We start from the raw sequence: 72089 nt of genomic DNA, 5'->3' as shown, positions 1-72089 counted from the left end.
TGAAAGAAACATGGAAAAGAGTCCAAGAGTGAAATAAGAGTATTTGGAAAGAATTTTGCACTAAGGTCTACTTCAAATGCCCATAACTTTTGTTCTACTCAATATTTTTAAGTGATTCAAATTGGAGATTAAAGTTCATCTCAAGAGCTTTCCAACGACAGGTCACATGCCTTATTCCAATGAGTAATGAAAAAGTTATGACCTTCCAAAACGAAGTTGTTTCGCTAGAAAAAGTTGCACGTCCGTGCCAAATAGTTGCACGTCCGTGCAAAGACCTGCACGTCCGTGCCGATTGATGCAAGTCCGTGCAAGGTCAGGTAGTAACTGTTGTTCGTGTTTTAACAGGTCTGCACGCCCGTGCAACCTTTGGCACGCCCGTGCCGACCTGTAGACGGGCCAAATCTTGTTTTCTTCGTCCGTTTACTTGGGGGTTATATAATACCCCTTTGGCTTTATTTGTAGGGGAGATCTTCTTCTCCCTTAGTCTTCTTAGGCTCTTTCTCTTAGTTAACAATGTAGATTTTTAATTAATCAGTTGTTTTAGCTTAGAATCTCTCAAACTCAAGCATTGTAGAAGATAATTTCAAGCTTTATTCTCTCAATTTCAACATTTCTCCTTAACTTTGAAGCTTCAAGTAGTAATCTCTTACTCTCTTTTCTTCTTAATTTTCTGTTTTTATATGTTTTTGTGAATCTTAATTTTCTCTTAATCCTTGCTAATTATTCTTGCATGCATGTTCAATGTTAGAATGTTACTCTTATCCATGATTTGTGACTAGTTCTTTAGTTAGGGGTTGGGTTTCATGGTTGATTGACTTGGATTTATTCATGCTCTACTTTGGGTTAATTGTTGTTTGTGCATGAATTGATTGTTGCATGTGTGTTTTGGTGGCCACTTTATGCTCATGTGTTCATTCCCTTACTCACATTGAAAGATGGGGTTTTGTAGTGAGTCTCTTCTTGTGCAATTGGATTATGCTATTTTGATGAATATGGATGCTTTGTTTCAATGAATAGGATGCTTTAGTGTGATAATTTAGGTGAGAAATCCCAATTATTTGTGCCTTAAGCTTTCTCGGACCGATCGAAAGACAAACTCGAGTTAGAAATCCACTTCCTATCATTGAGACTTTGTTTCTTATCATGTTAGTTGTTTGATCTAGGAAATGGTTAGTGTTGTGGCTTTGAAAGAAGGCAACATTGAGTTCCCATTCTATCACCCATGTAAGTTCATGATTTATCCTTGTTATCGATTATTTGGTTTGGTTGGTGTTGAACCCCATTTATCCCTATCACTTCTTTCCCTTGTCATTTCTTTAGTCTAAGCTAGTTAGTCCATAAACTTTCAATTCTTGATTCGGTCTAGCTTATTATAATTAACACTTGTCGGTGATTCCCCTTAGTCCCCGTGGAAGAATGACTCTTACTTACCATTATGTTTAGGTTAATGGTTACTTAGGTAGTTTGACCCTAGGACGTTTGCCCAACGACCAAATATCCTCCCGTCAGGTTCTTATCAATATTATAATATGTTTGTAATTTATTTAAGTTTTAATTTTATTTTTTTTCTAAAAAAAAAAACTTATAATATGATTTAGTGGGCCATAAATTGAAAGTGACATTAGTATTCTTTAGAAAGTCTCACCATTGGAAAATTAGACTTCACATGAGTTGCTAAATTGAGAAGTTGGTTGGGTATCACCATTGGGGGTAAAAAACAACTCATTTTGTATTTCAATACTCAAAGTTGAGTCTCACCATTGGAGATGGTTTAAGTTAAGAAAAATATTTTCTTCAAAAAAAAAAAAAGGTTAAGAAATATATGGTTTGCTAAGAATCACCCTTATAAAAGTAATAGGGAACAATCACTATAAAGGAAAGCACCAAGCAGATAAGATAATATTAAGCAAAATTATTGAAGATTGCCCGTAAATTGGCTTGATAGGATGGTAGATTAGACCCAATTTTTCACAACTTTTGCAGGCTGTGTTTAGCTTCAATATCAACAACTTATTATCCTTTACTTGTGCTATATTTACAATGAAAGGTTTCGTAGCGTGTCCTAAAAAATGTGTTCTTATAAAAGCATTTCCTTTTAGAATAGACATCAAGAGAGAGAAAAAAAAATGATGTTAAAAAAATAAAAATATGTACTTTAGGTGAGAGAGGTGGGGGTGACTAGGTTTTATTGTCATAACACGAAGTATTATTGTAGGGTTGCGAGGCATATGCAAATGCCTCACAAATATTTAAAAAATATTCAATCACATACTTCCTCTGTTTTTTCATACTTGCAACACATCTTTTATCATGCTTATCGATGAGGTGATTAAACTAGGTAAACGAATGAATTAATCTATGAAATTTAAACCGTAGCAATTTATCTCTTTCTTCTTATAGGTGTTAAAATTTTATAATTTAATTTATCCATTTATCTAGTCTAATATCTTCCTTAACATTCGTGCCAAAGGGGTGTATTGCAACTAAATAAAAACGAAGGAAATACAAGAGAGAGAAACAGGTGATGTGAAGAAGCCCACATATTTTGTTTGATTGAATTGACATGCAAAAAGGTGAAAAAAAACTCATAGGAACTATAATCTAATCTATTAACTATTACTAAAACAAAACATGCTGACATCATTAAGAGACATTATCCTTTTTTTTTTTTCTTTTCCCTCATATATTCCAAACTAAATAAATACAATAATACTTCTTTCAAAATTAATTAATGAGATTATGATTACAATTTTTTTGAATATAAAATTGATAACTATTTAAACAAATAATAGCGGGCAACGCATGGGACTAAACTAGTCTATACTAATATATTAAAAGGCGTTACTAGAAACGTCTCTGTGCCACGTAGACCACGCCACATCACCTACTTGATATCTTATTATGCCACATCTTCACTACTCAATCAACTCGAATATTGCTTCATATAAAAAAAATGATGAGAAGGGGATTTGAATACCCTACCTTTTATAAGAAAGATAGTTACTTAACCATCTAAGTCAATCATAAACTATGTTATCAATATAATAAAAAAAAAAGTATATAATTGATAATGACAAGGTCTAATTAAAGTAGCAACCGGTGCAACGCCCGAGCTACACACTAGTTGTACCATTAAATGCATAAAAAATACAATTGAAATCTTAAGTACCACTAATAGTGTATTTAATATCATTGAATATCTAGTGTACTATTTTATCACTCAATTATATTAGCCTTGGGAGAGAAATTTTCTTTTTTGGCTCACCATTAAGCCGTTTGGAATGCCATCGAAACCTTTAACCAACGTTGAGTAGTCTATATAGTGTGCACTTTTCACCGACCTAATGAGTGGGTCGTCAGTCTTTTTTTTCTTAATGAAAAAAAAATGTTTCATATGCCTATAAATGGGAGCTTAGGAGTACATAAAGATAAGTACACATGGGGATTATGTAGGAGTTTATAGGTACTACGCAGCGGAAATGAACATGAATCATATTCATACAGTACCTAATCCCAAGATCTAATGCATAACACATAAAGAACACATAATTGTACCTTTGAAGCATGATTCCACGTGCGATCGAGAAAAAACAATGGGAGATAAAGAACCCCAAGCGTGATTCCTCTACTCGGTCCACGGGCACAGATTAAGACCTCCACTAATGCTAGTTAGTTGCAATTGAACCCTTCAATTGACCTTCTACGGAGAGGAGAGACAAACTAACCAAGAACCACCACTATAACCACCACGAACCACCACCTATTGGCGCCGACCGTACGTGACGTGAGGGGAGAAGGAGAGCCGTGAGTTAGAGAGAGGATTAGGGTTTTGGGATTGGTGGCCTTGATGTCAAAATCTACTGTAAGTTGATTATGACTGCTTACGTACAACCCTAGGCATGAATCTTATTTATAGATCTCAACTCTAAATAAGAGCCCATGTAAAAAGCCCAAAACCTAATTCCAATCTAACTATGCTAGCCCAATCCAATTTATGATTAGTTAATTGCTCATGAGGCTCATTAATGGGCCTATTACTTGCTTAACCCAATACCCTTGTGTGTGACCTCATGGGATCCATTCTAGAGGGCTTTAGACTATTTGACTAGTCCAAATATCATCTCTCATAGTCTAGCAACAGATGATGACGCCCCAAAAAAACGAACTTATTATCTCTATAATAATGATCCTTGATATATTTAGTAATTGCACTAATCGAAGACATAATTCCTTCAGATTAAGCATGGATGAGATGAAAGAAACAAATATTAATAATAATAATAATAAATTTATTAACCACCATTGCCTTGGGCAATTGTGGCATTGCTCTTTGGTTCCAATTCAAGTATTCATCCACCCACGAAATGGACACATACTATGTAGCTACAAATCCTACATGTACACATATAAACTTATGTTTTACCTCCTCTCCATCCCCTAAATACCAATTTCCTCCTTGCTTGAATTGCACCCCAATACATGTGCATGTTGAGGCTTATATATACATTTTGGAACCCAATTTTAAAACAAAAATGATACTTCATCCAGAAAAGCTACAAATTAGAGTAGAGATTAACACGAGAATCAATGATGATAAGCTTCCTAACAAAAAGTATCTATGCTATTAATCACGCTTATCATGATACAAATGCACCAAAAGATGAGGTACTTTGTGCTTGATACACTCGACTATACAATAGAACTTGTAGCATAACAAGGCTTAATTAATGCACAATACTTCTCAAAGTAATAAAGCAATACAAACAGGTTACTTTAATTTCAATATATCGAATATAAATGGAGTTAAACCCACTATTACTTTTTCACAACATCTAATTCTCTAACCCCATTACTTTAATAATTTAATCATCTCAACCCCTTTATACAGAAATTTTTTCAATTTTTACCACCTTAATCGGCTTTTTAATTTTTACTTGAAACATTTATGGTCAATGCATAACTTCATTGTGTACTTGTAAAGATAGTAAATGTTAGACATTGATAAAGTAGACACTAAGACAATTCCATTTTTCTTTGATTATTAATCATGAAATGTAATTGAAGTTCTGTGTCTAAATAGTGTACACTATTGAAATGTTGTTGTGACTAAAATTTAGATTATGCGACTACTTGCTTACAGATTTCATCCATTGATTCATTAGTGGGGCTTATACTATTCTATTTTTCCTTTCATTTCCACATGTACCATCTCACTTCATTATTTCCTCTACCTCCATCGCCACCTTCACTTAATTCTATTCCCCTAATGGCCTGTGTAGGATCTTGGATTTCATTTGAAATTCTAGAATTGGACCTAATGAAGTGTTTGTCAAACAAAAGAATTTGTAATTGGATATCATTAAAATCCATGACACTTTAAACCCCTTTTTAGGATGAAGAATTTCAAATTACTAATTTTTTGTACTTGTTATCTCAAATACTCAAACATAATTAACTCATCCCTTCCCCTTTCATCTCTATGTCTGCCTTTTGTGGCCACAAGAACCACCATCATAGCTTCTTGAGATGAATTTGATTCGTTGATCAATGATGATGAAGGATAAAAATAGGCAAACATGTGGATCCGAAAGTATTTGAGAAGAAATTAAAAGGATTAATTTTCTGTCTCTTCAATTCTTCTCCCTCTTCTCTCCAAACTATGTTTTCACTATCCTCTCATTCACCATGAATCTTAAGATGTATAAATTTTTCTCTTCTAACAAGTACCAATATCATTTATAGATTTCACAACTCTAGAATTTAGAACATGATTCCCAAACATGGGAATTTGATTTGAAATCCATCAGCTAAAAATACATGGCTTGCTTGGATATAGCAATTTCATTTGAAATGATGGATTTGGCCCAAATCACTTGCTTGGGAATCCAAGGAATTTGGAATTGGATTTGGGCCAAATGCCACCTACTTACTAAACAAGTTTATAACTTAAATATTGAAATGAGTTAAACAAGTCATTTCAAATTTCATGACTTACATTTCTAGGTTTCCTCTGTAATTGATTTGCTCTCTCCTAGGTAACTGGATTCTTTAACTCATCAACCCCTCCCCCCCCCCCCCCCAAAAAAAAAAAAAAGAAAAAGAACAAAAAAAATTAAAAATTAAATTTTGTTTTTTAAAAAAAACTTTAATTCATCATATCGCTGCAGAAACGGGATTCAACGCCATTGAACCATACTCAGAAATTGTGAGCTTTCTCACCATTGATGCAACATTGAAGATTTGGAAGGGTACTCTAAATTTTCAATTCCTGAATCGATAAATAAATGATGATTGACCAATCGTCAATAACAATATTTATTTTACTAAAAAATTGTGAACAAATTCAAAAAGTATAAAGGAAAGGGGGGAATTGAAGAAATTAGGAAAAAAAAAAACCGCCGCCATTAAAATACGGAAATTCAATCTTTATCTTCTGAAATGTGTCGGGGTAACTGAAGTTGCAAATCTTAGCTATATGTAGACCTTGCAATCTTGACCCGGACACAATGACCCGACCCAAATGACCCGACCAATGACCCGAAATCACTGACCCGAAATTGACCCACAACCCGACCCGAAGTGGAATTGACCAGACCTTGACTCGAAACCCAAAATTACCCAACTCGAAACGACCCGTCCCAACCCGAAATTGACCCAAGACCTGAAGCTGACCTGAGATGCGAAGTTGACCTGACCTTTAACTTGAATTGACCCAAATAGACTCAAAATCCAAAGTGACCCGAACCAAAATTATCTTATACCTATAATGACCAGAATCTATGTAAGCTAAAGATCAATAAGCGAGTGAGGTATAACCAAAATTATTACAAGTTTACAATAGTGACAATGATAATAAGAGTATTAAAATTAAGATTAATAAGAGAGTGAGGTATAACTCAATTAGTTAGAGCATCCCTCTTAGTTTCAGGAGATCCTGAAATTGATTCTCAATTCAAACACGAAAAAAAAGAAAGGTCAATAAAATTCAAACAATTACTATATTCCATGAAAATAGTAATCTTAATAATTATAGTGAGTTTTTCGTCACAAAATAAATAAATATATATTCAGAGTTGAACTTAATTAACCCAATGCATCACCCGACTATGACCCGACTCGAAGTTGACTGAGATTGACCCAACGCGAATTGACCCGACTCGAACTGACCCGACCCAAACTTGACCCAACCCAAACTCGTCCTAAAGTGTTGACCCGATACCTGACCCGACCCGATTATCAGTCGACCCGAAATCAACTCGAAACCCGACCCGACCCGAACTTGTCTCGATAACCTTTTGACCCAAACTTGACCCGACCCATAACCCGAATGATCCATTTTCCAGGTATAGCTATATGATTAATTATATCAATTTTCTCCCTCTGTTTCTATTTTATAACCAAACTAGATTTTTTTTCTCCATGGTTTTTCAAAAACTTAATGAATTTTGAAATGATTAATTTGAAATCCTAAGTTTTTCCAAACAGAGAATTCGGATTTGAATGTCTGTATTTAAAATTCTAAATTTGAAATACTCCCTCCGTATTTTTTTAAGTGACACAGTTTGACCGACACAGAGTTTTAGGAGATTTTATTGACTTTAATAAAATAAGATGTTAGTGGGGTAGGTTGGAGGAGTGAGAAATGATAAAGTAAAAGGATGTGAGAGGAAGTGAGGACCATGAAAGGAGTGAGAAATGATAAATTAAGAGATAGTGGGGTGAAAATATATTATTAAAATGTAAGGAATTTCTAAAAGAGGAAATGTGTCACTTAAAAAAACACGGCCAGAAATGAAAAGTGTGTCACATAAAAAAAACATGGAGGGAGTACCAAATTTGAAATGAAATGTTTGTAACCAAACACTACCTAATCTTTATCATTCTTATAAATAACTCTACCTCTTATTATATCAAACTTAGCATAATCAAAATCAAAAACCTGCAAAATTCTTTACTTTTTCCTTTAAGTTATAGCTTGTTTGGGAACCAAAATTTCAAATACTCCCTCCGATTTCAATTATCCGCAACAAAGACAACTTTTACGGACTTCTAGGCAAAACTTGTACGGAAGTTTAATGACAAGTTAGAATGTTTAATTAAGTTGGAAAAAAGGAGGGAAATAGGAGAGAGAAAGTGGTGCATGTGACTTAATTTTGCATGTGGGTACATTTGAGTGGGAAAAAGGAGAGCAAAGGTGGTCCCCTTTGTGTATAATTAAGATAAGTTAAACCAATTTAAAACAAAAAAGTAAGGGTAAGGATGTCTTTTTACACTATAAATTTTACTAAAAATAGAAATAAAAAATTTTGTTGCAGATAATAGGTAGCATCCAATTATGGCAAATGTTGCAGATAATTGAATGCGGAGGGGTATGAAATTTAGGAATATTCCCTTGTTTGGATATACTTGAAATTTGGGAATTAGATATGGTCCAGATCCAAGATTTTGAAGACATAAATATATTTTGATATATTGAAATTCCAATCCTAATGTTGTCATTTCAAGTTTTAATATTCAATAAAAAAAAAATTAAAAAAAAAAAATTTGCCAACTCTCTCCCTATTGTCGATAATTAGAGTTATTAGATTAGAACTTGAATGTACAGAAATTTGAAATTCAGTGTTTCTTAAACAACTACTAGAATTTGGATACTAGATTTAAAACTGTTATGTTTCCCAAACAATTATTAAAATTTGAAATCCTAAATTAAAATTATCACATTTCCCAAACAAATAATCTATATTGTAATTGTAGAGTAAATGAATGAGGTTTCTCCAAAACCTCAATCCTCAACTCTCATGCATTCAGTTTTTTTTTTAATTTATTTATTTGTATTTTTTATTTATTTATTTTATTATTTTTTATTTTTTTCTAATAATAACTACCCACCCCACTACATCATTTATTTATTTTTTAAATTTTAAAATACAAAAATCAATAACTACCCATCCTACTATTTTTTTTTTTTTTTTTTTGTTTCTTTTTTTTCAAGGGACTACTACTAACATTTCACTTTGTGTTTTTTTTTTTTTTTGTACGTAGTATATAATATGTCATGTATTAGCAGTGCTAAAAAAAATGTCATGTATCAGCACGGGTATATCGTTCCTTTATAAAATAAAAAAAAACAAATTCACCATAGCACTCAAAATTCCCAACCCTTCAATTATATGTTTTTTTAAGGACTACTCTATAAACAACTTCAACTTCTCTAATCATCAAAACGAAAATTGTGCAGCACGTTTTTTGCGTGACTGGCCTCACCAAATAATTACTTGCATAAGATCAAATTAACTCCTAAAGCACTAATGGAATAACCCCTATGACACTAATCGAGTAATCCGTATGACACTATAACCTCTATAGCTTTATCAGAGTAAACCTCATAATAGTTGGTGACATTGTGTGGCCACCGACAACGTGTATAAGTTCCTTTATCAAAAATTCAGCATAACACTCAAAATCACCAACCCTTTAATTATATGCATTTTTTAGGGACTACACTCTAAACAACTTCAACTTCTCAATCATCAAAACGAAAAAATGTGCAGCACGCTTCTTATAAGCTTCTGAACATCAGATTTCAGCAGAGCAGTTAGTAGGGAAAAACAAGTGTCAACAAATTATTAATATTTAGTAGAGCAGAGCTAAGCAGAGTTCAACAGAGCAGACTAGAACACAAGTCCACAATAGAACACAACAGCTCAAAAGAATAGGGTCTAAGTTACAACATTAAAATCAACTTCCCGTATTCTAAATGTATTTTTTTCTTATATTACAGTATCTTTCTAATGTAATATATATCCCATGCATTTTGCACGGGTACACTCTAGTCTATAATATAATTGTAGAGCAGATCAATGAGGAGCCTCCAAAACCCCAACCAAGCCTCCTCATTCACTCCTGCCTAATTACCCTAATCCCTCCAATTTCCCATTAACCAATTGTAATACCCCGTATTTTTATACGTATTTTATTTAAAGTATGTATTTAATAAAATATTTAATTAGTTATAATCATTTTAATTAAAGTATTTTTATTAATATTATTATAAAAGGAAAGTTGATTTAATTATTTTATTTTAAAAGATGGTGTTTTAATTTAAGAAAGTTTAATTTTTAACAAGTTTTATTTGGGAAGGGATTAGGAAAAATTAAAAGAGGAAAGTTTAGGGTAAAAGGGTTGGTAGAGAAGGGGTATAAATATCCCACTTATGAGGCAAATCAACTTTGCCCAGAGTGGAGAAAACCCAAGGTAAGCTTCTCCCTTTTTCTCCTTATTTTCCTTTCTCTTTTTTTCTTCCTCTTCCCCTTCCCCTTTTCTCACGGCCGGCCACCACCACCACCACACACGTGGCTGGACCGCTACCACCACACACCACCGCGCGCCACCAGCACACGGCCAGCAGCCGCGGCGGCACAGGCGGCAGCAGCCCAGCCGTGCCGTGGTGGCTGCTGCTGCCGTCGGTGTTCCTCGAAAAAAAAAAAATCCTTTCTTGCTTTAATTTAATCTATGCTTAGATCTAATTATAAATTATGAGTTTTGGGATTAAATCTTGATGTTTGAATGTTGTAATCATGTTAATTAATTTTCAGATTTGGTTTTAATTAAAAAGTCCCAATTTTTGAAACCCTAGGTTCTTGATTTATGAAATTATGAAAGTATATGATGTATTAATATTTAGATCTTCAATTTAAGTGCTTTAAGACTAATTTTTCAGCAAGTTTTAATTATAAAAATAGTGCAGGAATTTTATGTAGAAACCTAAATATTATGTTTTTAAAAGAAATTTAAATTACCCATTAAAGGGGACTTAATTATGGTGTTCTAAATATAATTTCAGCTTATTCTAATTAATTTGTGAAGGGCTTTAAAATAGTATATATTGCTGGAAATTTGTTTAGAGTGGACTTTGATACACTATTATAATTTTAATGTGTAGGAGACTTTGAAGTAAGCGATTTTTACTAGTCGTGGCGAATTTAAGATCATATTCAAGGTACGTTCGCGTACTTAGCATATTTTGATGATGTAGGATCATGCTAGGCTTAATTTCAATCAATTACAAGTAGTATCATGCTAAGGTTCATGTATTGAATTGTGAATTATTGGTGTTGGTGATTGAATTGTGAAGTATGAATTATTTGTGATGATCTATGGATTGGAAAATTATATTTTGGCATGATTATATGGACTACATATTTATTTATGGCATGATAGAGAGCATGTTTAATCAAACTTATTGTTTAATTATGTTTGGATGATTGAAAAGGAATTTTATTATGGTTCATATAATTTTTATTGATGCGTTAAGCATGAGGAAGGAGCTATATAAGTGTCTATGTACACAAGGGATAAATAGTATGTTGGTGCCTTTGTGCACTTAAGGTGTTTTTAACACCAAGGGATAGGATTGTGGCGCTTTATGCGTTTAAGATGTCTTTGACACTGAGATAGTTTAAAAAGGGTTCAACATTAAATTATATGTGGTCACTAATTATTCAAGAATTAAATTGGTATGTTTGTTTGATTGAATGATTGTTGTGGATTGAACTATTATGCTGTGGGAGTCATCACCAAGTTTAGTAATCTGTAAATAACGTAAAGTGAAAGAGATTACGCATCAAAACTCTTGGAACGTATATACCTTGAGTATGAACATATGGGGGGAGTTATGTGACTTTATATTTGATCATAACTTCTAATGGAGTACATGACGCTGTATATTCCTTTTATTATTATTATGCGCTGGAATTCCGCCACCAATGTGTGGCATAGGTGATGCTGGCACGGTTAGCTCCCGTGTCAGTGGGCCTCAATTTATTGAGGTAGGTTTAGTTGGAAACCCGTTCGATGCGTAATCAACGCTAAATGAATTATTTAGTATCTAGTTAAAGAGTCTTGTTGTTTGTTGTTTGTTGTGTGTGCTTGTAAACAGGTGCAATGAGGTAAGTATGTGTGATGCTAGGAGTTGCATGTTAGTGTGTTTAAATACGCTTATGTACTCAGCTTTACTGATTGTGTGTATTGTTTGTGTTTGGCTATGTGTTTATCTTGGCCCTACGATGATCCATTTTAATGGAGAGTAGTGGGAGCAAGTAGAGATACTCTTTTCAGGTATTGAGGCATGTTCATGATGGGGCATGAGTGAAGAGAGAATTATGCTAGTTTCCACTAGGATGTGAAATGTTGATGTTTTGGATATTTTGTTTAATTGATTGTTGGACTAACATTATTATTTAATTGGTCGGTTTTTGAATAAGGGCCATAAGTGGTTCCAAGTTGTAATGGATTTTATTTAACTTGGTTTTGTTGATTTGCAACTTTACTTTTGTTAGTTCGGTTTTTAAATTGTGTTATTTCTTAGTTTTGACTTTCAAGTCTTCCGCTGTATATCTTTGATAGTTGCCTTAGCCGTTTTCACGGTGGCGGTAATGTCTTAGATATTCCTTAAACGTATTTTCAAGAGGGAAAAGTGTATTTTAAAGGAAAGGAATTTCTAGGGTGTTACACCAATCTAATTTCAATTTAATTTCAAAATAAAAGAAAAAAACAAAAAAAAAAATAACTAATTGCGTGTAAACTATCACAAACACCTAAAATGAGAACAGCTGCAAAACTACTCTATTTTAATCCCCCCAATTTCCCATTAACCAATCTAATTTAAATTAAATTTCAAAAAAAAAAAAAAAAAAAAAAAAAACAAACATCCTTATTTCTTGATGATGAACGTGGGTACCTAACTTAATGTGTTCATCAATTTACACTCCACTTTCCCTATACATTTACACTCCACTTTCCCTATACATTCTATTCAGAAAAACTTTGACAGACTAAGGTTAGCCTTCTTTTCTATTTCAACTATAAGCACGTACTGCTTTTCGTGTTTTTTTTTTCTTTAGTTTTTGTTAACTTAGTATCAATTTGAATTAAGATTCATTTTAAAGGTAACTGTTAGTTTAAGTTTAGATTTTTTTTTTCCTAGGAATACTCATTTACCAACTACTAACCTATCAAATTAAACTTATCTAAAACTCACTACTTATAATTTCAAATTCACTAATTATACTTTCAAATTAAAAAAAATAGCAAAATAAATAAATAATAACATAATAAGTTAAGTCATCTCATTCAACTCCACTTTCATTAGCACATCCCACACATACACTATTTCTTAAAACTTAATTCAAAAGGGAAACAAAGTCTATACAATATGTAGATTAATTATTCTTAAAGTTAATCATTTTGACACTTAGTCATCCGATTAATCCACATAGTCATACAATGATACCTAAAAAGTAAGCATGTGTTCCTATTAAAAACTATACTAATAGATAAATTTCGATAATAGGTTGAATTTCCTTTTTTTTTTAATTAATAAAATGAAAATTGAGTTGCGGTTAGAGATGGTTCATTAAATTGTTTATTTTTAATGAAATGAAAATGTATTTGTAGCTGGAGATGGTTCATTAATTTTTTTTTATTGCTCTATTTTTTTTACAGTACATAAATCACTTTGTTCACTGCTTTTCGCCTTCATTTTAAATTACTACATCCTACAGTTATGTAAACATTACTTTCTTTTAATTTTGGTAGTATGAATGAGCATGTATATATTTACGTAAATTAGACTTTTATCTGCAATAGAGCGACATGCTATTAATTTGTTGTTACACTGCATCATACACATATATACATAATTTTTATAGTTTAAGATTTATGTTAATAGTTTTTATACATTGTTTTATCACTAAGAAAAACTAAATATAAATCTATTTATAATTTTATAGGTGGCAAGATTAGATTTTTTTTTTCATTTGAAAACCAAATATAAATATAAGTCACCAATTAGACAAATATAAAACATGTCAATTTTACCACAGAAAACTACATTTTCACAACTTCATTATATCAATTGAAGTTCTAATATCGGTTCTAATACATTTACTTCTTGGTTATTGTATAACTAATGATTAGAATGGACCTAAGTACAAGTAATTATTGATTCAGAGAGAATTTGCAACACAAACATGCTAGATTAGCTGCTAGGCGAAGGTTACTATTCAAACGCACTGCAAACCATGAAGACCCTATTTTCAAGCGACGTCGTTACTTATTGGAGAAAGAAGCACGATATTTGCGATTATTAATGTTGCAATTACGTCGATCTACACATTAATATCACCATGGTAGAGGTAACCACCTTGCCAAGCCACTTAATCATACACATTATTGATATCAACATTGTTAGTTGATAATCATTTGAATAAATCATTTGTATGCAGAATTGACTCATCAATCTGAGTTTGAAAGGCACTGGGAGTTTGGACCTAGAACAGTTGTGTGTCCTAATTGCAAGGCCCTTATGTGGATAGAAGAAAGGGTAAAGGGTAGTAGTAAAACACACCCAAGGTTCTATCATTGTTGTCAAAGTGGGAAAGTTAAATTGCCGCTTTACCTTTGACACCGCCATATTTGATGTCAATTTTGCCATATCAACAATTTCGAAACAATATTAGAGCTTTCAATTCTATGTTAGCTTTCACCTATATGGGCAGTCGGATTGATAACACAGTTAATGATGGTAGAGGCCCCTATGTCTACCGTATAAGTGGTAGTAATTACCATAGAATTGGAACTTTACTCCCTGAGCCTGGGACTGGACCAAAGTTTGCACAGTTGTACATTTATGACACTGATAACGAAACATCCAACCGGCTACAATACATGGGGGGCACAGAGGCTTCTTCCTTAGATCCAAGAATTTTACAAGGACTACAAACGATGCTTGACGATATAAATCCATATGTTGCAGTCTTCAGAAATAATTGCAGTATGTTGCGATCAAAGGGAGCATCAAGATTTGAGAATAAAGCTAATTCGCGCAAGAGAAGGTAGACAATACATCCAACCAACCGCAAGTGAAGTGGCTGCATTGATGGTGGGTGATGGGACTGAAGACATAGGAAATCGAGATATTATATTGCAAAAAGTAGATGGTGGGTTACAAAGGATTGATGAAACTCATCCAAGTTATATGCCTTTACAATACCCACTGTTGTTCCCATATGGTACCGATGGATGGAGAGTTGGGATACCTAAGGCCTCAAGTACAAGTACCAGTCGAACTACTGTGACAATGCGACAATTCTATGCATTTAGGATACATGATAGGGAAGCAGAGGGTGACACCTTGATAGATTCTGGCCGCTTATTGCAACAATTTGATGTTGATGCATACGCTGCAATGGAACAATATCGATTATCAGTGATAAGGAGAAATTAAGGCAGGCTTCGCTCTGATTTATACAGTGGACTCCAATATGAAATCAGGGCTGGAGATGTCAATTCTACTGATGTAGGTCGATTATTCATATTACCATCATCCTTAACACGAGTTACATCTCCTTCCGGGCTAAAAATCTTAGTACAAAATAAGAAGGATGTTTCTCACAGTTTGACTAAAAATATTGTGTATAAAGAAGTATTAAACAGTGTAAATTAGATATGTATGTAGTTTTGTTATAACATTTACTTAGTAACTATTAGCAATGTTTGTTTTAGTGTTATTTCAGAGCTATGCTTTTTTTTTTGTAAATATATATGAGCTATTAGATTTTTTTAAAAAAGCTATTAGATTTTTTTGTCATGTTAATGCTACCATTTTACTTTATTAAAGATTTATTTCATTATCTATACTATTTGTTTTACCTTTATACATATGCGAGGTTGGATCACTGATTATTATATGAGAGTGAACTATTTTTTATGCCCATGCCACTTCAATAATGTTAAAAAGCAGGAAATGAACACGAGATACACACCATGTCATTGTATTACCCTGACATTGAATGTGAATGTGAATATGAGAGTGCGTTTATTATGGATGGTCACTGAACAAAGTACAACTAGAGGTACAAATTATGTCCATCGTTCATGGAGTATGGTATTCATCGACTCAGAGGTTTGAACTATATTTTTACTTAGTACTTACTTTTTTTTCGATTTATTCATTTATTTCACACTCATGTTTCTCATTTTCAATTTCTAGGGGGACGAAGTTCAAATCACATTATTTAATGCTGACATTGATAAATATAAAGAGATCTTGAAACAAGGAAAGGTTTATTCAATTGCTCAGCTAGAGCTTATGCCTCTAGATACATCTTACAAATATGCCAATAACCAAATAAGGTTGAAATTTGGCAACAAGACCATGATAACAGAAATTCTTGATGATTGTGATGATATCCCAAGGTACAATTTCAGGTTTATTGAATTTTGCAACATTCCACAATACCTTCACATGCGCAATTCTCCTCTCATCGGTATGTGTCTTTCAATATTTAAAATAAATAGTATGAATATTTATTGCATTTTTTAACATTAATTATTGAGTTTTAATGGTCATATCCGATCTTTTTGTTTTTTGATGATGAATGTACACAGATGTTATTGGTTGGTTATATATGTGTCTGAATCATATAGAGTCTCGGGTGGGAGACAACAATTCAAAAGAGATGTGTTACTCTGCAACACAAAGTAAGAGCATATTACAAAAGTTACAATATGTTTATGTAATTATAATAACTTATGCAATGTTAAGTTTTATTTTTCTTTGTTATTAAAAAAAAAAATTCTAATGACATATTTTGATTTACAGCATGGAAACAATGAGGCTAACTTTATGGGAAGGGTTTGCTCATGAGCAAGGTCGTTTCTTATTCTATGAGCTTAATCAGGATCATGTGTTGGGTGCATCCATGGTATCAGTTGGCTCCTATTATGGTAAAATAAGTTTTTTAAAATTAGCTAACCATAGAAAGACTATGGTGTCATTTTTATTATTATCATTGCTTTGAATACTTTTACTAACCTTCTAATAGGTGCATGTCTTTCGACTGTTGGACGTACCAGACTATTTATTGATCCTGATATCAATAAAATTGATGATCTACATGGCTGGTAAGCCTAAAAACATTATAATATACAATGTAAGTTTATGTTGCATACTTATGTACTTATATAACTTATATAGGTATGCGGATGATGGATATGTCCAAAAACATATCAGCTGGAGTCAGTTATTAGCCAATAGTATCTCTGAAATGGAAATGATGTTTAATGCAAAAAGGATCAAGTTAAATCATTTTTCAGCTGCTCATAATGTATATATATCAACAATTATTGATTTCATTTTCTTATACATGAGGTATTTAATATTTGATGTGTGTTTTCAGGTAAAATACTTTCGAGTACTAGCAAAGGTGTTATCTATTGATTCTTCTATGCCTATTTGGTATGAATCATGTGCTCGACACTCAAGGAGAGTTGATATGTGCGTGGAGTGTGACCCCTCTTTTAGTAGGCCAAGGTATTTTCATTTTTTTTAAAATATAAATATAACCTGCTTTACATATCACTATACCTAATCATATCATATCAATATTAACAGATATAGAATCAGTGTAAAAATTGGTGACGCTACAAATACATTGTATGTTACACTCTTTGGCCAATATGCTGAGATGATTATCGGTTGTCCAATATCAAGTATTCAAGCGATGACAGATAATGTAAGTATACCCTTTAATCATATATATTAAAGAATTACTCACCCGCATAATGGCTACATTTGTTATTTATGGACAGGAATTTGGAGACTACTTTCTAGAGGAGTATCTGAGTAAACGATTGATGAATACATACACCTTCATACTACATGTTCCCGAGATAGGAAATGATGATATCATAGTTGCATCTGTTTTACAAGTAAGATGGGAGGAAGAATTCTATTACCTGAAACGAGAGATGCGTGGACAATCAAATTGAAGACTTAGATTCATTTAGCATAATATTTCAAGACTTTAATTTTTTTATTTATATGAATTCATTACTTGGTTTTTTTTTCAATTTGTAATCAATTTGTTTTTTCATTTTTTTGGTTTTTGTTGTTATTGTTTTTGGTTTTGGTTTTATTAAATACCATTTGCATCTATATATTTTGTATTTTTTTAATCCTATCCTTAATTATATCCCGTGCATTAGCACGAGCACATTCTAGTTTGGATTTAAATTTTAGAATTTTCAATTCCAGAAATAAATTCTATTATTTGAAATGAATTCTGCATATCCAAACACAAACTCCATACATCTCTCTCTCCTTTTTTTTTTTTTTTTTTTTTTTTTTGAAAATAAAAAGTAAGGCTTATATAGATATTGTAACTAACATAGAGTAAGCATGAATTGATCAAATTATTCAATATTTACAAGTCCCTAATTCCAAACAAACATGAACCTTAATTACATGATCAATGATCAAGTTGGAAATTGTTGGAAATATTTAAACATGAACCTTATTCAATATTTTTATTTTTTCTTTTACTTGGAAATTGTTGGTTGATATATCAATTTAAACATGATCAATGATCAAGTTATTGAGTAAAAGAAATAAAACCTCTTATCAATTTTAATCTTGGTTGTCATGTTGTTTGCTTATTACCCATCTACTTCGTTCTTTGAAATCTAAAAAGCACTAAAGGTCTGCCTTGTATCAATCCACATACAAAAGGATGCCCTAGTTGACCATTTTAATTAACATGGGTTGTTTACATTAATGGCAAACTTGTAAATAAATGGCCAAAAATTTACGCTATTAATGGTAGACCCGATAACACCATTAGCGGTTTTAATAAAAATGTGCACTGTTCATGGTAAAACCGCTAACACCATTAGCAGTTTAGCATAAGCAATGCACATTATAGGCTGTTTATTTACAAGTTTGCTATGAATATCATAAACTTGTACTTTCACCATATTAGCCCTAGCAGCCTCATGAGGTCATCTTCCGACTCAATTTATCCACTTTTGCCAACACTGCATAAATGCAACTAGTGAAACTTACATGGAGCAATCCTAATTTATCATTCAATAACACTAAGCTAAGCAAAGCTTCAGTAGCACTTTACGGTAAAATAAACACATCAAAACAGATCAGCACTAGCCACTAGCCAGTACAGACTGCAAATATGTTTACAGCAACAAATACTGAATAGTCGATATCAAAAAGATCAAGTTAACACAAATTACAAAGCGGCAGTCTGCTGATGAAAAGAGGTTCCAATCAACCACCTCACGCTTAGTATGTAAAGTTTTTGACGGGCAACTTCTATATAACATCAGAAGCTTATGGTTTACGAGGGGATCCACTGCTACTTCGGCTTTGACTGCTGCTCTTACTCCTTCCTCTCAAGGGCCTGCAACGTGAACCAAATCCATCAGTCAAATATACAATCAGTCTAGAGATGGAGTGTATCCCACAACTGGTTTCTTTTGTCAAGAAAATGTAACATAAATGCAAATCATGATCCAAATATTTTGGCTATTATTCCATCAGGCACATAGTTGATGAACTTCAGACATGGAGAGGCACATAAGACCATTTCTTCACTAAAAGAAGAAAGATAGCTCCTCACAGTTTCAGATCATCTGAAATAAAGATATATTACCTTCTAGGACTCTTTGATACCCTCCTAGGACCCTGTGAAAGAAAGATACAACCATGAGATATGTGACTATTAATTTTATATTCAAAATCACTAGAACTTCACACCGAACATACCCTTCTTGGACTTGGAGACGGAGAGCCTGAAGATGACCTTCCTCTTCTCACTGGTGGCCTTCTGTAAAACAAAGCAACCATGACAACAGGCATAGGATAACAACATCAATAAAAAGGCTTATACGGAATTGGCAGTCATGTAAGTAGCCCATTTTTCCTTTACAACAATGTTTCACAAGAAACGAATTTAATTTTATAAGTCAGATGTTGACCAATAATTTTCCTCAACAAGTACTGATAAATTTTAATAAAAAAATTGTTATATTGTATTTTGATGTACTTTTAAAATAATGTTTATGGGATTATGAAGTTATTTAGGAATGGAGTATGATAAAAAAAATAATAAATTCCTTCTTGGATGACCTATCCTGAAATAAACAAATTAAATTATCTTATAGCTGGCTTATAATTAGTTTTATTTTGTTCACAAACTATTTATTTGGGGAAAAAAATCAAATGCATTTTTCTGAAAGTCCAGTTAAAGATAGAATTCCTTTCCCCCACCCCCAATACCCTCCTTTTCAAGGAGGCCAATATGTTGTTAAAAAAATAGAGTAATTTGGAGCATCCACAAAGGGAATTTTTTCACAGATTAGTGAGCACCTCAGGCCTTAAATAACAGTTCAAAGAAAGCTTTTTTAGAACTTCAATCCTTGTTCCCCCAAATAACTATTCCAAAGCCACAAAGGTTTTTTTTATCAGAGGGATCATTTCAACAAATCTATCACTACATATGCAATTACGCAAGCACAGGAAAATAAAAAAGCCCATCGGCAGAGGTACCACAGTAGATAAGCTAACAGCCTTCCAAGAATAGAAAATTTCAGAGCATCAATCTTATGGCAAAGAAAACTGAACTTCAGTCTTCAGTTGCAAATGTGGTGACAAAACTTTGGCAATACTCCCTAGCATCCCACGAAATTGTAACAGCGATGTCATGGAGCACAGTGTGATTGATTCACCACATCTAAACAGCTCAAAAATCTTCTTTAAGTTTTTCTTTTAAAACAAGGCACAAAAACACAATTTGCCAATTTATTTTGATAACTGTAGTACAAAGGTCCATGTGAATTTAAAAATAAAATTAAAAAAAAAAAAAAACATGTAAAAAATACAAACTTTAATTACCTCCGCGGTGAGGGTGATCTTGAGCGTGAACGGCCAATCCTTCGAACAGGAGAGCGGCTACGCCTACGCCCAACAGGAGACCTTCTAGGAGGGCTTCGAGCTCGTCTAGGAGGTGGCGAGCTGCAAACATTGCATCATATATAATAAATCAGTTCCACTAATTTTTTTTTTAACAAATGAATTATAAAAACAAAAACCCCAACATATACAGGAATTAACAGTTCACTAAATACAAGAGCAAATCATGAAAGGGCAGAAGTAGAATAGAACATCTTATTTTTAGCAGACAATGGACAAAGAAAATATATCACCAACAGCAACCATGATAAAACATAGGCACCTGAACTCTGCTGATCCAAAACTCAAAATCTTTAAAATATGACCATTTTAACTTGCAAGATTTTCATGGAAAGCAGATTAAATGTACATTGAAAAGGTGACTCAGTCACTACAAAATAAAAGCAGATTAAATTAATTATAAAAACAAAGCCCCAGCATATACAAGAATTAACAGTTCACTTAATACAAGAGCAGATCATGGAAGGACAGAAACAGTATTGAACATCTTATTTTTAGCAGAAAATGGATAAAGAAAAAAAATCACCAACAGCACCCATGATACAACATAGCCACACCTGAACTCTATGCAGATCCAAAACTTCAAATTTTAAAAATATGACCATTTTAACATGCAAGATTCTCATGGAAAGCAGATATATTTATGGTTAAAAAAGGGACTCAATCAATACAAAATAAAAGCAACAAAGTATCACAATCTTGGTAGTTGCCCAAAAGACATTCTACATGCGGGCCTGCAGGGTCAACTGAAAGTTTGGCAAGTCTAAATATTTTGAGTTTCTTCTCATTAAGTCATTGATAATAATAAATTTTGAACACCACAAAATTGCACCCATAAAATCAGAACTCCAATACCAGATTATACTTTGAAAGTGTACAATATATAAGCATAAAATTGAAATATATAGATTCCAGTGGAAGAACTGAATCAACCTTGTAGATCCTTTTTTCTTTTTTTTTTTTTTTTTTTTTTTTTTGAAGAAAAAGAAAGTCTTGAAAACCTATAAACTCTGATTCTCTGATCGAGCTTAAAATAGGTACTTACAACCTAAAAGGAGCATCAATACCAGATACTCCCTTCTGACTTTTTGAGCAACGCAATATGGGCAATGTCACTGGCAGAATAGCCAGTAGATTAATATCATGTGTCCATATTTATAAGCTCCATAGTCCATACTCACTGCACATAAAAGATTCCTGATTACCCTAACCATTTAACAATGTCTTAGACTACTCTTAGCAAGGGTATTTTTAAGAGCGCTCAATGCAACAAACATGAATTTTTCAGTCAAAAAACATGGGTCCGTGCTAACTTCTAGAGAAGTACAAATCAACAATAAAGACATTCACCTTTTATGCAATCAACCAGTAAGATCACATTCACTCAGATGCATGGATTGTCTTTTAATGGACCGTTCCCCAAATCAATAGCATTGCATACCACACAGTAGTACAAATTAGGTGAATTCGTATATCGCACTCTGAGCACAAACAGGCTTGAAAACTCATTAATAGTGTCAATGAAGCATCAGATATGGAGTAGAGAGCAGTAAAAAACTTCATGCCCACCCACATGCACGCACAAGTGCAGGTTGAAAGATAACACCTTTTATTCTATAAAAAGACTATCTATTTCCACCTTAAAGAAAGGAATACCAACTTCACATAACTATAGACATTTAAAAATATCCATCTTTAAGTCATGACTAATCCTTGATTCCTCGGGCCATCTCATGTTTTCATCACTCAAAAGAGTCAATACTTGACATTAGGCCCATCCTCAGTTCAATACTCAGTACATGGGAAACCTACAATACTCAGTACATGACTGGCATGCCGGACAACGGCAACCAGAAGAACATTGCCTCTGGACCACTACTAAATGAAGGTGCTTCATCCAGTTTAATTAGTTACATTCTATAAGGCATAATATCATATTTAACACACCTACAATCAATTAAGTATTGGCTAACACTCATCATTTGGCACAATGTTTAGGCAACTTCAAAGCTTAGTATAGAATAGACTCCATCACCATATATTAGCCAAACAGAGAGAAATTAATTGTAACTGCAATAAAGACCTATGCTGTATTTAGCACCCACAAAAGTAATTTTTCTGAAATAATTTAAAGCTAATGGTAATCAAATCTGAAAGAGTTGGGTAATTGACCATTAAAAAATCCACAAAGGAAAGGCATGTAATAAATGATCATTCATAAACAGCACAGTAACGGACAATATAAAATTTTGAATTACAGAACTGTACATTTAGGGTTTTACACAGTATTACTACCATTTGCTTTCCTATATTAGGGCACAATATGCTCAATAAAAGAATTTGTAATCAACATTACATACCGTCGCCGTGGAGGTAAGGGAGATCGTCTGCGAACAGGACTTCCTCGCACCCTGCGCGGAGAGCCCCTAAACAAAGTGAGCCATCAGTACTTGGAAGCATTCAAGCAATGATATCAAAAGTAATAGCAAGTAGCCAACCTCACAGGAGATCTTGGTCGCTTTGATGGAGATGGAGATCTGCCTCTCGGAGATACAGGACGCCTTCTTTTGGGTGATTCACCTCGACGGAAAGGAGATTCTCTACGAATAGGAGAATCTCCACGACGACGAGGTGGGGGGTTCATTCTTCTAGGTGAACCCCCTCTACGGCCAACAGGAGATCTCCTAGGACGTGGAGAAGCTGGGAACATTCAAAAGTTTTAAATGAGTATCTACTGAAATATAATTGCCAAGTTATTAAAATATTTTCTTAGAATGCACCTTCTCTTCCCCGTTTTGGTCCATCCTTCACAGCATCTACCCCTTCATTTTTGGTAATGTCTTTTTTGGGAGGTGGAGCAACAGCTTTGGTGGGTGATACCTTTTCACTAGGTGGTAGGGTTAATTGCGCCACAACAACAGTCCCATCAATTTGAGCCTGCATTAAAATACGAGTAAATTAAGCAACCAAAATCACATATTTGATCTAAGACATCAGTCAGCTGAGTTGTAGACATACTCCATCCATGTGCAATTGTGCCTTTTCAGCATCAGCTCGTGTCTTAAATTCCACATATGCATATCCTTTGGGAAGATTGACCTGTATACATCAGTATATCCAAGTTAGATAGCAAAGGCAGGGGAGCTTGTCTAGTTGTCTTGCAATAAATCAAAAGGAACATAATAATTTACAATTCGATCCATAGCCAGCTCTACATTTACAACTTCACCAAAGATACCTGCCAATAAACAGAAACATAGAAACACATAATTAAGTCAAGATATGGAGGATAAAAAAACCCCTACCAGATTATAATCAAAATAGCAAAGGACAGATGTATCCCATACAATATCCATGTTCTAAATATGCAACAAGAAACATAATAATCCAGTGCTTACTAGGGAGCAGTAATAAATAGCTAGCTATATGGGTCTCATATGTTTCTTATCAATAAGAAACACCAACAAGATTCAATTATCATAGTGATCACAGGAGGGGAAAAAAGTATACAGCTCTTCAGAGAAAAAAAGAAAATATACAGCTATTCAGAGAAAAAAAAAAGAAAAAAAGAAAAAAAAAAAACACCTTTTTAAAAATATTCTCTTTCCCCTAGGTCAATCATTTTACGTACTCCCTCCATACCAAAATAAAAGTCCCCATTTCTGCCAAACTGATTCTAAAGCCCCACTTCTCAAATGGGTGGTGTCCATCATCTAATAACCTGCTTATTTATTCACTTTTAATTAACAAAACATTCAAACCCCTCTTGCCCCACGAATTTTTTTCTCTTCCCCTAAAACTAATGAACTATTCTCACTACCTTCTTTAATTATTCACTTCATTCAACAATACTCAATACCCCACTGCAATTCCTATCTAAAATCCCATGTTTGGGAGAAATTGAGCTTCCATATAGGGATAGAGGAAGTATCTAAATCCGCATATACCATATGATCAAGTCAAGGATAGGATCATTGTCAAGTACTTGTTAAAGTTCTTAACATTTAATGTTTGCACCAAAATAAGGAATTTAAAGAGTGATGATGTAATGAGTGAGTGTAAGAAAAAGGTGAATAGAGTAGGAGAGATTGTAAGAAGGTGGTTGGGTGCAGAAACAGATGATAAAGTAAGAGAGAATGAGTGGAATGTATATATTGTGAGGTAATAGGGGTTAGGAAGAAACAAGAGTTTGCCAAATATGGGATGAAGAGAAAGTTTCAACAAAAAAAACTTAAACAGATGATAATGGAAAGTGTTCGGAACTATGAGAAACAAAGGCAATCAGATAGCAATAAAATCACAGCTAAGAAACCAGAAGTTAAATTTGATTTTGTACGAAAATTTTAACAAAAACTATCCTTTTCAAAGGTGCAAGGTATACAAATAAACATAATCCTAAGATTCAGAGGCAATGAGCAGAGGCACACAGATCCCAGACTCTGGGCACAAAATCATCAAAGGATGCTAGAAAATAAAATTATTAACAAAGCTGCAGCTATATTGATAAATGATGATTAGGTTTTTTATAAGTAGACCCTGTTCTCTTCACCTTAAAAAAATAATATTAAGTAGAAATAAGTTCGGTTCAGTAAAAGTAAAATTAATTTCAGTTCAGGAAAAATAATTTCAGTTAAGTAAAAATAAGTTCAGTTCAGTAAAATTCAGTTTTCTTAAAGAAGAATTATAATAGTAAAACAGTAAAAATAATTTCAATTCAACAAAAATAATTTCAGTATATATATATATATATATATATATATATATATATATATATATATATATATATATATATATATATATATATATTGTGGCCACATTGACTGTTTTGGTGCATTATGGAGCTTGTAGGCTAATGGCTCCATGCAAATCAACCAAAGGAGCCCAACAATATTTTTAAAACTAAGAAAAAATGAAAGGCTATCATCTTCCCAAAATTAAAAGAAATCTGCATCAACAAAGAACACCAACCGATCTTATAGGCAAACAGGAGAGAGAGGGGGGTACAGCTTATTAGGTAATTGGCAAAAATAACACAAGAAAACTTGCAATATTACATGCGCAAACTGAATATGGCAGCCAATGATTTCCCAAAAGAATTTATATAAACACTGAGTATGTGTTTCCAGGTCAAAAGAGTTCTGATTGACAACAATGTACATCAAAAGAAGTTCAAAAGGTACATACCAAAAATTTCTTTAAGGTGGCCTTCATTAACATTCCTTGTGAGCTTGTTGATGTAGAGGACCTTAGACTCTGGAATTGTTGTAAGTTTTCTGAATTGAGCAGTCAGATGACATCATCAAAATAATGTATTTTGTGAACTGAATCACATTTGAGTTCAAAAATGATACAGATGCACACAGCTATTATATTTTTTTTTTTCAACAAAATAAAAAACAAAACATCTAGATAACCAGCGAAATGCAATTGCATCTTGCATAAGTTGTATTTACTCCAGGATAAGAGCAATACCATCACTTAATATAAACCGTACATAATGACACCGAAAACAAAGGTTAAGATACTCAAATAGCTAATGTTGTGATGCCTTAAATCCTAAGAATCAGATCAAACATAGGTACACACGGAGATTGAAACGATAAAAGTAGGATGAATATTCGATCTAAGCACCCTCAATCACAATATTCTAATGAAGGAGACAGACGTAGGAAAAGTTTGAAGATAATGACTTTTATTTACTCTATTTGATACTACAAAATACTATTAGGATGCTGTAACTTAATAATACTCCATAACAAACAGCAAAGGCCTAGAAAACCCACTAAATACTTTTACTTCATGTACAAATTTCGAATACAGATATTGGAAAGAAGATTTTTAATGGATGCTAATAGAACAGCAATCTGTATTCAGGATGCCAACATGTCACATAGTCGCACCAAAGCTTCCCACCTTAGCAACCCAAGGTTCATAACCAACGAATGAGCATCTAGCAGCCATCCGGCAAGGAGCCAAGGATAACTGCCTCAGTGCCTCTAATCTTTTTTACAACAGGGTGACCAAGAACACAACTATTCCTGAAAGGTAGAATTCACCAAAAAAAATGACACGAAAGGGTAGTAATAAAATTTAGAAATATCTATTAAAGGCTAATTTAAGATATAATCCCTCTGTTTTATAATAGTTGTTTCCCTTTAATTGGACAAATTTGCTGTAACGCACCATCCTAGACCACCCATTGTGCAAACCTAAAGCAGAAGGAAGCAGCAACAAAAGGGCACAAACACCCCACAACAAGCAGCAGACAACTAAAGCAACAGGCAGAACAAGGTTTGGCTTTTCAAAGTTCTATTTTGGCAGCTTGCGGAAGAAGACAAAAGTAGTTAGTGTAGCAATTAAACCTTAGTCACATGAGTAGTATAGTATGGAGTTAGATAGCAAGAAGTGAGGAGAGAAAGAATTCATTCAGAAAGTTGTAATAGTTTAGCCTTAGTAGTTTATTTGTAAACTTCAAAGCCTTTCGACTATATCAATTCACAATCAACCGTCTTCTTCCTTACCTTTCCTTCTACTTTCTTATCTAAATTCCAACTAGAGTGTGCAATCCGTTGCATTTGCCAACGCACAACTTTGACAATCAATACTTTTTCATCACCTCAAAATATAAATTTTAAAAATAAAATATTTTTAATATGGAAACAAAATATTACATCATGACTTTAATTTTCTTTAACAAAATACATGGTAAAAGGAGGACATGTAAATAACGTAAAAAGTCAAGTGGAACAACTAAAAAAAAGGAGGGGATCTTGGTTTTAAAAAGCGCGCCTCGGGCACAAGCTCTGGGAAATGGGCTTTAGCTAGTCGAGGCTAGACACCTACGGAAGGCGCGCGCCTCGCGCGCCTCAAAGCAGCTTGGGTAAGGTGCGCCTTTGCGCCTTGAGGAAAATAACTAAGGTTTAAGTTATATTTTGAAGAATGGTGGACGTTTTTTCAAATTCAGACTAGCTTAGATATACATATATCATTATTTAATTTATTATGAATCTTTTTAATTGGTAACAAGTACAATCAAAGTAAAATATAATTTGAAATAAATACATAAAAACATGCGCCTTGCATACAAAAGGCGCGCACCTTCGCCTTGCGCCTTGCGCCTCGCGCCTAGGCTGCAAGGATCATTTGCGCCTTGGTGCGCCTTGCGCCTTTTAAAACTAAGGAGGGGATAATATAATGGAAGTGATTTCAAAAAGTGGAAGTGATTTCAAAAAGTGGAATAAACTTTCTCAAGTAATCTTGATAGAAACCATCACACAACATTTTCAGCCTGGAGAAAAAGGAAAATCTTTACCAAGGTCCTTGTGTTTCTGATTTTTTTTTAGAAAGTATATATTGTATAGCTATAAGCATAGAACAATTCAGATCACCATTCTAAAGCAATAACTATTTTATTCAGGGTTTTGTCTTCCCAAACGCAGTTAGAATCGCAATATCTATGTTACATAACCAGTTTTGGTAATGCAGGACTGTTAAAAGCTGCTGCAGCCCAATGCAAAAGTGGAAGTAAGATCAAAAACTTTCATCTACATAAATAAGCGTAGCTCACAAAGTCACACCCTCAGCTAACCAATTGTAAACAAAAACCAGTAACTAGTGTTTGAAACAGCATGCCCAAGGCACTGAGAAGCAGGGTGTTGAGGGTCATGCGCTGCGCTTTTTGTGGTATAGGCGAAACGATTTGATAAAGCGCATCAGAGGGGCACAGAGAAGGCAAACCTTAAGGCACAAAGAAGCAAACCCCTTGAGGTGCACAACAGTTTCTTCACAGTTTCTTCACTTCAACGAGGCACACTGAGGCACACCTAAGGCGCGGGGGACTCCAAACCACCCTAGTGTGCCTTTAGCTTTTTTATACATTGGCAAGAACTAGTTTCATACAGGGTTTTGTCCTCACATAACAGCCCCAGTTGTATATTTATGTCACAGAGCCACTTTGAGATATGTTTGGTGGATTGCAGTATCACAATCGCAAAAGTTCAAAATTTATACGAACACAACGCGGTACAGCCACTAAAACTGCCGAATGTACTAAAACTGGTCTCATTAAAGAAAAGTTCATTTAAAGAGAAAATGAATAAAGCATTGTAAGCTTATGTCAAAAATGACAAGGTGGCCACTATGAGCCAAGCTACCAGTAAGACATTACTTTGGAAAACCAAAAAGAAACATGAATCCACAAAAAAAAAAAAAAAAACCATCTTTTAACTAATACAATATACAAGTATACAACAACAATTTACCTAGGGGGAGAAGCCTTTTTAGCCTGTGGAGGTGGAGAACGGGCTTTCTTTGTCGGGTCTGGGGAACTGCAGAAGCATTAAAGAGTTTCATTAGAAAAAGTATATGGTACAGGGAACTACTCACGAGAGGGGGGATTTATTAACCAGATATTGCCATATTGGTACATAGAAAGATTTTAATTAAGTCTTTTACTCAAGCTCAAATATATATGATCTGTAATCAGAATTTAGAGGACCCAAACACTTAACAAAGCCACTTATAAAGGACCCAAACACTTTACAGCAACCCTGCAAACAACCCCTATAAGGAGGAAAGAGCTTCTGATTCATCCAATTCAGAATATTCATAACCAATGACAAGTAGCTCAGCCAATATGAATTAATCTCACATGATGTGTATTTGTAAATTTGAGACTTTGAATAATGGCAAAACTAAAAGTTACTTGTCAACGCAGCATAAGGTTCTGTGTACTAAGGTTATAGATAGGGGATATAGGGGACATGAGGATTTCATTTAGAATTCAAGACAACAAAAAATCAATTACAAAAGGTCTTAAAAATAAATCCAATCCACTCAATTAAATGAGTTGATGCATACTTGCATAGTTTGGTTAGCTGATATAAATATCGACATTGAAGGAATCTGCTCCAACCCATTCAAATCAAAGTCTCCATTATTTGCTACTGATTCTTAGTACTCATGAGGCCAGATTGTGCAGCTTTAACTAGGAACCTAAGCAGCTAGGACTGATTCTGGCAATTTTCAGTTGATTAAATTAATTTAGATGGCACACTATTTGCATACACCTCATTTTCAAAAGGGGCAATTGACCTTTTATGTAGTATACTGCCTAACCAACCAAATAAAACTCTCCACACAAAAGGGGGTCAGAGAATATTATTCCTAATTAGTGCACTAAAATTCTCCACACAAAAGGGGGTCAACTAAATAAAACAGGCAGAAAGAGGTCATGGTTTATATCCGTAATTAGTGCACTATATACCTAAAATGAAGCTTAACAATGGGATAAAACTGCAGTGTGGATATCCAATAAGAAATTCTATAAAGAGAAAAAAAAAATACAATAACCCAAAGTAAGTAACTGAAAACCAATTCCAATCCGGCCAACACTTCAAAAGTTGAAATTCCCATAACGGATGCAATAATATAAATTTACTAAAAATGGATGAATGGACAGGAAGGAGTATAGCTTTACAGCTTGTAGGTGCTTTTTAATCCAATCTACCCATTCTAATAAAACAAAGGAAAATTTGTCAAAAATAAGCCAATCTTTGCATGATTAGCTCAAAATAAGCCAACTTTTTGATTAACTAAATACCTCCTCCGTTTCTATTTACTTGACTAATATATCTAAAATGGAAATGTCATATTACTTGACCCATACCACATGTGGTAAGCTTTTGGTATATAAATTCTCTAAATTACCCTCTAAAAGTGCACATGGAGATAACTTTTAGGGTAATAAGATAAGCCATGTGCAAAAAGGGCTATAAGATTACAATTTCTCTCTCCTCTCCTTAAATATTGTGCCTAGGGTTATGGGTCAAGTAAATAGAAATGGAGGAAGTATAAGTCAAGCTTTAAATGATATATTCTCACCTGGTAGTTTTGGAGTTAACCAGTGGTTTAAGTTAAATATGCCACGTGTCAAAATATAATTAGTTCATTTTAGGAATTAATTAAATTTAATTTATAATTAATATTTACCAACAAGAAAAATAAAAAAAAGGACCACCTTATTCCCTACAACTCGTCAACCCCCCTGCCGATCATCCTCCCACCAACCGATCACAGCCGATCCCTTTTTGTCTCTTACATCCCACTGTCGCCCCGCCTCTACTCCTCTACTTTAATTATGTTTCGAATCTTCTGGGTTTCGATGGTTAAGGTTTGGTTTCGTGTAGATATGGTAATGTTTTGGTGGTTAGGGTGGGATTCAAGGTGGGTACGGAGGGTTTCGTTGTGTGTCCATGGTTTTGGGTTAGTCTTGGCCAACAAATGCCAGCGTTTAGGGATGGGAACGAGTAAGGGGTCGGCCGGCGTTTAGGGATGGGAACGAGTAAGGGGTCGGCCGTCGTAGGGGGAGAGAGAAGCGAAAGGGCCTAGGGGAGGTAAGGCTGGCGAGAGGGCAGAGAAAGAAAAGTATTGAGGTGGTGGAGGTGGTCCGTGCAGTGGTCAGTGAGGGTGGGATAGTGATGGGGGATGGGAAGGAAAAGTTTTCTTTTTAGTTTTTTACTCGTACTAATTAATTAATTTAAAATTTAAAAAATGTGAAAGAAAGTGACCTATTCGGTAGGTTACAGGTAGTTTGAGCTATTTAAAGTAAATACCCTTAAAATTGAACTTATTCTTAGTTAATTGAAAGGTTGAATTATTTTTTCCCGACGAGGCAAAGGTTGGCTTATTTTTGACAAATTTTCCTAAAATAAAAAAGTATATCCAGCGTACACCTTACAAATAAGTTATACTCATATCATATGCTAAACCAATGTAGCCACCTCTTTACTGGTATATTAGAGCAATAGCAATAATTTGGACCCATCAGACAACACTCGGTTACTCCTCCCAAACACGATGCATAAAGGTGGCAAACACAAGAGGCAAAAGGAACCTTGCATTGGGAGGAGAACAGCAAACAAAAGCATCAAAAGATTCAAAACTATAAATAAAAAAAAAATAAAAAATTATTAATAATAAAAACTCACATTTCGTTGATATATGGTTCATGTGCTAACCAAAACATCTTAGCTAGTTGAAATTTCTTAAAGGACCAATATTTTTAACACAAGTAGGTGACAGCAAAAAGAAAAGGCGACTAAACTACTATTCCACAAGTTACCCATATCTGATTAACATTTCTGACTACTAAAAAAAAAAACTGAAATTGTAACACTTCATCCTAAATCAACCATCAAAGAACCCTAACTAAGCTATGGATTTCCCTCATTTCAATACCCCAACAAGTATATGGACAAAATAATCAGGCATTTTTCACACAAAAATTATCGCCAGCATCAATACTTATAGAATTCAAGAACCCTAACTTACACACAATCAACATTTTAGTAATTTCTGAAAACCCTAATTTGTAAATGCTAGATAAAAAAAAAAAACAGAATCATTTCAAATTTGGTAATGCATCAATTTCAATGGAGCAACAGCAATGAAGACCTAAAATTGAACAAAAAAAAAGAGAGAGAAAGAGAAACGAGTACATCTTGCGCTGAAGAGGAGGGCTAGCGCTGGGACTAGCACTGCGAGAGCTAGCACTGCGACGAGAAGGCGAAGAAGACGAGGATAATGAGCGAGAAGGAGAACGAGAGGCGGAGCGCGAGCGAGAGCTGACGCTTCGAGAAGCGGAACCAGAGGAGCGCGAGCGAGAACGAGAGCGAGACCTTGAGGATGAAGAGCCAGAGCGCCCACGGCTTGGTTTCGCCATGGTTGGAAACTCGAAGGATTTGCAGAAGGAGAAAAGGTTTCAATACTCTCACTCACTTTGTTCAATTATTCTCTGTGCTAAAACCCTATGGAAGGGGAGAGTGAATTGGGGGACAAAAATTGATGGGGGGCGGGAGAATGAGGTTGTGGAGGAATGATGGACCGCTACCAGGTATAGGTCGCGTCATCCAATACCAAGTGACGTCGATTTTTTTTTTATTATTTTTTTTTTATATAAATATAATTAGCTTAAGGTAAATAACAATACTTAATAAATAAATAACAGTACTTGATAAACTAATAACAGTACATTGATTTAAAATAATGATTTACACAGATTATTACTATAATTCAATTTGATAATTTATATGACTTTTATTGGTACTAGTTTTCACTACTTTACTACTTATATCTTAAACAAATTAGCTTTTAAATTTAATAGTCCACCATGCTTCGCAATATAAAATGTTTTACGTTGAGAGTTTTGACCAATACCTGAACTTAGTCGACAATGGAACTTCCGGCGTTCTGAGCTTCCGGCTTTACCAAGGTAGCTAACCCCAACCCCGTCTTCCTTAGATCAGGCACAACACAGATCTGATTCGTTTCCTACCTTAGATCGTAATCTCTACTTAGACAATCTTTATTGTATTTGTGATGGTACTTTTTAAACATAAAACTAATTCATTTGTGACATAAGTTTTGAGAGGATAAACGTTTCCTTCTGAAAGGGATTTGAAAAGATTACAACACTCATTTCTCACAGAAATCAAAACAGAAAGTCTAAACAGACATGACAAGAAATAGAGTTTTCTCTACTTTAATAGAGATGGAAAACCAATCTATCTCTTAAGGTGAGGATTTTCTCTAGAGAATTCTTTTGTTTTCAGAAATGCTCTAGCAAACTCACTTCAAGCCTCCCCTCACTTCTTTGCCTAATGCCCTTTATATAGGGGAAGGTTAACAAAGGTCACCGACACTTTCTATGGTTTACAGAAACCATGACTCAGCAAGTGAATATCGTTCACTGCTTTCCTAAAGATTCTTAAAAAAAAAACGTGCTACAACAGTAAAAGTAGAATACATAATTTCTGGTGTGGGCTCAGGACTCCATCATATTTTGTAGACCACCATCGTTGTCCTTACTCTCTTCATAATGGACATACATTTGGTGGTCTTCTTCTATTCCGAGATCCATCACACATTTGGCAGCATAGGATTCATCCCATGTGACAAAGATCTCAAATAAGTGCTCTTTTCCTTCTAAGGATAAATATTTTCCAGCTTCAACTTGTTCAAGATAGTCATACACTGATTCACCATGTAATTCTTCAACTTTTAAATCAAATCATTGATCATGCAAAATTCACAATTTATACATAAAATCAACTAGATTAAATTCATGAATACGTAACTATCGAATTAATTCAAAATCAAAACACAAATTTCACAAATTAGGGTTCATGGTTTCGAAATTTTCGAAAAATAGGGTTAGGGTTCGAAAAATATTCGAGCATAATAGGGCAAAAATCGGATCTCTTCATGGCTATTTTGAGCATTATTAAATCACAGTTAATCAATTTCAAGAGTTAAATCACATTTAATATAATAATTGACCCATAATTAAATATTCTCCCTCCTAATTGAATTAAAATTGTGGATTATCAAAGAATTATTGGCAATATGCGTAAATGCAATAGGCTAACTGATACCACTGTAGGGATTTATAGGTACTACGCAGCGAAAATAAACATGAATCATATTCACAGTACCTAATCCAAGCATCTAATGCATAACACATAAAGAACAAATAATTGTACCTTTGAAGCGTGATTCCACATGCGATCGAGCAAGAACAAGGGGAGATAAAGAACCTCAAGCGTGATTCCTCTACTTGGTCCACAGGCACAGATTAAGACCTCCACTAATGCTAGTTAGTTGCAATTGAACCTTCAATTGACCTTCTACGGAGAGGTGAGACATACTAACCAAGAACCACCACGATAACCACCATACGCGCCACCAAGGGGTGGCCGGCCGTACGGACGTGAGGGGAGGATGAGGGCCGTGAGTTGGAGAGAGGATTAGGGTTTTGGGATTGGTTGCCTTGATGTCAAAATTCACTGTGTGTGAATTATGACTGCTTGCACCAAACCCTAGGCATGGATCTTATTTATAGATCTCATCTCTAAATAAGAGCCCATGTCAAAAGCCCAAAACCTAATTCCGATCCAACTATGCTAGCCCAATCCAATTCATGATTAGTTAATTGCTCATGAGGCCCATTAATGAGCCTCTTACTTGCTTAACCCAATACCCTTGTATGTGACCAATATAGGATCCATTCTAAAGGGCTTTGGACTATTTGACTAGTCCAAAGATCATCTCTCATAGTCTAGCAACAGAGGATGACACCCCAATAGAATGAACTTATTATCTCCATAATAGTGATCCTTGATATATCTAGTAATTGCACTTATCGAAGACACAACTCCTTCAACAATGCTATGAACCATTCCATAATCCCAAGCTTTGTAGTGCTCCGCCACATATGGTGTCCTCCATTTCGGAAAATGTGGATGAATTGACACAGTACCCACTCTGGAATTAGTGTTGAACACTATTCTACTTCCCCATAGATCATAAACATCATACAACTTGTATGACCTTGATACAACTAAATTGTACCAGAATTTGAAATCGTTATCTTTTATTTTATTTAGTATTATATCCTGAACATCTGGAATGAGTCGTAGGATAATAACCATTACTTCGTACATTAGGAACCTTTGAACTGCTACATGGAAACTCTTAATCAAACCATCTCGAGATCTCTTTTTTGATGAAACAATCATAGCCTCCATCAAGGCCCAAGTGGAGGGTGAAACCCGCTCCATTGCTTTATTTGTTTCTTCAATAAGAGTTTTTCTCTCTGCCTCCATCTTTTCTAGTTGATGGGCAGGAGGTTTTTTTGATGTCTTGTGCTTCTTCGCCATTGGCTAACTCTCTGGTCAAGCTATCTGCCAAAGAATTCTTTGATCCCTGTATATGTTCAACAGTAAAAGAAAATTGGTTAAGCCATAATTGCCAACGCAGGAGTCTCCCTTGCGCTTGCATATTTGACAAATTCTTTTTAACAAAACCAAGTATGCCTTTGCAATCTGTTCTTATTAAGAACTGTTTAGGGGCTAAGAAGATTAAGAACTTCTCGATCCCTCTAATAACTGCAAGGATTTCCTTTTGCATGGTAGGATAATTTGACTCAGCTTTATTAAAACTTCCACTGCTATATCTACAGAGTCTTTCTCCCTCTTTGACTTTTAATACAACACTCCAGCGCTCATTACTAGCATCTGTTTCAGGAATCAAATCATCTTCACTAGTAGGCAGTGTTAATATAGGAAGATGTTTACACATAGCTTTTAAATTTTGAACAATTTTGGAATCATCTTCTTTCTAGTTCCAAGTGATTTCTTTCTTGAGTTTGTATTTTAATGGTTTTCTTAATAGGGCAAGATTTTCTATGAAATCAGAAGCATAAGTTAAACATCCTAGAAATCTTTCTAGTTGTTTTCTATCTTCAATCTTATCTGGGAGTTTTTCAATCTTTTCTAGGATATGTTTTTGCAATATTATTTGTCCTGCTTTAATCTCTAATCCTAGAAACTCAATTTCTTGTTTAGCATAAACACATTTATCTTTTCCAAGGATTATACCATGCTCAACACATTTTTGAGTTACCGCTTTAAGATCATTCTTATGTTGTTCTAAATCTTTTGAGAAGATTAAAATATTATCTATGTAAACCAAACAACAATGATTAAGTTCTCTAAAAATATTATCCATTCTTCTCTGAAATATTTGTGGAGCATTTTTTAATCCAAAAGGCATTACTAACCATTCATAATGCCCTTGAGGGGCACTAAATGCAGTTAATGGAATACTTTCTTCTTCCATTTTAATTTGCCAATAGCCACTCTTACAATCCATATTAGAAAACCATGTGGCTCCTTGAATTCTATTAAATAACACGGTTTTATTAGGAATGTAATAGCCATCAATAACAATATTGTCATTTAGTTGTTTATAATTAATGACCATTCTAGCTTTACCTCTCTTTTCTTCTGCATAGTTTCTAACCATGAACGCTGGACTATTACGAGGACTCTTGCTATTCCTAATTAACTTCTTATTCAACAATTCTTTTATTTGTTCATCAAATTCTAATATATCTTGGTAGGTATAAACCATTTGTCTTACTCTAATAATCTTATTAGGATTTGTTAGAGTTATCTTTGCAAATGCCTTATCTTTTTCCCAATGTTCTAATGGATTTGTTGAATATAGTTTTTCACATAATTTTTCTTGTTGCTTATTTATCTGATCTATTAATGATAAATCACACTGAGAAATTCTAAGTGCAACCTCTCGTTGTGTAGGTGTAACCCTATCACCACGCTGGTTGCGCGCAAATTCCATAGTCTGATGAGTATAGGCCTTTGTTATTTTTTTGTATAGGAACAGAATGACCATTAATAGTAAATATTATTTGATCAATGGTTTGAGTGCATGGAGAGTATAACCTTTGAAAGTTATTTCCTATTATCATATCATGACTAGGTTGATCAGTAGCCCATAAAATAGGAATAACACATTGAACTCCTCCAATTTCTATTGGTAATTCTTCAATAATTTCCGTATGCATCATGACACTATTATTAGCAATTCTAACTTGCATAGGATTTTTAGCCGTTTTCCATAAGAATTCTGGGAATAATGACCTTTTTCCAAAACATGTAGAACAACCACTATCAATATATGCACATAATTTATATTTATTATAATCTTTAATGCATATATCAATTGGAATATAAATGCTATTTGGATTAGTACTAGATATTTCATTACAGGCTTCTATTTGCATATTGACTTCATCTTCATATACTGGTTCACTCCCGGTTTTGGTTTTATATCCAATAACCTTTCTTTTATCAATAATAGAATTATTTGGATCTTCATGCACTTCTAGATTAGAACATGAACCAATGTCTATACTATGTCTTGCTGGTTGTTTTAGGGCCTTTTTAGCTTCATATTTTTCATTTAACTTTTTAATTAAGGCTAATATTTCTTCTTCATCTTCTTCGGGTTTCTCATTGACTTGTTTTTTCATTCTTATTATAGTTGAATTTTGTCTACTTAGACTTGGTGTTCTAAGACTCATACTTCTCTGCATTTTAGGATTCGTAGTTATTCCAATATGGAGTAATCCTGATTCATCTATTAACATCTTACTTGACCTATTTTTTACCGTAGGATTCATAAAGAACTCTTCCCATGTTTTTTCAATTTCTATTTCATTAGGATTTACCTTTATAGGGCTTATTTTCTTTTTAGGACCTCCTCCTTGCTCATATTTTTGAGCGTCTACTATTTGTTTCTTGAAAGATGAGTCTATAGTGTTTACTAACTTATAGACTACCTTCCATCTTAATTGTATAGGTCGAGTCCCTTTATGCATGTTTACTCCAAGAGTTAATAACTTGATCGCTAGAAACTTTGGAGCATATGAATCTTCTAGGCTCACATAATATCTTGGTTCACATATATAGCTTACCGTCCCTTGACTTAAGCTACAAGTGATGCCACTAATAATCTGATCATAAAACTCTTTATGTCTAACATCACACACAAAGCTTAAACATTTAACATTTTTTACCAAAATCTTGTAAAGGAGTTATGTATACTTACACTGCACCAATACAAATATAACTATAATTTCCTTTTTCTTTATGGTTTTTAATGCTTTTCCAGTTTATGATATTAATTTCTGCTGGTTTCTTTTCATAATCCTCAATTACTATATATACTTCCTTCCATTTCTTCACATACATATTTAGTTTTAGTTGTGAAGAAAGAAGTTTTAAATATTTTATCTTTAGTAATCTGGGGAAAATTCCAACTTTCTTTGTTCATTTGGTCTAGGTCTTTATCATCAATAGAATACTCAGCTCTTTTCAGTTGATCGATAGTCATTTTTCTTTTATCCTCATCGTCATCTGATTCAGAGTTTTCTAATACCTCTCCTTCCATCATGTTATTTATTTCTTCATAATTTTCAAATTCACACTCATCACTATCTTCAGGTTCTTCATTATACTCATTTTCCTCCTCTATTATTTCTACTATTCCTTTATTATTACTTAAAGCTAATTCTAAAGCCTCATCTTCTGGTATTTCTATGTAATCCCAACTTCCTAAGGCTTCCATTAATTTATGATTAGCTTTCTTACATTCATTAGCATAATGTCCTAATTCTCCGCAAGACCAACATTTGCATGTTTTCTTTTTCTCTGGACAATATGTTGCCTTTCTGAAAAACCTACTTGGTTTTCTATATTTATGTTTATAATACTTCTTCTTATAGGTTTCTCCTCTAGATCTATCAAATTTATTTCTTTTATAATATCTTCTCTTATTATAGTTTTTCCTTTCACATCCATAGTTATTTGGGAAATCCCAACAAGTGAGGAATTGTCTCTTCATTTGTTGAGTTCCGGCAACCTCTCTACATTTCTTTTCAATCCATTTTCTAAGAAAAGCAATTCTATTACCGAGGGCATCTTTAGCTATGAATTTATCTCTCCATTCTTGATATTTTTCACTAATTTCTTCATTGAGTGGACTTGGTAGTTTATCGTAGAACATTCTAAGATTTGTTTCATTTTCACCAATTTTATAATAATATGTTTCAAATTCCATAATGTAATTATCAACACATTTTATATTACAGATGGACAAATTACTTAACTTTCTTTGATATTCCATTCGTTTTTCATTAGGATCAGCTCTAGGACCAATGAATTCTAACTCGATATATTGACATAACTGTCTGAACATTCTAGTAGGAGATTCACTAGCTCTTGGTGTAGCTTTGACTTCTTCATCTATTCCATCGTACCAATCTTCTACACAGCCATAGAAACTATGTTCGATGTAATTTAGGAAATTTTCAGAAGTCTATTCAGTGTTTAAATTGAGTACACTACTCATGCTCTTTTTCCATTGATCTAAAACATCTTGTCTATCTCTTACACCATCTAACTTAAGCTTATAGCCAGTTTGACTTATAGGTTCAAGGGTCACCTCTTCTTGTTTAGGAATTTGGTTTGGCATAACCTTGACACTAAAACGGGTAGTCTTCCTGGTTTGTATCTTGGTCGTGTGCAACTTCCTTCTCCTTGATACCTAGGTCTTTGGATAACATTGTTTACATTATTATTTTCATTAATTATTTCTTCTCCAACATCATTACTATCCATTACCCTTTTACCTAGTTTATTTTCAATTTTTTGCTTAACCCTTTCTATAGGTAGAAAATCCAAATCATCTAGTTTCATTAATCCCATTTGTTGATACATGTCTTCTTCTAAAGTAGCATAGTTATTTTCATTAACTACACCAGTAGCAATCATTTTTTCAGATATTATTTTCATGATATCATTTAGTTTATTAGGATTTTCCTCTTTATCAAACAAGATTTGCAATTCTTCAATCGTTTTCTCCTGAAGATGATGGCTCATTTTTAGTTTCTTTGTTCTTTTCTTGATTACTAGTAGGTCTTTTAGGGAGTGATACAGTAAATTTCTTATTTTTATCTAAATTTTGAAATGGATACTTATATTTATAAGAAATAACCTTATCCTTATTGGGTGATACTTCTTTATTAAACTGATGTCTTACTTCGTTTGTTAAAGCAAGTTGTACTTGTTTTACTTGTTCTTTTAGCTCACTTATGTTTTTATTAATCTCTGATATCGTTGTTGATAGTTTATGTTCACTACTCATGCAACGACAATGTATGCTACCAACTTCTACTTTAAGCTCACCAATTTGATCTACAATATAATTAAGGACTGGGCCAAAATTATTAGTATTTTCAGGAATATGATAGTAGTGTTTAAAATCAGGCTTCTTGCACTCAGTAGATGGTCTAGTATTCTCCAGCTTTACTTAATTATTTAATTTAATTAACTATTTTACTTAGATTTAACCGTATGGCTCTGATACCAAATTTTCCCAATTGCACTAGTAAAACAGTTTCTAATCCTATAATAATAGTATTGTCTTCCTTAATAACAGATTTTCCTTAGGCAATAACTGTATGCAACTGTATGCAAATAAAAGTACTACTGAAAAGAGCAAAACGATACTTTGATAACAATATTGAAGGAACATATAACAGTATTTAACTTTATTATAGCACGCATAGACTTAAAATAACAGTATAAAAATAGCGAATTTTGATTTTCCAACACTTAGCGAAATTTTTTTTTTCAACGTAGGTATGGACATATGTTGTCCCTACCTGGTAGCGGGCAATACTTCCTCCTACTTCCTATGTTCCAAATTTTTTCAATATGTTCTAATTTTTTTCCTTTGTTCTAACTTTTTCCTCTAAACATATGTTCTAAAAGTTTTAATGTTCTAAATTTTTTCCCAATGTTCTAAATTTTTTTCCTTTGCTGGAATTTTTTCCATGTGAAGATTTAAAGTACAGCTATTATAGGTGAAGACATATACTATTGAAGTTCTAAAAGTTTCCTATGTTCTAACTTTTTTCCTCTGAACATATGATCTAATAAGTTTTAAAGTATACCTTGTTGCTGAGCTCGCCCAGGTTACTCATCATGAGTAACTTCAAATGTCACTCAAATGGCATTAAGCGTAAATAATGGCATTAGTTTGCAATAAAATATGTTATTTTAATGAGGCTAGGTGAGTTGGCAAGTGGGAGCTTAGAGTTATTTGTTTAACGTCGTTAACTTGAGGTTTTGAAGGGTTAAGTCACGAAAATAGGGGAAACAAAAAGGGGGGCTCGACGACAGCCGTAGTTTTGGTGTCTCTATTAGGTCGACGATCGGCGAATATCTTGTGGTGTAGGCAAGTGTCGGCGTTGTTTAAGGTGCGTAATTGCTGATATTGTTGTGCTAGCTGCAAAATTGTTAGTGTTTATTGTTATTTAAATTTTGTCGGACATATTTGCGTGTACTTGTTGGATTGAAGTTTGAAATTGCTGATTTTAGGGTTGTTTGGTTGATTAATCGCTGTAATTAATTGTGATTTCGGCTGGAGTTTGGTTTGGTTTGGTTTGGTTTGCTTTTGGTTGGTGTATGCTTTAGTTTTGTAATAATTTTTGTGGAGCTATCTTACATTATATAGAATGACAAGATTTCCCAAAACACAGCATTGTCTTGTACTCTTGTGTATAGTGACTTTCATTCATATGAGTTTCTTGTTTGCACTTAGGAAGTATTATTTTGCTTGAAGATGGATACTCATTTTCAGAAGTTTTGAGATGCTTGTGGACATTGTAAGTGTATGGAAAGAGATAAGCATGAAATTTCATTTGCACTCTCACAACAACTGCAGCTATCTTTTGAAATGTTTAAGTTCAATCTAGCATTAGTTTCTGGCTATCAGGTCAATCTAATTGCCTTCTTTTAGGAATGGCTCTTACTGTAGAACATTTAATTGGTGTGTCATGTCTTTGATTGCTTTGCTTGCATTGAAATTTTGTTTGATGATGCCTTCGTTTTTGTCCTGCACTCCTTTGCAATTGCACAATGAATTGGTGTATAAAGGAGTTGAGTTTGCATTGAATTTTTGTTTTTTGTTGCACTCCATTTTAGTGTGGTTGTGTTTAAGTTTGATTGGATGCAATTGTTGTTTGGTCTGTAGTGTGGATTTCATTTTATTTTTCTGGGTTAGTTATGGTTTTCAATCTGTGATTGTAGGATTAAATGGATGCAATTGATGGGGAACTTAGTGATTCTATTGCGTTTATGCAAACTGAGTTGAGCAGCAGTCCTAGTACATCCCCATTGGTTCCGATTGATGAAAATAAATGCATTACTCCCCAGAGTGGAACTTCACTGGTTCCAGATTCTGTAGAAACTTGCACTGCTGTCATGTCATCACCCATTGGTACTACTCATACAATTGACACCATACATTCAAGTAATAGGGGTGTCCTTGTGTTAGAGCCTCCAAAGGTAGGTATGATTTTCAAAAACTGGGAAGATGTTGAAAGGTATTACAAAGAGTATGCTGAACAAGTAGGTTTTGGGGTGACTAGGTGTCAGTGGTCTTCATCTAAGAAAGATAAGAATGTAAAGCTTCAATGTACATGGAGGTGTGAGTGTTGGGGTCCACCTAACCTCAGGGCCAGAAGGGAAGCAAACAAACGGGCGAAGGCCATGAGTGAGGGTGGTACTGGAGGTGTTGTGAGTGGTGTAATTGGTGAGGATGAGCTTGCCCGTGGGAAAAGGAAGTCCAAGAAATGCTTTTGCCTTGCAATGTTATATGCTGGTGTTACTGCAGAAGGTTCTTGGGAGGTTAGAAAGGTTGAGTTGAATCATGTGCATGAGGTGAACCCTAATTTGTCTAAATTAGTCAAAGAATACCGTATGAAGAAGTACACCGCTACAGTGAAGAGGAGGTTAGCCAATTATTTTGGGGAAGGGGTTCTTGTTAGAAAGATCCATGGTTGCTTAGCTGTGGATAAAGGGGGTGTTGAAAACATGCCAAGTGTTAAGGACCTCCAACATGAGGTGTACAAGGAGAGGAGGCTTAAAATGCAAGGTGGAGATGCTGCCGCCATGATGAGGTATTTTGAATACATGCAACGGGACAACCAAAATTTTTATCATGCTAGTCGGTTAGATGAAGAGGTTCAATTGAAAGACGTTATGTGGGTTGATGCTCGTAGTCGTGTTGCTTACGAGGATTTTGGCGATGCGGTGTGTTTTGATGCAACTTATTTGACTAACGAGTACGAGTTGCCATTTGCTAATTTTGTGGGGGTCAACCATCACGGCCAATCCATCCTCCTTGGATGTGCTCTTGTCTCTCATGAAACCACAGAGACTTATATATGGGTTTTTGAGCAATGGTTGCTGGCCATGAACAACAAAGCTCCTCAGGCAATACTCACTGATCAAGCACCTACAATGCGTAGAGCATTAGCTGAAGTTATGCCCGGTTGTAGGCATAGATGGTGCATTTGACATATTATGAAGAAACTGCCAGAGAAACTTGGGAAGCTAGAGCTGTAAGTTGTTTAGCAATACGTGTTTGTCTATGTTTTAATGTCTATTAGTTTAGTTATAAATTGCTTATTCCTACAGGTAACTTTGTTGTATGTATTGTCTCTTGTGAGAGCTCCTAGGTTCATAATTTGCTATAGTGTTGAGTTAGAGTTAAATCATTATTAAACTTGGTAGATTTGAATTTATCATAATATTTAAATGAGAGGCTCATGAGGAGTAACCTGACAGTTGTTTTTGTTAACAAAAATGAACCAGAAAGTAGAAAGAAATGTTTTTATTTTGTTACAATTGAAATTTGACGGAGTAGACTACATTTCTAACTACATATTTATTTTGTTACAATTGAAATTTGACGGAATTTATCTAAGTACATTTTTTTGGATTAGATTTATTTAACATGCCTTTGAAATTTAAAAATGGAAAAGAAATAAACATAGAGCATAGATACAACGACTTCAAAAATCCCTTGTTGTATTCCAATGATGTTATGGTTTTAGTAATATTTGTAATGTTTGAGCAGATACAACGACTTCAAAAATCCGTTGAAGGCCGTCATTTACGAGAGCTTTATGGCGGAAGAGTTTGAAAGTAGTTGGTGTGCTTTAATGAAAGAGTATGACCTCGAGGGAAATGATTGGTTGGAGGGTTTGTACGATGAGAGACACATGTGGGTGCCAGCCTTCATGAAAGAGTATTTTTGGGCAGGTATGAAGACTACCCAACGGGTGGAAAGCATTAATAGTTTTTTTGATGGTTTTGTTACAAGGAAAACCAAACTATTTGAATTTCCACAACAGTATTGCAAAGCTTTGGAGAAGCGTGTTGAAGATGAAACAACTGCAGATGACAAGGGGATGAAGTATGTGAGGATGCTAGTAAGTGGTTTTAGGGTTGAAAAGTTATTCCAAAAACTATATACCGATGCAAAATTTCAAGAAGTGCAACAGGAGTGTGCATGAATGTTGTACGTTGTTCATCACTTTCATCGACAATTAGATGAAACTAATTGGGAGTATGTGATGGAAGACAGGGTCTGGATTGTTCCAGAAGGTAGTAGCGAGGAAAAACTGACAGAGATGAGAAGGATGTACTCTGTGAAATTTAATTGTGTCACAAAAGAAGTAAAATGTGACTGTTGCAAGTTTGAAACATTTGGCATTCTTTGCAAGCACTCCATTCGGGTACTTGATCAAAATTATGTGAATGATTTACCAAAGAAGTACATCCTTGATCGGTGGAGGAAAGACGTACCAAGGAAGCATGTCCGGGTCGTAGTGCCATATCATGACCCCACCAAAAGCATTGAAGTAAAGAGGTTCAACTTGATGTTGTCTGAGTATGAGGCCGTGTTTGACGAAGCAGCTACGGCCGATGATGCAACTGTTGAAATTGTTATGAACAATTTAGCCAAGTTAAAAAACGATGTCAAGGAAAGCATGGAGAAGTTTAGGAACAGACAATTAATTGATTGTTCGGAATTACCTCCACCTTCTGAAATTGGATCTAATAGTCAACAGAGACAACATGGTTGTACTCCTACATCAGCTTTCGTGATAGAGCATGAGGTTGCGGGATCAGATATCCCTTCGGTGATGGAGGTATGTTTTCAGTCCCACAAAACAACCACCGTGAAGGATCCAAAGATTTTGAAGAGGCCACGAGGTCGGCCTAAGGGCAGTAGGAACAAGTCGTTGGCAGAGACAGGTTTCAAATTGCCTAAATGTAAACAGGGTGTTAACAAGAAAAATGTTCCACGTGGACAAGTTCCCCATGTGCTTCTCAAGAATCAAGTAAGTTTTTTTTGTTAATTTTTTGTTTATTATGTTTATTTTAGCGGCTCTTATTTTAGTTTCTGTTATGTGTGTGTATTGGGTTTTTTGGTTTTGTTGTCTTATATTTTGGGGTTTATGATTTTGTCGTCTCTTATATCAGACCAAAAAAAGTAGGGAGGCTGCTACATCCATTAATGGCAGTAATGGAAAAAAGAAGCGCGCAACAAAGGATGGAGATACCGTCGTGAAAAGAAAACGATATAAACGTGTGGTAGATGTGTCGTCTCCAACCCATTCATTTGAGTTTTAATCTGGTGGCCACATGGGCTTTGTGTCCATTAATGGGCATAATGAATTTTCAACATTTTGGACTACTATGAACTACATTTGTTTAAACATGGGCTGTATTTGTGTTTCAATTTACAAGCATTTCTGTAAATATGGCCTTTTTTGAAGTTGGGCCAAGTCTTTCAATGGGCCACTGCTTTATGCAATTATGCTGATAATCAATTTAATGATGATCACAAGTTGATTCGATCTTATGAACAATTTAAGGTTTTATTATTTTTATAATAAAAAAAAACTTGATTATATACACCTCTAATAAAAAAAACTTAATTATATATATACCCCTCTAATAAAAAAATTGATAATAAAAAAAAATGATTATATATATATCCCTCTAAGACGATTAATTAAGGCCTTTTTTTTTTTGTTTTGGCAACCAATCATTCTTAAGTTAGAACAAATAAACCACTTCTCCAAGGGGTGAACAACGCTACAAGTAGACTTTTTTATGTTTCTTGTTTAGATTGACAGACTAGCTTAATTGTATTTGATTTAAATATTACTTTGTACTCGTAGTTGATTTGAATATCTTAACCCTTTTTTTCTCAAATATATATTATTATCATATATCGTCTAATTTCAGTGTCAATGATCACTTTAATATTTCAGTCTCGCTAACTCCTCTCTATATGATAAAACATACTTCGTCTACATATTTCATTTATTATATCTCATATTTGAAACAATTCACATCAAATTTATTTCCATTTCTTATTACAAACAATTTCAATATTAATGAACTTTATTAGTCCAAGCATCAATCGGCCCAACTCAATTCGAAAAGCTTTTTATACTACTAATATAATTTAAGAAAATTGTTTATAATCAAAATGGGAGTACTCAGTGGTATTTTTAAAGTGACCTGAGAGTTGTTGTACTTAACACTCCAAATAAACTTAATTACTACGTACACGCTTTTAAACAAGCCTTGAACACTACAATCTCAAGATTTGAAAGTTGAAACCATTCCATAAGAGTTGATCTACGAACATGCTTTCGGTACATATCAAGATAGGTGGCACTGACTCACGCAAACAGAAATTTGAGAAAGGGGGGTAGATAGGAAGGAATATAAAGCCTCATAAGAAGACAAATGAAACCGAATAAAAGCGATGAAACTTAGAGACATAGGATTCCAGTTAGATATAATTACATCTATATATACAAAGATATATACAGCTCTTCATAATTCATCATTATCCTATAGCCATGTGCACCAAGCAGCTTTCCATGTAAAGATCAAATAAAGCCAATACAATTCACATAACTACAAAAAAAAAGAAAAAAATGAAAAAAAAATATATACATTATTAGTATAAATATAGAACTAATGCTTTTAACACAACTACCAAATATAAATCTTATGCATATCCTCTACCAAAAAAAAAATCCTCTACCAAGTATAAATCTTATGTATATCCATCAATTCACCTAAGTCACAAAATGCTTCGAAAAATAATACAAAATCATATTAGCTTTCAACTTCCTCTCATCAACCAAAAAAAACTTCCAGCTTACCTCAAAATACCATTCCATATATCAAACTACTAAAAGTCAACACCAAAGTTAATGGTAAATAAGGGAATCAACTCCAAAGTTAATGGTAATGTATTCCCTAATAATAATCTTCAATACAACTACGTTATCTTCAGTTGAATTCACTACGTGGGTGACGTAATTGTATTAGAATTCGTTAATAGCTATTTAGGTAATTTGTCAATAAAAAATTCCATATAAATATTGACAATTAGACACCTAAATAGCACCCAAGTTTCGTGTTGAAGCCAACGAGATGGTTTTTACAAAAAAACCAATCTCCTACAAATAACTTGGGAAAAATGTGCCAATATGAAAAGCATTGGTATGATTTCAAGAATTTGTAATTTAGATGCTCTCGCAAATTAGCCACATTACTTTCTGTGTATTTTAAAATTAATGTAATTTAAATATTGTTAGAAAGAGCAATCTATTTATTTTTGCTTTGCAATTCCGTTTTTATCTTTAATGATGCAATAATATACTTTTCTAACTACTTGTCTTTAAAATAACTCTAACTTCATAATGGTTGTGTTTATACGTCTCTAAATGAAAATAGTCAACTATTGATTCATAACAAACAACGAACTAACTGCAATATATTTCGTATGATTAAGAGTCTAAGTGAAAACAAACAAAGAAACAGAAAAAAGAAAGGGAAACGTGCACTATAAAATAACACTAGCAACAAACCCACTCAAAATTGTACAAGTAAAAAAAGATTCTTTGCCAATAGTACACTTCTACACTTAAACTTAATAAAAATTAAAACAGAAATGTTTGGCACCAAAAAAAAAAAAAAAAAAAATTAAAATGCTACATTTTTACCTATAAATATAACACTTGCTCTTCTCATTTACGACAACAGCATAACAATATCATTCACCTTCTCTAATTTTCAAAATGGTTGAAAAAACAACCCAAAAAAATAATACATCCCTCCCTCCTCTCATCAATCAAAAATCATTAATAGCTTTCCTAAGAATACCACTACACACAAAATTTTAAACATGCTCAACCCCAAAGTTAATGGTAAATAGGGAGTTATCACCAAAGATCATGATAACATATTCCCTAAAAATATTCTTTAATACAATTATGTCGCAACCGGTTAAATCGGCTCCGTCGGCAACATATTTGTATTAAAGTTTATTAATAATGCCCAAGTAGAGCGTTGAAGCAAATGGAGTCGGTGTTTATGTTAAGCAAATGGAATTAACTTTCGTCAAATAATCCCGACTCCTACAAAATAACTTGGGAAAATTAAACCAACATATAAAATCCTTCAATTTAGAGAAATTTGTATGTTGGGAGAAAATGAAAGAGATCTTGTATGTAATTTTTAAAGAACAAAATTTACGATCACTATAAACTTGTATACAACAATTAGTGTATTTTTCAAATTGAATAAAAAAACCAAAATATTCAATTATTCTTCTTATCAGTAACATTTAATAATTCTTTGTTATTTTGCATTTTTTTTTCAAGTAAATTTATTTAATTGTAGCTTTGCAATTTGTCTTATGCACATCTAATTAAGTGAAAATAGGAAGATTCTCAATATTCGCTATTTACCTTTAATGATTTAATGATTACATCTAAGTTTTCTAGATTATTACTAATGAAAACTGAAATTAAAATATATAATTGCACAGTTCTTATTAATTGCTTGCATTTAGTTAAGATGAGACACTAAGCGTTCATTATACTAAAGCACAAATATATGTAATCAGAAACGGGTTTGATATAATTAATTAAGCTTACAATTGGGCAATTGAGAAAATAGACTTTAGATTCCTGTGGTTTTGAGTAGTGGCTTACAATTGCCAACAAGCATCAATCTTCGGTCTGACAGACATAATTAATGTTGGGGGACCACGCGCATCTAAGGTTGATCAAAATAAGGTTGTGTTTACACATACAATAAGGTGGTATACAGACCTAAATGAAAATAATCAGGTATTGATTGACAACAAACAACAAATTGAGTACAAGATATTTCGTATGACTAGGAGTCTAAGTGAAAAGAAGCAAGGAAACAGGAAAAAGAAAGGAAAACGTGCACTATAAAATAACACTAACAACAAACCCACTCAAAATTGTACAAGTAAAAAAAAAAGATACTATGCCAATAATGCACTTCTACACTTATACTTGATAAAAAAAATAATAAAAAAAAAATTAAAAAAAAAAATAAAGAAGAAATGTTTGGCTCCATAATACTACCCTTCACCCGTGCATTTAGCTATAAATACAACACTTGCTCTTCTCATTCACAACAACAACATAGCAATATCCTTTATAAGTTCTTATTTAAACTCATTTTACTCATGTTACAAAATGGTCCAAATGTAATGGCGCTAATAGCTTTCCAATTAGCCATATTCATAATGGGACCAACTATTATAATTTTTTTATTTAAACTCATTTTACACAAAGGCCCAAATGTAATGACCCTAATAGCTTTCCAATTAGCCATATGGCATAATCATAATGGGCCCAACCTTTATAAGTTCTTATTTAAACTCATTTTACTCATTTTACAAAATGGCCCAAATGAAATGGCTCTAATAGCTTTCCAATTAGCCATATTCATAATGGGCCCAACTTTTATAATTTTTTTATTTAAACTCATTTTACAAAAAGGCCCAAATGTAATGGCCCTAATAGGATGACATAATCATAATGGGCTAATTTATAAGTTTTTATTAAAACACAATTTACAAAATGGCCTTAAATGTAATGGCCCTAATAGGGCCCATTATATATGCCCCATTATCTTAAATATTTTGCATATGGGCCAATAATAGGGCATATATAATGGGGGGGCATATATGGGCCAATTTTGAATATGGGCCAAATTTGATGGGGCAAATTGACATTTTATAATTGTAAATATTTTGTGTTTTTTTGTTAAAGCAAAAGTGGTGCTAATGAAAGCAACATATAAAAACAGTTACAATTGTGTTATTTTCAATTCTATTTTAAGTAGTAAAGCAAGTTAAAGTAAGTTACCACAAAATACTGCACCACAACATATCAGATCAATACTCCTTACATCAAGAGTTTATATTACATGACCAAAAGTAAGATTAAGGAGATGAAAAGTGGTGCAACCCTACAGTTTGTAACAAGTCTAGTAGTAGTTAACATAGTTTTGAAAATCTAATAAAACAAAAGTCCAACACACAGATGATTAACATAAGTTTTTGAAACCCAAAATACTGTGAATGCTACCCGCATATGTGAAACATCAAAGATCAACTGAAGAACATGACCATGTAGATGGGATTGATATCTGCCAACTCAACCACAGCTTTCTCACCTTCTTCATTCTTCACAGCGTCAGCGACTTTACGCATCCCATGCTTGATCTCGCATTTGGTGATGATTTTGTTGTTGTAGCGGTTTCTGGTGCTGCTGCTAGCCCCGCTGTTGTTCTTGCTGTTGTTGCTGCATCTCTTGTACACAATCCTCATTTTCACGTCCCTAGTTTTACCTTCCAAATACAGGATAACTGGAGTCTGGTCCTTAACTCCATGAAAATACTCTCGAGCGAAGTCCAAAGGAATGTTCTGCATATAAAACACAATTCCAAAGGCTTATTCAAGCTGCTCTAAATTAATGAAATGAAATCAAAGTAGTGACAAATGAAAACTAATGAATTGAAATCAAAGTAGTCACAAATGAAAATCAATGAAATGAAATAATTACATAAAACAATATTGACATATAGCCCAGCCCAATTCATGGGCCTGTTGTGGACCAATTTTTTTTAAAAAAAAAAATTTGTTGGTGATTAAAGCCTGTTTTTATTAATATAGTTAGTTTACTCAATCATAATGGCCTATAGTAACAATCAAGTTATGTCAAAAGACCATTCCACTTGGCCATTATACTAATTCTGTCACAATAATATAGAATAAAATGCTAGTTCTGCTTTATTATTAAATGTGGACCATCCCAATTAACATATATAATGATGAGGCCCAATTGGCCCAAATATAATGTTCTTAGATTAAAGCCTTATTATATTAGTTGTTTTTGGGCCTTGAGTTTGTGTGGTCATGAATCAGTACCTTTTGTTTTGGGTGGAGTTTCATTATTAAGTATAGTAAATTAGATTAAACTATTTTCAAATAGTTTTACATTGTTCCATTACCTATAGATTTACATAATACTATTATATTTACCAAAAAAAAAAAAAAAATTATAGAAAAATTAAAAATCAATTTAGTTCCTGACACATAGTCCCAGACTTGGGCTTCGGTCTGTCCACATGGGCTTGGGTAGGCCCAACATTTTGCTGTACTTTAGAATTTATATGCTTGAGTTCAGCTTTGAGGAGACCACATTTAGTTTATCAACATTCCTTTATTTGGATTTTGGTTTTCACTTCAAAGTCTAAAAAGATTGTAGCCCAACATAGTATATTGATTATCATGGCTAAATTATATCTCCTTTATTTTCCTTTGTTAATTTCATATCATGGCTAAAAAGATTATCATGGATTCATGGCTAAAAAGATTATCATGGATTCATGGCTAAATTATATCTCCTTTATTTTCCTTTGTTAATTTCATTTCATTATTGGGCTGACAAATAAAAATATAATCCAGTTACACTATTGGGCTGACAAATAGACAACAATTCACATAAGCCCATTGTTACTTATCAGCCCACTCCAATCACAGTTCTGCTTTTGATGTTTGGGTTTTTTTTTATCTTTCTAGCATAATATGAAGTCATGAATTTAAATCTTTCTATTCTAATCCCTAAATATGTGCTCTTTTATCTCATGTATTTTTCCACACTTTTATGGATAAGGAGAGTTATATAGCACCATTATTGTCCCTAAATCGAGGGCATAGATATATTTTGAAAAATAATGGATGATTTAGATAACCTAAGTCCAAGAGTTTAACACACATAAGTAGATTAAAGGCACCAAAATGCCTTAGCTCTTAAAATCATAAACAAGCTTAACAACCATAAACAAGCTTAACAAACAAACACCCAAAATGGCAAAGTTGGTGACAAATTAAAAACACACACTACTTTAAATGACATAATTGAGGGTACATTGAAAATAAATATAGAATCGAATCACAATAATAGAGATTAAAAGTGAAAACATACGATTGCGGGTTTGTCAACGTAGCCTTTGGTGAACGTGTAATGGAAGAACGGATCTTGCTGATGAAGCATCTCAACGGGATTGAGCACATAATCAATGGAATTGGCGCCAGTAACTGTTATTTCTTCATCATCACGCCAAATGCGAACCTGGTACAAGATAACATCTACCACCTGTAGCACAAATCGTAGTCGGTCTCCATTTGCAAGTTGTTTGAGCTAGCAAACCTGCTCCACCCCTCACACAGAGCAGTTTCAAGTTCACCGGTGCTCCTCATCCGTTCCTTCACACTAACATAGAATTTTCTGTTCTCTGTACCCCGTTGGAAGTACAAAACTCCCGGTTGAAACCTATGTCTAGTCCATAACTGCTTTACCTCCCTGGCCATACGCTTAGGAAGCGTCTGCCACCAAAAAAACAAATCCATTATAAACTTATCAAGGAATTCTAATCAACCAAAAGAGAGCAAGACAGACCGAACACTCAACAACAACTTACAACTTTTCTTAAGAGACGGTTACTGTCGATGATGAATTCATAGCGCCAACACGACATGGTTCACCTTGTTCACTTCAAAATTATATTTATGAACCAAAATTATGCACAAGTCAGTGACATAATTTAAAATATAAAACAACAACACTAAGTTATGGTCACTAAATAATCCATTGAATTCGAAGTTGATAGTACATAATCGCAAAGGTACATTTTTTTTTTTTTAAAAAAAAACCTCAAAAAACAGAGACAACAACAATTCATATCAATTAACATATCTCAAAAGCCAATTATTCTCAAAACAGAACTAAATGAGTAGACAAATCTCTCCCAACAACCACCATTATCAATTAACAACCAATATATGCATCCTAAAATTACTATCCATCCTAAAATATAACAAATGATTCAAACATATACATGATAATACAAAAATAATATTTACATTTTAAACATAATTCAAACACTACAAAACAATGACCATGATAATACAAAACCACTAACTATCATATCCATCCACATCAAATCAACATATAACAAATAAAACCCTTAGTCTATACGGATTACCTCAAAATAAAAGCCACTACTAACATAATTGAAATTATACATGAATTTAGTTGAAATAACCGTTACTTAATTAATTCCTATTTCATTTCTAAATTTAGTTGAAATAATTGAAATTATACATGAATTACGTTTTACAACCAACAAATCAAGCAAAAATCGAAATTCAACAGCCAACAATTGAAGCAAAAATATAAATTTTATATAAACAAAAAAAATCTGAAATCATGTAATTAAAAGGATTAAAATTAGAGAAGCTTACCTTAGACCGAAAATGGCGTAAGTAGAGCTAGAAGATGGAGAGCTTGGAGTGAGAAAAAGTGAATATTGAATTAAATATAGTGTAGGGTAAGTGAGAACATGTGGGGCCTCTTTGTTTTTACATAGTAAATCGTAAATTAAAGGCTTATGTAAGGGTTTTATTTTGGTTTAATTTTTGTTCTTATTTTTAATTTTTTTTAAAAAAGAATCTAATGTAATAATCATCTCACATCCATTTTTGATCTTGCTTTTTATTGAATTTAATTTATTTTTTAGTTGAAGTATCTTATTTATTTAATAAATACAATTTTAAGGGGGAAAAAAATTTATTAATTGCAATTAATTTTGTCCCCTTAAAAAGACTGTTTCAAAAAATTAAAACTATGCACATTCATTCCATTTTTAAATCAATGTTCATAAGTATGTTAAACAAGAACAATAATTTAAATATTGTTAAACCTCTATTATTGTTAATACCCGTTATGGTAACTCGTATTGTGTATTTCGTTGAAAACCGTCACATAAAATGCTAGAGTAAGGTTTTTTTTTATTTACCAAAAAAATTGATAATTATAAACAAATTAAAAAGGTTTTTTTCACTTAAGTCCTATTGAAATCCTATTTGTCATAGTTTGACTCTAATCTCAATGTAATCAAAGAGCGTGTAACTCGACTTTGACTCGGTCAAAAATTGAATCGAATGAGGTTGACTCGGTTGAATTGAATTGAATTGAAATGTTAACGAGTCAATACTCGAGTTGGAATAGGTCAAAACTCGGTCAAAACCTGACTCGAGAAAGCTTGAATCGAACTCGAACTCGAGATCGACTCAAACATTAACGACTCGAGTCGAGTTGATCATTACTCCACCCAAACGCTCGTAACAAGCTTGAAGTCTTTCATATAGTATTATATTTGTACCAAAATAAAGATCTTTTTATTTAAAAAACAAAACAAATAAGATATTATTTTAGATTTTACATTAATAATTATTAATTTTTCATGTAATCTTACATAACAAAATTAAGGAGTAGGGGTGCTTATGATGCGAGTCGAGCTCGAGTTCAGCTAAGTTCGACTCGAACTCGAATACACAAAACTACAACTCGACTGGAATTCGAAACTCGCGAGCTCAAAAAAATGGAGCTCGAATTGAACACGAAAACATATTACTTAAACTCGACTCGAGCTCGAACTCGAATTGTACTTGAATTTTTTTTTTACCAGGGTAAAGTTATTATCCTATTAATTTAAAGCAATTTTTTTTTTCTTTTAGCCAACATTTAGTTTAATCTTTTAATCCAAAATATATGTTTCACTTATCACTAGCAGTTAGGAGAAGCATAAGAGTAAGTTGGGCCATTAATTATAGGAATAATTGAATAAGAAAATTAAGTGAAATTTTTTATATATATAAATAGTTTTTTTTTTTTTTTTTTTTTTTTTTTTTTTATCAAATATAATACTCCATAGTGTATTTTAAAAATCGAGTATCTCACGAGCTGTTCGAGTCGAGTAAGGAGTTGCTCAGCTCGTCTTATTAACAGTTCGAGTCGAGCCCGAGCTGGAGTCGATCTCACTCGAGTCGAGGTTTGACCGAGTATTGACTGAGTCGGACCCGAGTAGCTTGCGAGTTTACTAAGATCAATCAAATTGGAAGCTACTTGAGATCGACTTGGACAAAGCTCGAGTCGGTCAAATTCAGTCACAGCTCCACTTGACCAGAGCTTAGTAAATACAAGACTCGGTCATAGGTAAAATATAAAAAACTATTTAAAATATTTGATTTATCCTTCCACAAAAAATTCAAGAAAATTACTATAAATTTAAGGCATTTAAAAAAAGTGCCAAATTTATGTCGTATAATTAAACGTACTGTTAATACGAAATAATTACTACAAGTTACTTAGTGTATAGTTTAATGTAGACTAGGATTGATTGCATATTAGACTACTAGGACAAGATGTGGACTAGATGTTGTACTTGCTAGTATTTAAAGTTTGGATTTGGAAAGTAGCAAAGGTGTTGATTTGACAACACAATGCCACTTTTTGCCAAAACCAACACAAGGCAATACCAAGATAAGACAAGACAATCTTCAATAGATTTGCTTTCGATTTGCCCGGATTTGTGGCTCTGTTTTTAAAAAAATTTAAACACAAAATTAAAAATAAACACAAATAATCATAATCATGACACAAATTGAAAGTATTTGGCAAAATACTTGAGACTTGAGGGCAACGACTGTTCTTTACAAACTGAAGAAAAAAAAAATTAAACATTTTTAGAAGTGTTAAGATAATTAAAGTGTATGTTTAGAAATTTTTAATTTTCTTTTTTTTATTATACTTATTATTCATTTATGACTTAAAAATGGAAAATTATCATTCGTTTATATTTTAATTTTTTAGTCATTTGATAACCTTTTTTTTCTTTTGTTTTAATACTTTGAGCTACCCTTTTATACTTTGATCTACCCTTTTATTTTTAAACCCGTCATTCTTATAAATACCAGTACTACCTTATTATAGTCGCTAACAACAAATTTCATTACTTCATAAAACTGCACACTTTTTAATATTAGCATTTTTAAACTTGGCGTTTCGATGCTTTGAGCTATCTTTTCATCAAACCGTTCTTAAATACACATGGTATATCAATATAATCCTAATATAGACACTAAAATCAATTTAAGAGTAACTCTTAGGCTCTGTTTATTTTAAATTATTTCCAATTTAGTTACGTTAAGCTCTATTCTTTCCAACTTTACTTAGTTAAAGTTTATATTCAGTCATAGGTAAAATAAAAAAAATTATTTAACATATTTGATTTATCCTTCAAAAAAAAAACTCAAGAAAATTACTATAAATTTAAACATTTAAAAAAAGTGCCAAATTTATGTTGTATAATTAAACGTACTGTTAATACGAAATAATTACTACAAGTTACTTAGTGAATAGTTTAAAGTAGACTAGGTTTGGTTGCAGATTAGACTACGAGGACAAGCTGTGGACTAGATGTTGTACTTGTTAGTATTTAAAGTTTGGACTTGATAGTAGCAAAGGTGTTGATTTGACAACACAATGCCACGTTTTGCATTACCAACACATGACAAGACAATACCAAGACAATAAAAAGGCAAGCTTCAATACCAAGACAACACAATGCCACGGATTTGTGGCTCATTTTTTAACAAAAATTTAAATACAAAATAAAAAAAAAATTATCATAATCATGGCACAAATTGAAAGTATTTGGCAAAATACTCGACACTTGAGGGCAACAACTGTTCTTTACAAATTGGAAAAAAAAGGTATTTTTAGAAGTGTTAAGATAATTAAAGTATATGTTTACATTGGGTTTAGAAAAGTTTAATTTTCTTTTTTTTATTATACTTATTATTCATTTATGACTTAAAAATGGAAAATTATCGTTCGTTTTAATTTTTTAGTCATTTGATAACTTTTTTTTTTCATTTTTAACCCTAACTTTGATAAGATTTGATATAACTATTGGACAACAATCACATTTTTATCTGTATCATTAAAAATTTTAATTATACATATAATTTATTTAACTAAATAATTCTTAGTAAGCTTGAATCGAACTCGAACTCGAGATCGAGTACTCAAACATTAACGAATCGAGTTGAGTACATCATTACTCCACCCAAAAGCTCGTAAAGCTTGAATTCTTTCATATAGTAATATATCTGTACCAAAATAAAGATCTTTTTATTTAAAAAAAAAACAAATAAGCTATTTTTTAGATTTTACATTAATAATTAATAACTTTTCATGTAATCTTACATGACAAAATTAAGAAACACATTACCAGGTCCGTTTTACTAAGAACAATCAAATTGAAAGCTACTTGAGATTGACTCGGACAAAGCTCGAGTCGGTCAAATTCAGTCAGAGCTCCACTTGACCAGAGCTTAGTAAATACTCGACTCGGTCAAAGGTAAAATATTAAAAATTATTTAAAATATTTGATTTAACCTTCCACTAAAAATTTAATATATTTATATAAATTTAAGCATTTTAAAAAAGTGCCAAATTTATGTTGTATAATTAAACTTACTGTTAATACGAAATAATTACTACAAGTTACTTAGTGAATAGATTAAAGTAGACTAGGTTTGATTGCATATTAGACGACGAGGACAAGATGTGGACTAGATGTTGGACTTGATACTAGCAAAGGTGTTGATTTGACAACACAATGCCACTATTTGCATTACCAACACATGACAAGACAAGACAATAAAAAGGCAAGCTTCAATACCAAGACACCACAATGCCACGGATTTGTGGCTCATTTTTTAACAAAAATTTAAATACAAAATTAAAAAAAAAATTATCAAATAATTAAAAAAAAAAGATATTTTTAGAAGTGTTAAAATAATTAAAGTATATCCTTTAAAAATCATATTACAAATAAAATTTATTGGTAAATCTAAATTGTAAATTAAAACAAGAACTCTATGCAGTCCACTTTAGCATGATATACATAATTATTTTGTTGCCAATTTACCACGGTCAACGACTGTCCCAATGGCACAATTTACCACATTAAAAACTCTTTCTACCACCCAAACATCAAGGGTTCGAAACCCCACAGCTATTTTTTTAATGCTTTTTTGTTTAATTTACATTATTCTTCAAACTACACTTTGTATATTAACTATTTATCAAGGGATCTATATATGATCCTGATTGGTTAAAGTATGCTTAATCAAGGGGTTGAGTTATTGATTAATCAATAGTACACAATCATTAGATTAAAAGTCCTAACCTTTTGGGTTGGATAGTGTCATCATTACATTCCAAAACAAAAATAGTAGCTTAAAGTACTAGACATTAATCCATTGTATCTAACAAAAAGTAATTGTAGACACCTAAAAATGTCTCCCTAAAACCAAACCCGATGATGAACAATCTTTCACCGCCATTATTGGTCGGGTTGAGTATGTAATCTTTAGAGTGCTTAAATCCATGTTAATTCCCAATATATTTCATAAACCAACCCAATTCATAGCCCATTTTTCCAAATCATAACTTATTTTCCTCTTTTCGTGCCTTTAAACCCAAAATAATTGATTTCGTGTCCATTAGAATCATTCATTTCGTGTCTTTTTTATAAAAACGTTTAATCCAGTTTATTTTGGTCCATAATCTGGGTCCAATGATTGAATGGTTGGATGGGGCTTGAAAATAGATTTCCAACGGTATATTATAAGCCCAAATCCGAGTTATAACGAATAAGTTATGGCCAAAATACTAAACTGGATCTAAACCGAACCTAAGTCCATCTTACCTACGGCCCAATGATCATGTGGAGGGTCCAAAGGTTTTAATCTCATTCCTAAACCAATTAGGATTAATTGGAAGCTTCTATAAGCTTCTAAAAGATCTTAATTATCCTTTTTGAAAAGATAAGATTAAAGAGTTTGAAATAGAATAAAACTTTTCTTTTTGAAAGTCCTAATTCGATTCGAATTGAAAGACGTTTAAAGATTGTCAGATATTATTTTCGTGCCTCACTGTTTTTATCTAATTCTTAGATGGTTGGATAGCTCTTGAAATTATCTTTCCAATGATATATTATAATATTAATTTCGAGCTATAACGAAAAAGATATAAAAGAAATACGAAACTCTATCCAAAACTGACACCGTCCCACTATTTCGGCCATATCTTTTATTATAAAAAATATTTTAATCTGATTCTAATTGGGTTAGAAAGTAGACCTCAAGATCTTTCCAACGATATCTTATTCATCTTATTCTAATTTCTGGATCAAAAGATATGATAAAAACAAAAACCGCAAAAACTGCTGTCTATCGCAAGAGTTTTATCCGATTCGAATTCTTATCTTTTCTTGATTCAACCCCTCTTTTTTCCCTATAAATAGAGTTCATATCTCCCCTTTTTCAATCATCAACGAGCTTGATCATCAAATCCTTCTCTCTTCCTCTAATCTACACCAAAAATCATCCTCTCTCCCTACACCAAAAATATTCTCTCCTCTCTCTCTCTTGCTCTAGCCTAAACTCTAGCCACCATATTCTCTCATTTTATATCCCTTAAGCACTCTAAGGAGCCTATACAATACCCGAAGTTCTATACATAAACCAAGGCGTGAAAGGTAGAATTAACTGAGGGTTTGGACCAAATCAACTCTACTTTTTAGTTTACATTTGATTTATTATTTATTGAAGTTACTAACAGTTTATTCATGATGTAGCAATTCAAGGAAACGCGTAAAGTGAGTAATTAATCACTTAATTACTCTTATATTTATTATTATTCTTGTTGCTAGTATCATGATTAGGGTTATGATTTGATTTGACTAACGTTATTATTGTTGAATTGCTTCCAATATTAATGTTTATTCTTATATTTATTTATGATCACCATATTGCATGTTTAAAGGGAATATGTAATTGTAAATCACGACTAATAAGATAATTCGGACAACCGGTTTAGGTTCCTTTAATCTTGTTATTTAATCAAGTGATCACCAATATTTTAGAATAATGTGTGCATTAATATTCAACCAATTTAGCATAATGATAGTTTGGAGCAAATTGAATCTTTGTTTGCATGCCTTTGAGATCACAGGAATACTTTTCACTATAAGAATCGAGTAGAGGCCAATACGGGCAAACGTGACTCCATGACTCACTTCGTACCATCATCCCCGATCCTCCTTTCGTGGTTCCGAACCATATGGAGTTAGTATCTCATGGATTATGAATGGGATGTAACCTTCACGGGTCAATCGTTGTTGCCTTTCGTTGTCCCTTTTCGTGGTTGCCTTTTATGATCCGTGAACGGTTTACAAGTTCCTTAAAAACTTGTTGGCAGCTCCCTACTTTTCTTATCCCTAATCATTGTCCCTTATCGTAATGTCAATTCCCACTTCCTATGAGTGCCAAGCATATTCACGACATGCTTTCACGTAGGCGCACTTCAAACGACGCCTACAGTAACCATAACCTAGCCAATGGATTTTGTAATCACAATGGCACAATTAACAAAAGCATAGGTCCTCTTAGTTGATAAAGGATCAAACTACCCATGTAATGCATGTTACACCAAAACCACATCAGATTGCTAGCTATCAAGTGAATCTAATAGTAAGACGGACCGGTTTTGGATCCGTACCTTCTAATTCAACTAGAACTTTTTCGCCAACTTCAATCTCTTCACCTTCAACCATTTCTGGAACTCTTTTCCGGATAGTGCACGTAGCAATCTTCTTATCTTTTCTGTAGGTAAATCGCATGGTCGCGTTCCAAGTCCGCCGGCCATATATTTCAAGCTCTGTGGGGTCTTCAAGCCCCTCAAAATGTTTTCGAGCAAAGGTTACCGGAACGTTCTGCATACCACACGCATCAATTTATTTGGTAATCAAAAGAGGAGATGACAACTTAAACAATGCACGTAAATTTAAAGCAAGTTAGTTAGCTTAGATTAAAGGTAACATTGAGGTTGAACATAGGGGTAAACCATACAAATAATATAATTTAATCAGGATATGTAATTTATTTTAATCAGGATAATTAAGCTAATATACTCGGGATACATTATCTGAATTAATCATGATATGATTAACAAAAATATTATCTAAATAATAATAAACAATAAAGAAGATATGATTACCACTAATCAAATGATAGCAGTCAGAGCTAAAACATTTTAAACTGATTGTATTATATAGATTGATAAACCAGTTTATCAGCTAATAATTTCATATACACATGATCCAATAAAGTTCAAAAGTGTGGTAAACAATAAACATAATCTATTTTAATTTACTTAAACAAATAATAATTATGAACTTACAATTTGTGGTTTCCCATGGTATCCTTTGCTGAATAAGAATATGAAGGATGGTGGCACGAACAAGCACTCCATAGGCACGTACTCAGTTTCATCCACATCACTTATTGTGTCGTCATTCTCTATTAGTACATGCGGGTCACTCACTGTAGAGGTGACAAACTCTTTCCAACCCTTTCCTAAAGAAATCTCCGCCTTCCCTGGACCCTTAGAGTCATAACTCAACTGTACGGGGTACTCTTTGTTCTCAGTACCCCGGTGTAGACGTAACACACCTCTTTCAGCACATTTGTGTCCCTTAGCATATTTCTTATCATGTTTCCTAGCTCTTGCTTATTCCATATTTCTTGCAACTCCTTGTTCATTCGTTTTGGAATTACCTAACAAAGTTTAAACATGCCCCAAGTAAGTTCACCCAATGTCTAAGGACCTAAGACATAATATTAAATCAAGTAATGAGTGGGATACTAACCGGTTTGTTAAACATCCGATGATTATCGATTGTGAATTCATAACACCAAGCCGACATATTTTTTGATTTGGCACTAGCATTTGGATGAAAAAAAAAAACCAAGGACATATATGATTATTATTCTGTAGCTAATGGAATTGAAATAGCCAAATAAATTCTGCTTAAGCAGGACAGATATCACACAGTAATAAGTTGATAATAATAAGGATAATATCACAATAACTATGAATAGGGTTTGCATATGAACAAAGTAATCGTATAGAGCAGGACAAAAATCACACAAAGCACTCATATTATCCAAAACGAGTATAAACTAACTTGTTATATTACCTGACATCATATTGACATACTACTATATTAAAATGTATATGTAATTCAAGGTGAAATTGCCAAATTCAGGTAGGGTTGTTAGAAAGTAGTAGAGTGATTACTTTTTTGGAGATCTAAACAAATTACACCCCTTTCTAGCTCTAGAAGTACTTGATTACACATAATAGAGTACAAATTTCAATCAGCGCAACCCAAAATCCGAAAAAAACATAGCATTGCATCCAACGTATTTAGTATTATCCCTAAATCTAAGATCCCATATTCAATTGGGATTTTTGACAACATACAAAGTCAATATCTATCAATAATTCCTAATTGATCGAAAGAAAAAATATTGATTAAGATGCTGCATGTGTATAAGCTCCCAATTTCGAACCTAAAAATCTACCCAATTTCGCAAAAATTTGTAAATTAGAATCCTAATCAACGGATCATAGAAATATTATTAATACTACAACTTTAATATATGAAAATAATAAAAAAAAAATGAATTTGTAGGTGATAAAAGGTGGTACTTACCTGATTGGAGCACAAATTCGATGAAGATGTGGTTGGGGTTAATCTGCAAAAAGGTGAAGTTGAGAAGGTTGTATTGTGGGTGATATAGGGTTTTAAAAGTAAGAATTCAATTGGGGTTAATGTAGGTGAGTAATGGGATTTAATGATATCATTGTTTTTGTTACAACATGTGATACTTAACAGTTGATGCACTTAGAACTTGTTACACTCGAATCGTCTTTAAAGTATTTGAATTTCAATTATAATTACTGACTGACTATTGTTTTGGTTTTTTTTTTTTTTTTTTTTTTTTTTTTTTTTTTGTGTGTTTTTAAAATAAGTTTTTTAATTACTAGCCTTTAATTGAGAGTAGTGGTGTCAAATGTTAAACCGAGACCGTGTAACTGTCCGAAACGAATCGACCCAAATGGAAACTGGATCGCTTAAAAACGAATCGGCTACAAACTGCTGACTATAATGATAATATTAAAATCAAGTAATGAAACTAGTTATTGGCTCGGGCGATGACCCGGGTCATTTTAAATTTATTACTTTAATCTAACTATATATATTATGGCTTATTTGTATTGATAGATTAAGTGGTGGTCTTGTTTTTTATTATTAATTATTTTTATATGGTAGTTTATTAGTTTATTGATTGGGTTGGTTTGATTATAAGAAAAAATTTTATACATTAAAATCATAAAAATATGATAAATCAATTCTTTATAAATTTGATGTCAAAATATATACGACTCCATAATGCACAAAAATCTTTTACTCTATGATTACAATGTTATGAGTTAATGCACAAAATAAAAATGGAGTAATTTTTAATTTCTTACAAACTTTATTATTATGTAATTATTAAGGAGTTATAGTCCAATTCAAGGAGTTATAGTTCAATTCAAGGGAAAGCTAATGCATAGAGTTTTTCAATAATTAATGCTATGGTATGATTTGGCCACGACATCATGAATAATTAATGCTATTAATACATCATATGCCAAAGGGCAAAATTGTTGACACATGGCAAAACATCTTGTCTTGCCATGAGTTTTAATATATGTATTGATTTATATTGATATTGATATTGATTTAATTATGCACACATGTTTACTACCGATCGAGCACTAAAGCCGATCTAGTTATAAAATGAACTATTTATACATAGAGGTGTCAATTCGGATAACCGGATGGAGTGTGGGTCGAGTCTGCTCGGGTCGGATATGTCCGGATCAAAATTATCCTTTTAACTCGGATCGGGTCGGATCGGGTCAAATTTCGATTTGGGTCAAATTCGGGTCCTGGTTTATCGAATTCGAGTAAGATATGGGTCGGGTCAAGGTAGAGATACTATTGAGTTTTTTCCTTATAATTGGTTCAATAGATTATTAAGTATGAAGCACGAAGTTATAGTTTTCAAATTTGAAAAAGTTTTAGTTTTCTCATTTGATCAAGTTATGTATAACAAGGGGTGCTTATGGGACGAGAGCTACTTGATTTAGACTCGGTCAAAACCCGTTAAAGACTCGATTTGAGTGAACTCAACTCGATTTATAGTTTTAGTCGAAATGTTCATGAGTCAATTCGAGTTGCTTATAACTCAACTCGAAAGCTCGTAAGAATATTGAAATCCTTCCTATAATATAATATTTACAAAGGATGAAAATTTTATGATAAATAAATTTTATTATAGATTATTTATTAATAAATAAATATTATTTATGTACTATAGTCTAAATGTATATATACTTATCAAATGACATAATTAAAGAGAATGAAGAGATGGTTTAGAAAATTAAGAATTTTAGTCAACAAAGTTGTAACTGCAAGGTACTCGAGATCGACTCGATTAAAGCTCGGTCAACACACGACACGGTCAAAACCCCGGAAATTCATTCATTCTAGCATTATCGACAACTATCAATGATAAAAAAAATATACTTATAAATAAAAATTTGTACTAATATTAATTGTCAAATAATTAAAACATTAAAAATGAGCATCAAACTTATAATACTTTTTTATATAATTAATTATTATACAAAGCCATACATAAGTGACAAGTGAATGAGCATCAAACTTATAATACCTTTTATAGATTTGAAGCCCAATGGGAATGTGACAAGTGTCACTTATGTATGGCTTTATAATTGGGCTTCAGATTAATTGCTCCACACTTCATAAAATTTTTTCACAATCGACTTCCACTCACCAAATATGGCTCTACTTGTATTAGGCGTCACCCCTCTAGGTAGCCCTGTTTTAATTTTCTGCACCGCCCCTCAAGGTGGTTTGAATGCCGAGTTTGACATGAATCAGATGGTTTACTACACCCAAACCAACCTAAAAACAACCCTCACTGAAATTAAGGACCTATGGAAGGCCGTGTACAACCCCTCAATCCGCTTCGACAATGAGCCTTCAAACTTGAAAATGGCTCCTAGAGCTGGTGGTCCACTCAGAGCAGCCCACCTCCCTTCTATCAACGATTGGATTGCAATGGACGAGAAGTTTAAAATTTTGCTCGACTGGTACTTCATTTCAGCACTAGAGAAGGAGGATACGCAAACCCTATTGCCCTCCTTCTTGATGCAATTGATAGACCCTGAGCCTGTTATTAATTTTGCGGCCCCTTCATTTATCATGCATGATGATGATTTGCGCCTCCGGATGGCTTCATTCTGTGATGCTTTTCAGGTACAAACAAAAATTTCAACATCCTTCATACTTTAACGTAGCTTGGTATTTCCCTAATTTTATCTTTAGATAGACTTGTATAATGTTAATTATATAGTAGTATTTATCTTTAGATGGGACTTGTATAATGTTGATGAAGTCTCATTTTTTATAATCCAAATAATTAAAGCATATTTTATTATCCTACCTTCAACTTTAAGCTTCCTAACTTAAAGGAATGCATTACATAAACTCTTCGCATCACCTTTTTAGTTAAAACACAATTGATCAAACACAGTTGCCCTTAATATTATATACATTTGTTTTGTTAAACCATCATTGCCCATTAATTTTTAAAAAGACATTTTTAGTTACAAAGTTGGTATGATCTAATTGTTGTCATGTTAAAATAATGGTTGGAGTGTTAGACAACTACTTATGAAAATTTAGAATTTACTAATATAGTCTTATAGAGTAAAAACAATCATATATATCATTTTTTAAGTTAGATTTTGCCTTTAAAGTTAGACTTTTATTTTTAAGGTAAAAATAAAAAATAAGAACACTAGGAAGGCCACGTAATTATGAAAATTTAGAATTTACTAATTTAGTCTTATAGAGTAAAAACAATCATATATATCATTTTTTAAGTTAGATTTTGCCTTTAAAGTTAGACTTTTATTTTTAAGGTAAAAATAAAAAATAACAACACTAGGAAGGCCACGTAATTATGAAAATTTAGAATTTACTAATATAGTCTTATAGAGTAAAAACAATCATATATATCATTTTTTAAGTTAGATTTTGCCTTTGAAGTTAGACTTTTATTTTTTAGGTAAAAATAAAAAAATAAGCACACTAGGAAGGCCACTTAATTATGAAAATTTAGAATTTACTAATATAGTCTTATAGAATAAAAACAATCATATATATCATTTTTTAAGTTAGATTTTGCCTTTAAAGTTAGAGTTTTATTTTTAAGGTAAAAATAAAAAATAACAACACTAGGAAGGCCACTTAATAATTTATACAATTAAACTTGTTACATGCACATGTAAATGCACTAGTTTAATCTTACATTCTTACATATACAATCCTTCACTGGCTTTTCAGGTAGTGTACCTCCCCGTTGCACCACGCTATCTACATCTGTATCTCATTGAGTCTCTCCCTCTCGAAGTGCCAAGCTATACTTGTGCAGTCCTTCAACCTATACGGTGCACTCGAAGAAATGCCATGCATCCAATGCCTGCTTCTTCTAAGCTTATTTGCAGGAATGTGCGTGGGGTGGGTCGACCTTCCTTTGTTCGGAATTTCAACTTCATGTTTTCAATTCATCATCCTGATTTTGTCATACTCTTAGAAATTAGAAACAGTGTTGGTAATCTTGTTGAAACGATTGCAAGACTATTTGGTAATTATAGCTACTCTCACTCCGTGCTTAACTCCTTTGAAGGAGGGGCAGCCCTGCTGTGGCAGTCTGAAGCAGTTCAGACTCAAACCAACTACCACGGTCCGGGGCATCTTTGCATTTTAGAAGCCTTTGTTCAGGTGATCGTTAAAGCAATTTGATTTATTTTTTCAACAGTTATTTCATTTTAGATAATTTAGTTTACTTTATATTATTTTATTGTAGTTTATTTTAACTAAGAAATTATGTTTTAATATAGGGCTATCCTCCAGCAGCAAGGTGAATGAGCTAGAATGGTGTCCAATGGCGTGCAATTAAGTGGAGCTGTGGAGTACTTTTGGGTTGATGATGTTGTTTTTTGGTTGTATTTTGAGGAAGCCATTGGGTGTTGTATTAAGCTAAGCTTGGATCCTTGCATTGTTATCCTATTATTATTATTAGACATTATTAGAACTTTGTTAAGTTGTGGTATTATTAGAACTATGTTAATTTAGGGGCCTAATTTGGATAGCTTGTTTGCCCCTTTTATATGTTTTAAAAATGCTTTTATGTTACTTAGTAAGTTTGTGTAATATCGTATGTGTTACAAAGTAATTATTTATTAGTAAGTACTTGTGCTTATGGTTAATTATAATTAGATTAATTGATAAAAATATATTGCTAAAATGTAGGTAATATAGTAGGTGATATATAAATTAATTGTTAAAATAGTAATTTAACTCATTATACTTTCTATGCTAGTGTTATTCCAAGTTAAATTACATATATTGATATATATATACTTGGTTAAATTAGAAACACTTAAGTTTCTAAACATAGAAACTCCTTGAACCTGTCTTTTTTTTGGTAAAAAAAATCAATTGGAAGGAAATTGTTAATTATATAAGGTACTTATTTGACCAATTGGCATACATTAAAAATTAGTTGACAAATACACTTACATTGGTACTTAAATTAGAAAGGAAATTGTTAATTATAAAAGGTACTTATTTGGATGTGACTTGTCATTGATGACATAGGCAACACCTCTATTGAAGTATATTTGATTTCAAGTACATTAGATTTCAATTTGGGAATGGTTAAGTGCATTTTAAATTATTTATGGGGCAAATTATAATGTTTCAAATAGTAGGTTATGTTAATTTGAAATTAATAACTTAGCGCGATTTTGTAGTGGTATAGGAGATTTTACAAATTAAGGTGTTATTATACGCTCATTCAAAGAGTTTATACACCTTAGTATTCGGAAACCGACAAATTTTATTTTCGTACTTTTTAGTTGAAGCAACACCACATAATTATTATTCGCAAGAATCTTTTATTGATGGGTCTCGTCGTCACTTACCTTTCTAGCCTATAAAAGGAGGATGAACAAATCTCAAACTTGAAGCATTACGGTATTATCAACAAATTACCAAAGGCTACAAATCTTTAAAGTTTAATAATAGTGATAGCAATAATTTTGATATGGTAATCTTTTGATTCCATAATCTCATTTCTAAATCTTCCGTAAGATGTGTTAGATATTACATCTTTAACATCCAATTTTTAACATCTCATTTCAAAAATTTTGTAGGCGACATGGAATTACCCAAATTTTGAAGTGGAGGTGAACGAAAGAAGGCTTGCTGGCGTTGTAAGTGTTTAAACTATGTAGCATTTGTTTGTTATTACAACTTTACTTTGTTTTTGTTTTAGATAGTCTTTGTTTTTTGAACCCCTTGTAGCGTATTCCGGGTAATTTAATTGAAGAAATGCAAGGTTTGAATGGAAATGTTGAGGTATTTAAGGGGTATGGTAACGCATCGTGGAATGTACTCCTGCGGATCGTGGATTTGGGATCCAAGTGGAAGTATTCTTTAGAAGACGGTTGGGAAAATTTTGTGTCTCAAAATGACATAAGACTAGGTGATGTCCTAAAAATTTATTTATGTCATAAAACATGTGTTCGTGTGAGGTTGTTCAGAGCCGGTGTAGAGGTTCCAGATCCTATAGACGTAGCCCAAAATGATAACCCAATCGTGGTTGAAGAAGAAAGACTGTGGTTTTTATCAACTTTTACGAGGTCATACATGCATCTAGGCGTACTGGTAAAAGACTAATCTAAGTTTTAATGTGTTTGTCTTAAGCCGACTCATATTATTAAATTTTTGAAACATGGTTATGATTTTTACGTTAATTTGCAGAGTGTACCAATTGATTTCGCTCGGGAGCACTTCATTGATTTCCCCGATGACACCGCTGCTGTTTTGCGATTTGGAGACAATCAGTGGGATGCTAATTTGCAAATAGAACGTGATGGTTGGAATAAAATCATTACTTGTTTCATTAACAAGGGGATTACCGATCTAATTCAAGTAAAAAATATCCGGGGTAAGGAAGAAGTTGTTGTGGAATTTTACGACAACAACCCTCCCATTTTTCACATGTATTACCATTAGGCTTCAGTAGGAAAAATGGACTAGTTTGTCTCTTTTGCTAAAAATTGAAAATTCCATGTACTTCAATTTAGCTATTTGTTGATGAACATTGTGACAAGCTATTGGACATGCTCTTTAATGTTTTGTTTAAAAAAAGTAACTATTAATTACTCTCCCATAATAGTGTTTATGCATTATAACTTTGTAACACTTGCATTGTCCAATCAATGTAAGAATTATGACTTGAAACAACTTGTAAGAGTGTTAGTTGTCCAATCAGTACTTGCCTCTATCATCCTTGCAATTTTAGTCAACACCTAGTTATTGTAGTCTAAAGATTTATAACTTGTACTTCTATTTTAATATTACAAAATGTGATATGGTCTAAATTTGTACAACTTAAATTTTTAAAACTTTGTAGGCACTTAGTATTATTAATGCTACTCTTTTATGTATAATATGGGAATATATGACATATTAATACTATATTTTATTTTATTTTTTATTCCAAATAAAAACTTGTTTCTGTCAGAAATTTGTCAAATATATATTATGGGTTTGAAAATGAAACTATAAATATCTTAGGCTTTGCAATATTATTTCGATTTTGCAAAATATACAAAGTATTGGCATTGTGTTGTCAAATCAACCCTTTAAGTAGTGTCATGTCAAAACTTTTAATATAGACAAGTACAACATCTAGTTCACACCATGTCCTAGTAGCCTAATACAAACCCAATCCTAGTCTACTTTAAGGGGTACATATAAAATTACTCTATTTAAGTTTAATAAGGTGTATGAAAAACATTTCATTTTAAAAAGCGTATATGTTAATTCTATTATCACTCCATTTGGTTAATTAATTTAGTTGCACTACCCCCGTGTAAATGAATAATTTGATTTAATAGCTTAATTGTAGCAAAATTTTGTCCCCAATGACATTGGTGATTAGTTGTACAAAATGCAGTTGATTTTATTAATATTAATACAAATCTTGTAACCAATATTTGTGAATACTTACTTGTTAAGATTGATAATTTGTGGAGAAGATTGAAATAAAGCATTGGTTTTTGGAAGAGTGTTGTCAAATCAACATCTTGAAATATGTAGTTTAAATCACAACCACTAAAAAGTCATATGGACATTTTCTAGTCTACATCTCTTTTCCCTTTTTTAAAAGTATTTGGAATTGGAATTATAGTCTACATCACTACTTAAGAAATTGAAAAGTACAATTTGTAGTGTGTACTTTTAACAAGTATGTAGTCTAAATAATAGAAAAGTAAATGTTTTGTTTTGGTTTTTTTTATGTAATTATTTTTTTTTTATTTTTTTTTACTTAATCTTTTACACGTTTTTTTATTTAATTTTTTTAATACACCCTATTTTAGGTGTTCTTTTATTGGCTATGAAGTGTACTACTTTTAAATGTAGTACTAATCACTTATTAAACTCAAGAGCATTGTATTGTCAAATCAAAAAAAGATTTAATAGTACTAAATAATCCCTTTGGTTTGATATATGTTGTACTATACTTTTACTTAAATAGTAATGAAAATTGCTATTGTGGTCTACAGTCCTTTTTAGAAGTCTAATTGTTCATAATTTTGTCACAAATAAATCTAAGTATGACATTCGTTAGTTATTGTTTTTTTTTAACATAAATCATTTCAATCTTAACACTTAAGGTATGATTTACATATAAGGTATGAATTATTAACATATAAATAATGAATTTTCAACAAATAAGTAATGTTTTTTAAACGTAATGAAAGTATGACTAATCAGCAAAATTCAGTAATGAGTTTCATCTTTTATAAAAGTTTCGAACTGTATGCAAAATTAGCAAAATTAATCAGCAATGAAGTACATGAAATGTTCACTATGACTAATTAATATGTACTTCGTATAACATATCATAAGCAAAAAATACAAATACAAAATATAAAAGTTTTTCTAAAATCATTAATTAATAAAAATTAACAAGCTTGTATATTATTCGTAATGATGGTTTTTATGTAGAAAAGTAAAACCAAATATGTAAGTGAATAGATCATGAAGTGTTGATAAAGGAAGACATCATTGTTTAAAGGATTTTGTTGCAAGTTGAATTGACCTTGAAATGTGCATGCATTGTGTTGTCAAATCAACACTCTTTTTAGTACTTTATACTTAATCTTTATCTATTTTAATTTTTATATTTCTGGAAGTAATATGTACGTTTACATGTAATTAATGTATTCAAATATGTGTTGTCAAATCAACCAAAAAATTAATTGAGAAGTGCAATATCTAGTCTAAAGTCCTTTCAAGTAGTCTAATTGCTAGGGTAGTACTTAAATAATTAAAAAACAAGATGTTCTTGACCTTTACCTCTAGTTATGTAATAAAAGAAAAGAACCATTTAACAAAATAATTAGCCCATTCAAATTTATTATGTACTTTTAATAAAAAATGAGGTTTATTAATCTAAAAAAATAACAAATTAATAAAAATTGCGGGTTATTAATCTAAACAAATATTTGCAAATTCAAGGAATTACATTTTGCAAAAATATTTTAATTATTTTAAGAATTTATTTTTTTGATGGTTGATTAAAAATTTATTTTAAATATCTAGTAGAAGCTCTAGGTGGAGTTCTAGTCTAAACTCAT

General features: G+C 32.8%; 4 protein-coding genes across 5 annotated transcripts; 3 read left to right on the top strand and 1 right to left on the bottom strand.

The window, feature by feature from the left end:
* The first annotated feature begins 14938 nt into the window (after positions 1 to 14938).
* On the top strand, positions 14939 to 17832 carry LOC145594115 (replication protein A 70 kDa DNA-binding subunit B-like). Its single transcript, XM_081650451.1, has 8 exons — positions 14939 to 15268; positions 16052 to 16257; positions 16664 to 16788; positions 16887 to 16965; positions 17039 to 17168; positions 17241 to 17374; positions 17456 to 17576; positions 17653 to 17832. The coding sequence occupies exons 1-8, from the start codon at positions 14939 to 14941 to the stop codon at positions 17830 to 17832; spliced, it is 1305 nt and encodes a 434-aa protein (XP_081506577.1).
* Positions 17833 to 18907: 1075 nt separating this feature from the next.
* LOC145594797 (uncharacterized) lies at positions 18908 to 32664 on the bottom strand. Of its 2 annotated transcripts, none has more exons than XM_081651129.1 (12): positions 32326 to 32664; positions 29089 to 29154; positions 26012 to 26100; positions 24019 to 24065; positions 23846 to 23926; positions 23608 to 23764; positions 23326 to 23527; positions 23188 to 23253; positions 20750 to 20869; positions 19622 to 19682; positions 19509 to 19540; positions 18908 to 19256 (listed from the first exon to the last, which is right to left on the bottom strand). In XM_081651129.1, the coding sequence occupies exons 1-12, from the start codon at positions 32547 to 32549 to the stop codon at positions 19187 to 19189; spliced, it is 1215 nt and encodes a 404-aa protein (XP_081507255.1). In that variant the 5' UTR covers positions 32550 to 32664; the 3' UTR covers positions 18908 to 19186. The 2 variants fall into 2 exon arrangements, with proteins under 2 accessions (XP_081507255.1, XP_081507256.1); XM_081651130.1 differs by having other exon boundaries at positions 23188 to 23238.
* A 9687-nt stretch (positions 32665 to 42351) lies between these two features.
* Positions 42352 to 43617, top strand: LOC145594114 (protein FAR1-RELATED SEQUENCE 8-like). Its single transcript, XM_081650450.1, has one exon. It carries the CDS (start codon positions 42352 to 42354, stop codon positions 43615 to 43617), a length of 1266 nt encoding a protein of 421 aa, XP_081506576.1.
* Positions 43618 to 43623: 6 nt separating this feature from the next.
* LOC145594113 (protein FAR1-RELATED SEQUENCE 5-like) lies at positions 43624 to 44618 on the top strand. Its single transcript, XM_081650449.1, has 2 exons — positions 43624 to 43661; positions 44180 to 44618. The coding sequence occupies exons 1-2, from the start codon at positions 43624 to 43626 to the stop codon at positions 44616 to 44618; spliced, it is 477 nt and encodes a 158-aa protein (XP_081506575.1).
* The last annotated feature ends 27471 nt before the right edge of the window (positions 44619 to 72089 follow it).

This window comes from Chenopodium album, chromosome 19, assembly GCF_948465745.1.
Source record: "Chenopodium album chromosome 19, dcCheAlbu1.1, whole genome shotgun sequence".
NCBI lineage: Eukaryota > Viridiplantae > Streptophyta > Magnoliopsida > Caryophyllales > Amaranthaceae > Chenopodium > Chenopodium album.
This window is presented reverse-complemented; position numbering and strand designations above follow the sequence as displayed.

Bases quoted from the DNA above. Each gene is read 5' to 3' on its own strand.
- LOC145594115 (XM_081650451.1), top strand. From the start codon at position 14,939: ATGGTGGGTGATGGGACTGAAGACATAGGAAATCGAGATATTATATTG. The intron at 17,169-17,240 runs GTATATATATCA...GTGTGTTTTCAG, and splicing joins ATTTTTCAGCTGCTCATAAT to GTAAAATACTTTCGAGTACT. The intron at 17,577-17,652 runs GTAAGTATACCC...ATTTATGGACAG, and splicing joins TTCAAGCGATGACAGATAAT to GAATTTGGAGACTACTTTCT.
- LOC145594797 (XM_081651129.1), bottom strand. From the start codon at position 32,549: ATGGCGAAACCAAGCCGTGGGCGCTCTGGCTCTTCATCCTCAAGGTCT. The intron at 23,765-23,845 runs GTATGTCTACAA...ATTTTAATGCAG, and splicing joins CACAATTGCACATGGATGGA to GCTCAAATTGATGGGACTGT. The intron at 19,257-19,508 runs GTAATATATCTT...TTCACGTTGCAG, and splicing joins GTATCAAAGAGTCCTAGAAG to GCCCTTGAGAGGAAGGAGTA.
- LOC145594114 (XM_081650450.1), top strand. From the start codon at position 42,352: ATGGATGCAATTGATGGGGAACTTAGTGATTCTATTGCGTTTATGCAA.
- LOC145594113 (XM_081650449.1), top strand. From the start codon at position 43,624: ATGAAGAAACTGCCAGAGAAACTTGGGAAGCTAGAGCT. The intron at 43,662-44,179 runs GTAAGTTGTTTA...ATGTTTGAGCAG, and splicing joins AAACTTGGGAAGCTAGAGCT to ATACAACGACTTCAAAAATC.